The sequence below is a fragment of the Mustelus asterias genome, chromosome 8, assembly GCF_964213995.1.
Source record: "Mustelus asterias chromosome 8, sMusAst1.hap1.1, whole genome shotgun sequence".
Lineage (NCBI taxonomy): Eukaryota > Metazoa > Chordata > Chondrichthyes > Carcharhiniformes > Triakidae > Mustelus > Mustelus asterias.
Window position 1 is genome coordinate 720,237 of NC_135808.1, and position 71,831 is coordinate 792,067.

Here is a 71,831-nt window from a genome sequence, read left to right on the forward strand (position 1 = left end):
TGGCCAATCCACCTAACCTGCACATCTTTGGATTGTGGGAGGAAACCAGAACGTCCGGAGGCATCCCACGCAGACATGGGGAGAATGTGCAAACTCCATTCAATCACCCAAGGCTGGAATCAAATCCAAGTTCCTGGCGCTGTGAGGCAGCAGTGCTAACCACTGTTACCTTTACAAAAGACTCAATTAAATTAGTTAGACAGGATCGCCCACCAATAAATCTATGCTCACTATCCCTGATTAACCCCTATCTTTCCAAGTGTGGATTAATCCTGTCCCTCAGAATTTTATCCAATAACTTTCCTACCACTGATGTCAGACGAACTGGCCTGTAATTACCTAGCTTATCCCTGCTGCCCTTCTTGAATAAAGACACCACATGAGTTATCCTCCAGTCATCTGGCACTTCACCTATGGAAGACCTGGCTGGCTGTAGAGATTTGCATTCTAATTAGTATTCTGTAACTTGATTTCTGTGTCTCTGTGCACTGTTGGAGAACAGATATCCACTCCATCTGACGAAGGGGCAGCGCTCCGAAAGCTTATGGTATTTGCTACCAAATAAACCTGTTGGACTTTAACCTGGTGTTGTGAGACTTCTTACTGTACTTCACCTATGGCCAGCGAAGATTTAAATATCTCCGTCAGGGTCCCTGCAATCTCCTCTCTTGTCTCCCATAGGAGCCTGGGATACATCTCATCAGGCCTTGGAGATTTATGCAACTTTATGCTTGCTAAATAAACTAATACCCCCAGTGGAGTCAGAGAAAACTGGTAAGGAGGTGGGAAAGGGATTGGATGACTCTGCATTTATATAGCACCCTTCAAGACCATAGGAAATCCCAAATCACTTAACAAACCAATAAATTATTTTTGAAAGATTGTTACCGTAGTAATGGCTGAAAGCGTAGGAGCCAATTTGTATCCTTTTTCTGATGGAAGAAGGTGGAAGAGAGTATATCCGGGGTGCGTGGGGTCCTTGGTTATGCTGGCTGCTTTTCTGAGACAGAGTCAGTAGATGGGAGGCTGGTTTGAATGATGGACTGGGCTTCGGTCATTAACCTTTGTAGTTCCTTGCAGTCTTGGGAAGAGCAGGAACCACACCAAGCTGTGATACAACCAGAAAGAATGCTTTCTACAGTGCATCTGTAAAAGTTGGTGAGAGTCGTAGCTGACATGCCAAATTTCCTTAGTCTTCTGAGAAAGTAGAGGCATTGGGGGGGCTTTCTTAACTATAGTGTCGGCATGGGGGACAAGGACACGTTGGTGATCTGGACACCTCGAAGCCTAAGACTTTCGACCATTTCCACTTCATACCCATTGATGCAGACAGGGGCATGTTCTCCTCTACGCTTCCTGAAGTCCTTCGTTTTGTTGACATTCAGGGAGAGATTATTGTTGTGCACCAGTTCACCAGATTCTCCACCTGGCTAGGCAGATTGGTCATGCTAAATTGCCCATTAATATCCCAAGATGTACAGGTTATGGCCTTGTGATTGGCCATGCTAAATTGTTCCTTTAGTGCCCAAAGATGTGCAGATTAGGTGGCTTGGCCATGATAAATTAGAATCATAGAATCATAGAATCCGTACAGTACAAAAGGAGGCCATTCAGCCCATCGAGTCTGTACTGACGCCAATCCCACCCAGGTCCTATTCCTGTAACCTCACACATTTACCCTGCTAATCCCTCTGACACTAGGGTCAATTTAGCATAGCCAATCAAACTAACTCGCATACATTTGGACTATACCTTTGAATTGTTCTTTAGTGTCCATAGATGTGCAGGTTAGGTGGATTGGCTATGCTAAATTGTCCCTTAGTGTCCAAAAATGTGTCAATTGGTGGGATTAGCCATGCTGAATTGTCCCTTAGTGTCCAAAGATGTGTTAATTAGTGGGATTTGTCATGCTAAATTGTCCCTTAGTGTACAAAGATGTGTCAATTAGAGGGATTAGCTATGCTAAATTGCTCCTTAGTGTCCCTAAATGTGTGAGCTAGTGGGATTAGCAGAGTAAATACATGGGGTAACAGGAATAGGGACTGGGTGGGATGCTCTGTGGGAGAATCGGTGCAGACTCGATAAGCTGAATGGCCTCTCCTGCACTAGTGATTCTATCTTCAACTCTAGGTGTTCACACATCTCACAGTGAAATCACAAATATCGGATGCAACATCCTCCATCAATGGGAAAGTCTCCTCCCATTTCAACATCAACAGATCCCCCTCCCTCTCCTCTCCTGTCGCAGTCTGTGCTGTTCACCTCAAACTGGCGATGGATCCTGGCAGAGGGAACCTGCACTGGTGCAGTTGGTGTATTTGCCTCTTGCTAATGACATTCTTGGGGCTTTCCGACTCAGGTAAGACAACAGAGGAAGGGAGAGAGAAGATTGTATGGCTGGTCTGCAAATCTGTTTTAAATATAATCTGGAAATAAATGCAAACAGCGCTGGGTTTATTATGCATACATATCTCGACTTGTTTAAACATTGATGCAACAGATTTTATTAGGGGAAACTGCGAGAGGCGGGCAGGACGAATACAGCAACCCCTTTGGTTCGATGACTTGTTGCAGTGCAGCTACAGGTTTGCAATGTGCTTTGAAAAGACCCGCAGGCTTTATCACCGCTGGCTTTTCCAGCAAAGCTTTCCACATTCCCGCATGTTGCGTTCGGATTTGAAAAATGACAAGAAATCGTTGCTTCATTTTGCTTTGAAGTCTTCTTTCGGGCTCTTAAACCTTCACTGAACTTAAAGCATCCCAGTGCAAACTGTGTGCTGGGAATAATAGTCCGAGGGTTGACTGCAGTGTCAGTATCCTCTGCCTCCTGTCCCTGGGTGGGAATGGGAAAGGGTCTCCTGTGTTAAGGGGGAGCTGGCAAATTAGCATTTGCACCCTCCCCCTTTGGTTGTTCACTGCCACAGAGAAGTCTTGTGCTGTTAGGGAGGGAGCTCAGGATTTTGACCAGCAACAGTGAATGAACGGCCGATAGATTTCCAAGTCAGGATGGGCACAGTAAGAAGTCTCACAACACCAGGTTAAAGTCCAACAGGTTTATTTAGAATCATGAGCCTTCGGAGCGCTGCTCCTTCATCAGGTGAGTGTTAACGTAGCCCAGTCCACCACACAAACCAGCCTCCTATCCCATCACTCACCCGATGAAGGAGCAGCGCTCCGAAAGCTCGTGATTCGAAATAAACCTGTTGGACTTTAACCTGGTGTTGTGAGACTTCTTCTTACTTTGCCCACCCGAGTCCAATGCCGGCATCTGCACGTCATGGCAAGTCAGGATGGTGAGTGACTTGGAGGGGAACTCCCTCCCTAACAGCACTCTGGGTGTGCCTACACCATGGGAACTGTGACAATTCGAGAAGGCAACTCACCACCACCTCCTTGAGGGGCAATTAGGGATGGGGAACTTCCAGGTGGTGGTGTTCCCAGGTATCTGTTGCCCTTGTCCTTCAAGGTGGTATTCATAGATTTGGAAGGTGCTGCCTTAGGCGCCTTGGTGAGTTGCTGCAGTGCATCTTGTAGATGGTACACACGGCTGTCACTGTGCGTCAGTGGTGGAGGGAGTGAATTTTTCTGGATGGAGTGCCAATCAAGTGGTTTGCTTTGTCCTGGATGGATTTGATGTGATTTGTTATTGTCACATGTATTGGGAGACAGTGAAAAGTATTGTTTCTTGCGCACAATACAGACAAAACATACTGTTGATAGAGTACACAGGGGAAAAGGAAAGGAGAAAGTGCAAAATGTAGTGTTAAAGTCATAGCTAAAATGTAGAGAAAGATCAGCTTAATATAAGGTCAGTCTATTCAAAAGTCTGACAGCAGCAGGGAAGAAGCTGTTCTTGAGTTGGCTGGTACGAGATCTCAGACATTTGTATCTTTTTCCCGACGGAAGAAGGTGGAAGAGAGTATATCCGGAGTACATGCCATCCTTGATTAAGCTGGTTGCTTTTCCCGAGGCAGCGGAAAGTGTAGACAGAGTCAATGGATGGGAGGCTGGTTTGCGTGATGGACTGGGCTACGTTCACAAACCTTTGTAGTTTCTTGCGGTCTTGGGCAGAGCAGGAGTCATACCAAGCTGTGATACAACCAGAAATAATGCTTTCTATGGTGTATCTGGAAAAATTGCAGAGAATCATAGCGGACGTGCCGAATTTCCTTAGTCTCCTGAAAAAGTAAAGGCATGGGTGGGATTTCTTAACTATAGTGTCAGCATGGAGGGACCAGGACAGGTTGTCGGGTGTTGAGCTTCTTGAGTGTTGTTGAAGCTGCGCTCCAGGCAAGTAGAGATTGTTCCATCACATTCCTGACTTGTGCCTTGTAGATAATGGACAGGATGATCTTGGCCTGTGGCACCTACAGGGCCGGTATCCTGGCCCACTTGTTGCAAGAGCTATCATGTGGGTAGCCTGAGAGAGCCAGGTTAACTCATGAGAAGAGATTGTAGGAATCAGGTTTGTATTCACTAGAATATGGGAAGTTGAGATGATTTGGGTGAGGTTTTCTTTAGTATTTTCAAATGTGTTCACAGGATAGATGCAGTGGAACATTTTTGACTGGCAGAGTGGTCTCAGACAATGAGATATAACCTCCATATCTGAGCCAGGTTCAAGCGACATGGTAGGAAGTACTGCTTCATGTGAAGGTTGGTTGAAGTGTGGAACTCCCTCACTTAAAGAGTTTAAAATCTGGGATGGAAAATGCCCTGTTAGCCAGGATCATTAAAAGGATCAGATTTGGACAGGTATATTCTCAGGTGTGTGGGCATATGCAGTATAATGTGAATAAATGTGAGGTTATCCACTTTGGTCGTGATAATAGGCAGACGGATAATTATTTGAATGGATGTAATTGAGAGAGGTGGATACTCAGCGAGACCTTGGAGTCCTCGTGCATCAGTCGCTGAGAGTAAGCGCGCAGGTACAGCAGGCAGTAAAGAAAGCAAATGGTGTGTTGGCCTTCATAGCGAGTTTGAGTGTAGGGATCGGGATGTTTTGCTGCAATTGTATAGTACATTGGTGAGGCCACACCTGGAGTATTGTGTGCAGATTTGGTGTCCTTATCTGAGGAAGGATGTCCTTGCTATAGAGGCGAAAGTTTACCAGGCTGATTCCTGGGATGGCAGGTCTGTCGTACGAGGAGAGACTAAATCGGTTAGGATTATATTCATTGGAGTTTAGAAGAGTGAGAGGGGATCTCATAGAAACTTATAAAAGTTTAACAGGGTTAGACAAGGTAGATTCAGAAAGAATGTTCCTGATGGTGAGGGAGTCCAGAACCTTTTAGAACTGAGGTGAGGAGAAATTTCTTCACCCAGATAATGATGAATGTTTGGAATTCACGCCCACAGAAAATGGTTGAGGTCAAATTTTGTGTGATTTCAAGAAGAAATGAGATATAGCCCTTGGGGCTAAAGGGATCGAGGGATATGGGGGAAAGGAGGGGTCAGGATATTGAATTTGATCATAGAATCTTAGAATCCCTACAGTGCAGAAGGAGGCCATTGAGTCTACACCAACCACAATCCCACCCAGCCCAACCCTGTAACCTCACGTATTTACCCTATCTAGTCCCCCTGACACTAAGTGGCAATTTAGCATGGCCAATCCACCTGACCCGCACATCTTTGGACTGTGGGAGGAAACCGGAGCGTCCAGAGGAAGCCCACGCAGACATGGGGAGAACATGCAACTCCACACAGACAGTGAGCCAAGGCCAGAATTGAACCCTAGTGCTGTGAGGCAGCAATGCTAACCACTGTGCCACCAAGCCACCGCCATCAGCCATGATCAAAATGAATGGCAGAGCAGGCTCGAAGGGCCGAATGGCCTCCTCCTGCTTCTAGTTTCTATGGTTCTGTGTTCCTATGTAGGACGGGTGGAAGGGGCTAGGATACAGATCAGCCGTGGTGTCAGTGAATGGAGTAACAGACTCAAATGGCCACTGGGTAGGTTAAGTGTTGTACATGGGTCCCACCTACAGGGGCGAGGGGAGAGGGAATTTAGGATGGGGGTTTGGGATTGTGCATTGTACAGATTGGACAATGACAGGACAAGACACTGTCATCAGATCCTGTCCGGGTATATTTTGATTTGATTGGATGCATCCTTTGGTTTAAGAACCAGCCCAACGATTGAGCAGATAAGATAAAGCTGACCCTCCTGCGCAGTCTGGAGTGAGTGCTGCACTGCCGGAGGTGGCGCTGAAGCTCCTGCGCAGTCCAGAGTGAGTGCTGCACTGCCGGAGGTGGCGCTGAAGCTCCTGCGCAGTCCAGAGTGAGTGCTGCACTGCCGGAGGTGGCGCTGACGCTTCTGCGCAGTCCGGAGTGAGTGCTGCACTGCCGGCAGTAGTGCTGACCCTCCTGCGCAGTGCGGAGTAAGTGCTGCACTGCTGGAGGTGGTGCTGACCCTCCGCAGTGCGGAGTGAGTGCTGCACTGCTGGAGGTGGCGCTGACGCTCCTGCGCAGTCCGGAGTGAGTGCTGCACTGCCAGAGGTGCCATCTTCTGAATGTGACGTTAAATCTCTCCGATGGACATAAATTATTTTTCAGTGAAGAGTACGGGAGTTCTGCCTCAGCTCCCCGTCTAATGACCATCCCTCAACTAACGTCACTTAAACAGATTCTCTGCTCCACGTTATCTGAGGAGGCAATGGCCTAGTGGTATTATCACACGATTATTGATCCAGAAACTCAGCTCATGTTCTGGGAACCCGGGTTCGAATCCCGCCACGGCAGAGGGTGGAATTTGAATTCAATAAAAAATATCTGGAATTAAGAATCTACATGATTGCGAAGCCATTGCTGTAAAAACCCATCTGGTTCACCAATGTTCCTTCAGGGAAGGAAATCTGCCGTCCTTACCCGGTCTGGCCTACATGTGACTCCAGAGCCACAGTGATATAGTTGACTCTGACGAAGGCTCATTTAGACTCGAAATGTTGGCTCTATTCTGTCCCCACAGATGCTGTAAGAAGTTTAACAACACCAGGTTAAAGTCCAACAGGTTTATTTGGTAGCAAAAGCCACACAAGCTTTCGGAGCCCCAAGCCCCTTCTTCAGGTGAGTCACCTGAAGAAGGGGCTTGGGGCTCCGAAAGCTTGTGTGGCTTTTGCTACCAAATAAACCTGTTGGACTTTAACCTGGTGTTGTTAAACTTCTTACTGTGTTTACCCCAGTCCAACGCCGGCATCTCCACATCAGGCCCACAGATGGTGTCGGACCTGCTGAGATATTCGAGCATTTTCTGTTTTTGTTGTGTGTGGGGTTGACTCTCAACTGCCCTCAGGCAACTAGGGATGGGCAATAAATGCTGGCCAGCCAGTGACACACGTGCCAAGAATAAATAAAAATATAAGTAACACTGATATATGCGGGAGTATTCTGTGTGACAATTGGTTGCGGCATTCCCTTCGTTGCAGCAGTGGTTACGCTTCACCAAGTATTTCCCCGATAGCTTTGGGAGGTCAGAAAATGCGCTACAGTTAAAAAGTCTTTTTTTAATCAGTAATGGATACTTCAAGCCTAAGGTGGTTGTTATACAGACTTCGTAATGCTACTGCGTTTCTTCCTCTCTGTCCTCAGTTGGGTGATTTACATTTGGCACCAGCACCCCATGAGGTTGTGAATTCATCAGCTGAGAATTTTCAATAAATTTGTAAGGTTGTCCCAGGAGAAATATTTTTTTTCCCCCCCCCCAAGGGACATGGGCATCGCTGGCTGGGCCAGCATTTGTTGCTCATCCCTCATTGCCCTTTGAACTGAATGTCTCGCTTGGCCATTTCAGAGGGACAGTTGAGAGTCAACCACATTGCTGTGGCTCTGGACTCAACATGTCAGCCAGACCGGGTAAGGACGGCAGATTTCCTTCCCTAAAGGATATTAGTGAACCAGATGGTTTTTACAGCAATCGATGATAGTTGTCATGGTCTCCATTAGACTTTTTATTTCCGGATTTTTATTGGATTCAAATGTCATTTGCCATGGTGGGATTCGAACCCTTGGTCTCTGGGTTACGAGTGCAGTGACAATACCACTACGCCATCACCTCCCCTGCAGAGGGAGATAGAGGTTTGTTTGTGAGTGTATGGAGAAGCTCAGGGGTTAAGTGACAAACAGCACAGCCGCCAACATTCCCGTAGAATCCCGACACTGCAGAAGAGGCCATTCGGCCCATTGGGTCTGCACTGATCCTCTGACAGAGCTCCCTATCTAGACCCAATCTCCCGTCCTAACCCCGTAACCTTGCGCATTGATCATGGCCAATCCACCTAACCTAACCTTTGGACACCAAGGGGCAATTTAGCACGGCAAATCCATCTAATCTACATTTCTTTGGCTCACTAAGAGGCAATTTAGCATAGCCAATCCACTCCTTAGACTGTGGGAGGAAACTGGAGCACCCCAGAGGAAACCCACGCAGACACGGGGAGAACGTGCAAACTCCACACAGACAGCGACCCAATGTCGGAATTGAACCCGGGTCCCTGGCGCTGTGAGGCAGCAGTGCTAACCACTGTGCCACATTGGCTTGAAAGAATGTGGGGATTGTTGGGAGTGCACGTGGGGCCTGAATGGCCACCAATTCACGCACAGCAAGAGCCCATAAAGGGCAAAGAGCCACTGAGCAGTTCATCTGATTTTTGGTGGTGATTTTAATGGGATACATGTTGGCCAAGACTCTGAGAAACTCTGACCGATCTTCCCGGAAAGAACATGGTGGAATCTGGGATGAGTAAGCCCCTCGCTGTCTCGACCCACGCAAGTGAAATGGGTCATTTAACGGAGGAGAAACCAAGCCATGGATCTGTCGCCCAGTGCGAAGCCACACCTTCAGATGAAGAGGCAAACTCGGTTTAAAGGAGTTTGGCTTCAACATTTAGTGACTCGATGAGTCATTGTAAACATAAACTTCTATTTTTGTTCAGTAAGTCTAAAAGATCTATTTTTCTTCCACTCTCGTCTCTGAGTCAGTGGTTTGTTGGTTCAAGATTAAGAGTACAAGAGCAAGAAAGTTATTCTGAACTTATACAAGACACTAGTCAGACCTCAGCTGGAATATTGTGTACAGTTCTGGGTGTCACACTACAGGAAGGATGTGAACACATTGGAGAGAGAGCGGAAGAGGTTTATGCGAATGTTCCAGGGATGAGAAACTTCAGTTATGAGGAGAGATTGGAGAGGTTGGGACTGTTCTCCCTGGAGAGAAGAAGTTAAGAGGAGATTTGATGGAGATGTTCAAAATCATGAGGGGGCTGGACAGAATGGAGAGGGAGAAACTGTTCCTACTCAAAAATGAGAGTATTAGTTTAAAATGATTTGCAAAAGAAGCCAATGCAATGTAAGAAAAAACCCTTTTCACACAGCGAGTGGTTAGTATCCGGAATGTCCTGTCTGAGAGTGTGGTGGAGACAGATTCACACAGCAAGTGGTTAGGATCTGGAATGTACTGTCTGAGAGTGTGGTGGAGACAGATTCACACAGCGAGTGGTTAGTATCCGGAATGTCCTGTCTGAGAGTGTGGTTGAGACAGATTCACACAGTGAGTGGTTAGTATCCGGAATGTCCTGTCTGAGAGTGTGGTGGGGACAGATTCACACAGCGAGTGGTTAGGATCTGGAATGTACTGTCTGAGAGTGTGGTGGGGACAGATTCATTCGAGCCATTCAGGAGGGCATTGTTTCAGTTCAAATAATCATCCAATGTGCAGGGCATATGCGGGGGAAAAGGCTGGGGAATGGCACTAAGTCATGATGATCACCTGGAGAGCCGGTGCTGACACAATGGGCTGAATGGCCTCCTTCTGCACTGGAACAATTCTGTGAAATCCCACTCGGAAGACCAGAGCACAGTGGAATGCTGGGGAAGTGCTGCACTGTTGGCGGTGTCAGCTTTTCAATAAGATAGAATAGAATCATGGAATCCCTACAGTGCAGAAGGAGGCCATTCAGCCCATCGAGCCTGCACCGCCAACAATCCCACCCAGGCCCTATCTCCATAACTCCATGTATTTGCCCTGCTCGTCCCCCTGACACGAAGGGGCAATTTAGCATGGCCAATCCACCTAACCTGCACATCTTTGAATTGTGGGATGAAACCAGAGCACGCAGAGGAAACCCACGCAGACACGGGGTGAACATGCAAATTCTACACATTCACAAGGCCGAATCGAACCCAGGTCTGTGGCGCTGTGAGGCAGCAGTGAACCCGGGTCCCTGGGGCTGTGAGGCAGCAGTGAACCCGGGTCCCTGGCGCTGTGAGGCAGCAGTGAACCCGGGTCCCTGGCGCTGTGAGGCAGCAGTGAACTCGGGTCCCTGGCACTATGGGGCAGCAGTGAACCCGGGTCCCTGGCGCTATGGGGCAGCAGTGAACCCGGGTCCCTGGCGCTATGGGGCAGCAGTGCTAACCAGTTTCTTTTAGTCATTTCAATACAGCTGGATCACAGTCTTTAGTGTGCAGCTGGGATGTTACCCAGTAACCCGGTCAGCATTCATCCCTCAAACAATCTCGCTGAAATAGATTATCCGCTCATTGTCACATTGTTCTTTGCGGGATCTTCCTATATCCAAATTGGGGGCCGGGATTTTGACATTTCAGCAGTAACTACAATTCACAAGTCCCTCAATGGCTGTAATGCGCTTTGAGATATCTGGGAATACGGCGCTACGTAAATTCAAACTTTCTTCTTCCTTTTTTATTGATTTCAAAGGAAATGTCAGGAACAGGAAGAGGCCACTCGGCCCCTCCAATCTACTATCAGATCATGGCTACATTTCAGCCTGAATGTTACCAGCTCAGCTTATGACCTACAGCCTGCCACTGTAAACTTGGCCCATACGTGACCTAATGTGGAACCTGGGCCAGTTTGGTGCAGGTGGTATTTAAAGGGATGGAACTACTTAAAAGGGGTATGGCGGTGTGTCAAAGAAACATTGTTGTAACCTTTAGAATGCATGCCAAACTAATCTTGCTGAGGCTGAAGAAGGCTGGGATGGTGCTCATGTGAAACAACACTGACAAGAAATAAATAATGTATCTCGATGGGCGCCAGAGCAAGCGCGTGACGTGAAAATGGGTGTGTGAGGCCGTCAGTGTATGTGGACCAAAAACAGGTCGATGGAGTTAAGATGCACTGCAGCAACTCACCAAGGTTCCTCAGGCAGCACCTTCCAAACCCACAACCGCTACCATCTAGAAGGACAAGGGCAGCAGATACCTGGGAACACCCCCACCTGGAGGTTCCCCTCCGAGTCACTCACCATCCTGACTTGGAAATATATCGGCCGTTCCTTCACTGTCGCTGGGTCAAAGTTCTGGAGCTCCCTCCCTAACAGCACAGTGGGTGTACCTACACCTCAGGGACTGCAGTGGGTTCAAAAAGGCGGCTCACCCACCACCACCTCAAGGGGCAATTAGGGATGGGTAATAAATGCTGGTCTAGCCAGCGACATCCACACCCCATAAATGAATTTTTAAAAGGCAATTTATCGTCATGTCTTGTGCACTGGTATACACGAAACTGCAGATTAGTGAACTTTCGAGGGGAGGGAACCGTGATTTGATACACCACGCTGGGTGGAGGGTGAGCTGTGAGGAGGTTACAAAGATACCTCAGTGTGATTTGGACAAGCTGAGTGAGTGGGCAAATGCATGGCAGATGCAGTATAATTTGAATAAATGGCAGTTTATCTGCTTTGGTAGCAAAAATAGGAAGGCAGATTACTACCTGAATGGCCATAAATTAGGAGAGGGGAATGTGCAATGAGACCTGGGTGTCCTCGTACACCAGTCGCTGAAAGTAAGCAGGCAGTAAAGAAGGCAAATGGTTTGTTGGTTTTCATTGCGAGAGGTTTCGAGTACAGGAGCAGGGATGTGTTGTTGCAATTATACACGGCCTTGGTGAGGCCACACCTAGAGTATTGTGTGCAGTTTTGGTCCCCTTTTCTGAGGAAGGATGTTCTTGCTCTGGAGGGAGCGCAGCGAAGGTTTACCAGGCTGGTTCCGGGGATGGCGAGACTGAAGTATGAGGAGAGATTGAGTCTGTTAACATTATATTCACTGGAGTTCAGAAGAGTGAGAGGGAATCTCATAGAAAGCTATAAAATTCTCACAGGACGAGACAGGGTAGATGGAGAAAAGGATGTTCTGATGGTGGGGGGAGTCCAGAACCAGGGGTCACAGTCTGAGGATTCAGAGTAAACTGTTTAGGACGGAGATGAGGAGACATTTGTTCACCCGGAGAGTGGTGAGCCTGTGGAATTGAGGCCAAAACATTGCATGTTCTCAAGAGCAGTTAGATAGAGCACTGGGGGTGAAGTGGATCAAAGGGAAAGGGGGGGTCAGGCTATTGAGTTGGATGAGCAGCCATGTTCAAAGTAAATGGTGCAGCAGGCTCGAAAGGCCGAATGGCCTCCTCCTATAACACCCGGGCTTGCATGTTCTAAGATTGGAAAAGGGCCATTGATGACCGTGAAACGGTTAGTTTGCAGCAAGAGGGGCAGAGAAGGAAGAGAATTGAGTGGGAAAGGTGTTGTTCCATTGTGCAACCAATTCCCATGAAAATTGAACAAGAGCCGTGCGAGGTTTTGACTCTCCCAAGAAAATCTGGATGTTTCTGGCAGATAGAGAAATGTGCTGTTTCTGGTAAACTGGTCTGAGCAACTGTGCACTGTCTCCATCTTTCGCCGCCTTCTCCCCGTCTCTCTCTCTCTCTCTCTCTGCCCTGTCTCTCTCTCTCTGCCCTGTCTCCCCGTCTCTCTCTCTCTCTCTCTGCCCTGTCTCCCTGTCTCTCTCTCTCTGCCCTGTCTCCCTGTCTCTCTCTCTCTCTGCCCTGTCTCCCTCTCTCTCTCTCTCTCTCTGCCCTGTCTCCCTCTCTCTCTGCCCTGTCTCCCTGTCTCTCTCTCTCTCTCTCCACCCTGTCTCCCTCTCTCTCTCTCTCTCTCTCTGCCCTGACTCATTCTCCCTCTCTCCCTCCCACATTCAGCCAGTAATCCAAATATTTACACAGAGAAAATACCGATTGAAAGGAACCTGCGTCATTCTCCCTGGCCTGCATCTATCACCCGGTATCCATGGTTACAGTGATGGACTCAGGGGCCATCCAGCTTTCAATTCCGCAGAAACTCTGCTCTCTATCCTTTCACGGTTACGTGTTACTGAGAAAGCTGGGCAAGATGCAAAGGAGTCGGCGCAACCCGCTAACTGGAAGGAACTTCTCAACTTCTGTGAGGTGTGAGAGTGCCATATTGCTCCGTCTACAAAGGCGGGCATGGGGCAGCAGGTATCACCCCCTCCACCTCGGAAGTCCCCACTCCTGGCCAGATGAGTGAGGGGGTTGATGTACCCGGTGGCAGTGCCGAGGGAGTGCCACCTTTTCAATGGGTTGTCGAACAGGTGGCCACCTCTACTGCCCACCTTCACAGGAGGAATCTCCCCAGTGTCCTGTCCAATTTTTATCCCTCAGGCTGGCACGGTGGCACAGTGGTTAGCGCCGCTGCCTCACAGTGCCAGGGACCCGGGTTCACTGCTGCCTCACAGCGCCAGGGACCCGAGTTCACTGCTGCCTCACAGTGCCAGGGACCCGGGTTCACTGCTGCCTCACAGCGCCAGGGACCTGGGTTCACTGCTGCCTCACAGCGCCAGGGACCCGGGTTCACTGCTGCCTCACAGCGCCAGGGACCCGGGTTCACTGCTGCCTCACAGTGCCAGGGACCCGGGTTCACTGCTGCCTCCCAGCGCCAGGGACCCGGGTTCACTGCTGCCTCACAGTGCCAGGGACCCGGGTTCACTGCTCCCTCACAGCACCAGGGACCCGGGTTCACTGCTGCCTCACAGCGCCAGGGACCCGGGTTCACTGCTGCCTCACAGCGCCAGGGACCCGGGTTCACTGCTGCCTCACAGCGCCAGGGACCCGGGTTCACTGCTGCCTCACAGCGCCAGGGACCCGGGTTCACTGCTGCCTCAGTGCCAGGGGCCCGGGTTCCATTTCCGGCTTGGGTCACTGTCTGTGTGGAGTGTGCACATTCTCCTCCAAGTCTGGGTTTCCTCCGGGTGCTCCGGTTTCCTCCCACACTCCAAAGATGTGCAGGTTAGGGGGATTGGCCATTCCAAATTGCCCCTTAATGTCCAAAGGTGTATAGGTTAGGGGGATTAGTGGGGTAAATGTATGGGGTAGGAGTGGGTGTAGGCTCGATGGACTGAATGACCTCCTTCTGCACTGTAGGGATTGCATGATGGAAGTGGATGGACTTTGTGAATATTAGATCAACCATGATCTTATTCAATGGCAGAGCAAGGGCTGAATGGCCTCCTGCTATTCCTATTTCTTTATGGTTTTATGGGGCGAGGATGTGATAGGCGCTATGTAAATAAACGCGAGCTCACTCTTTCACAGTTTGGAATTCGCTTCCACATTGGCTGCGCACCACTTGCTCCTTGCATCCGGGTTTCTCTGACATCTTCTGTCCTGCCCGCAGCTTCCCTGTGTCCCAGACGTCTGGACTGTGCCCTTCGCCGTCGCCACCCGTGCCCGCCGGGGTCACGTGACTGCGGCCTCTGTCTCCCCCATTACCAAGAGGAGCATAACAGGAAGTGTGTGTTCACGGGACGCCAGAGGCAGGGTGAGTGGAGACTACGTTACCTAAATTACCCAGCGGTTACCTAACCGGCACATCTTTGGACACCAAGGGGCTATTTACCATGGCCAATCCCCCCTAACTGCACCTGGACTGTGGGAGGAAGCCGGAGCACCCGGAGGAAACCCACACAAACACGGGAAGAATGTGCAAACTCCACACAGACAGTGACCCGAGGCTGGAATCGAACCCGGGTCTCTGGCGCTGTGAGGCAGTAGCGCTAACCACTGTGCCGTCCTTAGTATTTAACTTCCCTTTCCAGTACATCTATACTATTTACACTTACCATTAGAACAAAATTAATAATTAACAGTTAAGATATGGATACAGGGAGAAGCTGTTTCCATTGTTGGGAGTGTCACCAAGCTGAGGGGTGAAGTTGGCAGCAGAGGTCAGTAATCCTGGAACCAATGTTTGTAAAATCTGAGTTCAAATCCCACTACAGCAGCTGGAAAGTTTTTAATGTGGTTCGGGAATAAATCTGGAAAATTATGTTAGCCGTGTTAATAATGATCATCGCACGAATAAGTTTTTTAAAAATGACATGGGTCTAAAATAATTAGCAAGAGAAGTAGGTGAGGACATGGTTTACACACAGCAAGATCCCACAGACAGCAATGAGGTAACAACCAAGGTCAGAAGTGGGGATGTTCGCTCATAACTGCACCATTCACAGCTCCTCAGACACTGAAGCAGTCTAAGTCCGAATGCAGCAAGATCTGGACAATATCCAGGCTTGGGCTGACAAGTAGCAAGTAACATTCACGCCACACAAAAGCCAGGCAATGACCGTCTCCAGCAAGAGAGAATCTAACCATCGCCCCTTGACATTCAATGGCATCACCTTCGCTGAATTCCCCCACTATCAACACCCTGGGGATTCCCATTGGCCAGAAACTGACATGGACCCAGCCATATAAACACTGTGGCTCCCAGAGCAGGTCAGAGGCTGGGGATCCTGCGGAGAGTAACTCACCTCCTGACTCCCCAAAGCCTGTCCACCATCTACAAGACCCAAGTCAGGAGTGTGATGGAATATTCTCCACTTCTCTGGATGCTGCAGCTCCAACAACACTCGAGAAGCTCAACACCATCCAGGACAAACCAGCCCCGCTTGATTGGCCCCCCATCCACAAACATTCACTCCCTCCATCACCGACGCACAGTGACAGCCGTGTGTACCATCTACAAGATGCACTGCAGCAACTCACCAAGGCTCCTTAGGCAGCACCTTCCAAACCCACGACTGCTACCATCTAGAAGGACAAGGGCAGCAGATACCTGGGGACACCCCCACCTGGAGGTTCCCCTCCGAGTCACTCACCATCCCGACTTGGAAATATATCGGCCGTTCCTTCACTGTCGCTGGGTCAAAATCCTGGAGCTTCCTCCCGAACAGCACTTTGGGCGTTCCTACACCTCAGGGACTGCAGCGAGTTCAAGAAGGCGGCTCACCCACCACCTTCTCAAGGGGCAATTAGGGATGGGTAATAAACACTGGGCCCGGCCAGCGACGCCCACTTCCCATAAAACGAATTTTTAAAAAACGGATCATCTGCCATTTTTGTAATGTTGATTGAGGGATAAATATTGACCCACAATACAATGGGAGAAGGATATTCCCTATTCAATTGAAATGTTGCCATGGAAACCTCACATCTGCCAGAGAGGGATTAATTCAACATCTCAGCAGAAGGAACACTCCACCCATCAGGACGGCAGAGTATGGGGGCCTCGGACCCCTGATGTGTGGAATGCATTCCCCCCACCCTGGCGAGATCCCAGGCTGTCAGCAGCTACTGAAAGATAGGCAGCATTTGACTGCATACAGCGAAAGGGCCCTGTACAACAATGTGAGCTTATTATAGCCCAGAGAAACCAGCACACACCAACGCAGACACTGCTTCTCACTTTCAGCAGCAAACACAATGTCCGACCCACTGTCCCACCCAGTCCCAGAGGGGGAAAGGACAGTGTCTGACCCACTGTCCCACCCAGTCCCAGAGGGGGAAAGGACAGTGTCAGACCCACTGTCCCACCCAGTCCCAGAGGGGGAAAGGACAGTGTCTGACCCACTGTCCCACCCAGTCCCAGAGGGGGAAAGGACAGTGTCTGACCCACTGTCCCACCCAGTCCCAGAGGGGGAAAGGACAGTGTCTGACCCACTGTCCCACCCAGTCCCAGAGGGGGAAAGGACAGTGTCTGACCCACTGTCCCACCCAGTCCCAGAGGGGGAAAGGACAGTGTCTGACCCACTGTCCCACCCAGTCCCAGAGGGGGAAAGGACAGTGTCTGACCCACTGTCCCACCCAGTCCCAGAGGGGGAAAGGACAGTGTCTGACCCACTGTCCCACCCAGTCCCAGACGGGGGGCAAGGACAGTGTCTGACCCACTGTCCCACCCAGTCCCAGAGAGGGAAAGGACAGTGTCTGACCCACTGTCCCACCCAGTCCCAGAGGGGGAAAGGACAGTGTCTGACCCACTGTCCCACCCAGTCCCAGAGGGGGAAAGGACAGTGTCTGACCCACTGTCCCACCCAGTCCCAGAGGGGGAAAGGACAGTGTCTGACCCACTGTCCCACCCAGTCCCAGAGGGGGAAAGGACAGTGTCTGACCCACTGTCCCACCCAGTCCCAGAGGGGGAAAGGACAGTGTCCGACCCACTGTCCCACCCAGTCCCAGAGGGGGAAAGGACAGTGTCTGACCCACTGTCCCACCCAGTCCCAGAGGGGGAAAGGACAGTGTCCGACCCACTGTCCCACCCAGTCCCAGAGGGGGAAAGGACAGTGTCTGACCCACTGTCCCACCCAGTCCCAGAGGGGGAAAGGACAGTGTCTGACCCACTGTCCCACCCAGTCCCAGACGGGGGGAAAGGACAGTGTCTGACCCACTGTCCCACCCAGTCCCAGAGGGGGAAAGGACAGTGTCTGACCCACTGTCCCACCCAGTCCCAGAGGGGGAAAGGACAGTGTCTGACCCACTGTCCCACCCAGTCCCAGAGGGGGAAAGGACAGTGTCTGACCCACTGTCCCACCCAGTCCCAGATGGGGGGCAAGGACAGTGTCTGACCCACTGTCCCACCCAGTCCCAGAGGGGGAAAGGACAGTGTCTGACCCACTGTCCCACCCAGTCCCAGACGGGGGAAAGGACAGTGTCTGACCCACTGTCCCACCCAGTCCCAGAGGAGGAAAGGACAGTGTCTGACCCACTGTCCCACCCAGTCCCAGAGGGGGGGAAAGGACATTTTAAATAATGTATAAGGAGTGGGTCAGGCTGTCAGTAAAAACAGTTGCTGAGGCCTGGGCCATGGGAATTGCTGCATGATTATCCTGGATCAGAAGGAAACTCATTAAAACATTTTGTTTTCTAACACTCCTGTTTACATAAGCCAAGGTCATTCTGTCGCTTCGTAATCAGGCAGAACGAAGCTTCGAGTAGATAAAGTAGGGAAACAGCCTGCTGGAGGTCTGGCAGTCCCCCAGTGTTGATCCAGAGTCTCCGTAATGAAGGTCCTTCTCTCCCTCTCGCTGCTTGCTACAGTATTCAGCATACCCGTGAGCTATAATTCTGGTGAGTACAGCACTCTCAACCCTCAATCTCTGCTTAAATTGTGGAAAAACTGAGTCTGGTTGTGAGTGAGATGCCTCCCACAGTCAAACAACCTCTGGCAGGTGAGTTTCTCCAGGTGGTCTCTTTCACTTGCCTGCCAAGACTCTGTGCGGAAAAGGGCCGCTGCCAAAGCTTAGGATGTTTGCTATATCTGAGGCGCCATATGAAAGCACTTTGACGCGTGTAGCCGAGGTGTGTTTGCAGTGACTTGAGCCCACTTGCCTCCATGTCAGAGACTCACCATTTCAATACTCATTTCCTTCAGTTCCTCACTAAAACCTCTTTCTCTCAGAACTTCCGCTACATTATTCATGTCTTCCTTTGTGAAGACTAAGGCAAAGTACAAATTTAATTCCTCGGCCATTTCTTTATTCCCCGTTATGAATTCCCCCATTTCTGACTGTAAGGGGCCTACATTTGTTTTTGTCAATCTTTTTTTCTCTTTACATACCTATAGAAACTTTTACAGTCAGTTTTTATGTTCTCCGCTAGCTTACTTTCATACGCTATTTTTTCCTCAATCAATCCTTTGCTGAATTTTAAACTGCTCCCAATCCTCAGGTCTATTGCTTTCTCTTGCTAATTTGTATGTTTCTTCCTTGAATCTGATACTATCTCTAATTTCTCTTGTAAGCCATGGTTTGGCCACAATTCCCTTACCACTCCTGTGCCAAACAGGAATAAACAACTTCTGGAGTTCACCTATTTGTTCTTTAAATGCCTGCCATTGCCTGTCCACTGTCTTTCCTTTCAGTAATGTTTCCCAGTCCATCATGGCCAATTCATGCCTCATACCATCATAGTTATTGAGATTCAGGACCCTGGTCTCAGAATCAACTACATCACTATCCACCTTGACAAAGAATTCTATCATATTACGGTCACTCATCGCCAAGGGTTCTCTCACAACTAGATTGCCAACTAATCCTTTCTCATTGCACAACACCCAGTCCAAGATTGCCTGCTCCCTTCTTGGTTCCTCAACATATTGCTCCAGAAAATCCATATGCACTCCAGAAATTCCTCCTCTATTGCACTGTGACTAATTTGACTCTCCCAATCTACATGCAGATTAAAGTCACCCATAATCACAGATGTTCCTTTAACATATGCATCTCTGATTTCCTGTCCAATGCTATTCCTTACACTACCACTACAGTTTGGTGGTCTGTATAGCACTCCGACAAATGTTTCTTAATTCGACCCATACAAATTCCATATCGTTTGTGCTAATATCTCTTTCCTCAATATCATCTTTGGTAAACAATGCAACTCCACTACCTTTTCCTTTCTGTCTGTCTTCCTAAACATTGAATAGCCATCAATGTTTAGTTCCCATCTTGGTCACCTTGGAGCCATGTCTCTGTAATGCCAACTATATCATACCCCTTTACATCTATCTGTGCAACTAATTCATCCATTTTTTTTGAATGCTCTGAGCATTCAGGTACAAAACCTTAAGGCTAGTCCTTTTAACATTCCTTGTCTTGTTCCTAATATATTTTTCTGTGGAGGATTCAGTGATGATAATGCCATTGACTATCAAGGGGCAATGGTTAGATCCTCTCTTGTTGGAATGGTCATTGCCTGGTGCTTGTGAGGCACGAATGTTACTTGCCACCTGTCAGCCCAAACCTGGATATTGTCCAGGTCTTGCTGCATTTGGATATGGACTGTTAATAATGATGATGAAACCGCTAGATGGTCATGAAATCCCTGCCGATGGTCCTGAAATTGATGGGCCGAATGGTCTATTTCTGCTCTTGCATCTTATGGTCTCTTATGCCCCGCAGGGGAGGAAATCCGCTGCCCTTACCCAGTCTGAATAAAATGAACCCTTCAGTAAACTCCCTCCCCCCCCCCCCCCACCAAAGTCTGGACTTCCATTACCCTAGGACACTGGCCGGAAGCTGGTCCCAGCTCGTCTCCTGCTAATTCCTGGAATCCCAGCCCTCAAATTATTCTCCGATCCGACCACTGCTCTTCCCGCTTCTGCGGGTGACCAGGTTAACTTTGCCTCCCGAAACACATTTGATTTTATTGGAAATCGGATTCAGATTGTCTGGAACCTTTTTTTCTTCTCTTCCTGCAGGGGGGATTCCAAAAGCGGACGGACCGGACGATGCCATTGGCCTAATCCACTCGCTGTTGTCCCGTTGGGAGAAGTTCACGCCCGTGACGGCAACAGACTACGTGAGGAATGGTAGGATCGCTTCAGTAATTCGGAATGTGGAGATTAAGCCATGCCCCTGGACCCTGTGGCTTCATCCAGCAAGTATCTGGGCACTACCTGAGACCAGGAAGATCCAACATTCAGTCCCGGTTCTGAATGAGTTTCTCCTGGCCTCAGTGCCCCTGGTTAGGCAGAGGGTAAAAATCAAGAGTTATGGGGATAAGGCAGGAGTTGGAGTTGAGGATTATCACTCAGACCAGTCATGATCTCATTGAATGGCAGAGCAGACTTGATGGGCTGAATGGCCTACTTCTGCTCCTATATCTTATTGTCTCCTTCAGCATTGAAAAACACCCTAAAGCCTTTCACGAAAGCAACAGTCAGACATAAATCTAATACTAAGCGACATAATTTATCATTTTTACATGTATCGGTATGCAATGAAAAATATTGTTTCTTGTCTGCTATACAGACAAAGCATACCATTCATAGAGTACATATGGGAGAAGGAAAGGAGAGGGTGCAGAATGTAGTGTTACAGTCATAGCTAGGGTGCAGAAAAAAATCAATTTAATATGTTTTTTTTAAAGTTTATTTATTAGTGTCACAAATAGGCTTACGCTAACACTGCAATGAAGTTACAGTGAAATTCCCCTAGTCGCCACACTTCAGCGCCTGTTTGGGTCAATGCACTTAACCAGCCCGTCTTTCAGACTGTGGGAGGAAACCAGAGCACCCGGAGAAAACCCACGCAGACACGGTGAGAAGGTGTAAACCATATTGACAGTGACCCAACCCGGGGCCCTGGCGCTGTGAGGCAGCAGTGCTAACCACTGTGCCACCCACAATATGAGGTAGGTCTATTCAAAAGTCTGATGGCAGCAGGGAAGAAGCTGTTCTCGAGTCGGTTGGTATCTCAGACTCTTGTATCTTTTTCCCGACGGAAGAAGGTGGAAGAGAGAACGTCCGGGGTGCGTGGGGTCCTTAATTATGCTGGCTGCTTTTCCAAGGCAGCGGGAAGTGTAGATGAGAGGCTGGTTTGAGTGAGGGAATGGGCTACATTCACATAAGGAGATGTTTGGCCTGAAACAAAGGCTTGTTCAAAGGGCTGTGTTTTAAGGAGTGTTCTAAAGGCATTAGAGAAGGAGAGCTTAGGCCAAGCGAACTAAAAACACAGCTGCCACAGCTGTCCCCTCGGATTGAGTCAAAGTTCCCGTGGCACTGTGTGGAAGATGAGATGTGGAGTTTACCAAGAGGTGCCATGGCAAATATTCACCCCTCCTGCAGCATCACTCACAATAACCTGGAAAGGAAGTGGCATAGTGGTATTGTCACTGGACTAGTAATCCAGAGACTCAGGATAAAACTCAGGGAGGTGGGGTTCGAATCCCACCACGGCAGATAGTGAAATTTCAATTCAATAAAAATCTGGAATTAAAAGCCTAATGGTGACCATGAAACCATTGTCGGTTGTCATAAAAACCCATCTGGTTTACTAATGTCCCTTTAGGGAAGGAAATAGAAGCAGGAGGAGGCTGTTTGGCCAACCATTCATTTTGATCATGGCTGATCATCAAATTCAATATCCTGATCGCGCTCCCCCCACCACCACCCCCCACCCTGCCCCCCCCCACCCCCGCCCATCTTCCTTGATCCCTTTAGCCCCAAGAGCGATATCTAATTTCTTCTTGAAATCAGACAACGTTTTGGCCTCAACTACTTTCTGTGGGAGTGAATTCCACACATTCACCACCCTCTGGGTGAAGAAATTTCTCCTCACCTCAGTTCTAAAAGGTTTACCCCTTATCCTCAAACTATGACCCCTAGTTCTGGATTCCCCCTCCATTGGGAACATTCTTTCTGAATCTACCCTGTCTAATCCTGTTAGAATTTTATAAGTTTCTATGAGATCCCCTCTCACTCTTCTAAACTCCAGTGAATATAATCCTAACCGACTGAGTCTCTCCTCATATGACAGACCTGCCACCCCAGGAATCAGCCTGGTAAACTTTCGCTGTACTTCCTCTATAGCAAGGACATCCTTCCTCAGATAAGGAGACCAAAACTGCACACAATACTCCAGGTGTGGCCTCACCAACACCCTGTACAATTGCAGCAAAACATCCCTATTCCTATACTCTCACTATGAAATTACCTGGTCAGGCCTACGTGTATTCCCGACCCACAGCAATGTGGTTGACTCTTAACTGCCCTCTGAAATGGCTGCGCGAGACACTCAGTTCAAGGGGCAATTAGGGATAGAATCATAGAAACCCTACAGTGCAGAAAGAGGCCATTTGGCCCATCGAGTCTGCACCGACCACAATCCCACCCAGGCCCTACCCCCATATCCCTACATATTTACCCCACTAATCCCTCTAATCTACGCATCTCAGGACACTAAGGGCAATTTTAGCATGGCCAATCAACCTAACCTGCACATCTTTGGACTGTGGGAGGAAACCAGAGCACCCGGGGGAAACCCACGCAGACACGAGGAGAATGTGCAAACTCCACACAGACAGTGACCCAAGCCGGGAATCGAACTGGAGCTGTGAAGCAGTGCTACCGTGCCGCCGCTCCCACCCCCCGCTCGGCCATGGGCAACATATACGGGCCCAGCCCAGCGACGCCTACATCCCCTGAATGAATCGAGCAATAAATAAAGTTTTATTGTTATTCTTACAGAAACTGTCAGCGAAACACGCCTTGCCCCCTCCTATGTCAGAGGCAACAACACCAACCGTAGCGATTCCGGGCCTTCCCAGAGCACGGAGATACCGGGGACCACTGCACAGACCACCGCAGAGAGTCACGGCGGACTTGACAGAGAGCCCAAGCGGTCTCCACGTTTGCTGAATGACGTGGTCTCGCTCAGTAAGTGGCAAGAATTCAACCTGCATTGCTGTCGAAGTTTCTCACCTTGTTGTATCAGTCCAATTCAGATATTTCAACCAGCTTCCTAATTGTTCTATGAGAAGAACAAAGTATGAACACAGATATATAAGTGCAAAAAACTTTATTAAATATAGTTAACCCATAAATGACCCACAATGTATACAAGAAACACCCAGGGTTCGGAAAGCTGGCTTGGTAGGCTGTAGATCCAGTCGGTGAGTCCCTCTGGTTCATTCTTGCGAAGGTGATTCTCACTGGCCATTTCTTCCTTGCTTCCTCCCTTCCTTCTCCGGTCTCGGCCATCTCCTGAATCGAGTCTTCGCTCCCAAGGTGTCCGGAATGCCTGTATTATCCCCATGTGGCCTCGTGTTTTCCCCACCTGCCCTTGGCCTTCAGCCAATGGGGTCTCGGGAAGGCGGGGGGGGGGGGCTCAGTGCCCAATGGTCTGGTTCATGACCTGTTGACAGGAGACTTGAGCCTGCCCCGGGTGCCTTGGAATCTGGCCCTGTCTAAGCTGTGGACATTAGGACAGTGCGTGTCAAATAGGAGCGATAATCACTTGATGGGTTATCAATAGGGCTGATCCAGACATGCCTGTCTGAGTTCTGTATATTCTAACTTTGGCCAGGCCTGGTTTTCTGCAGGCTGTTTGCTGCAGCTCTCTCCTGTGTAGTTTAGAGTGCACAATTCTTTCATTTCAAATGTCCTATTTTATTTTGGGAGCAGCACCACACACTCAACAGGACAGATGCAAGATTGCCAATTTTCAAAGGAAGCGACAACTTATACTGCAATTTAAGCGGATGAGTCGGGCTCACAATTTGGCTCACTTAGGCTTGCTCGGTGCTTCTTATATTCAGACGCTGAGACCTGTCATGTGAACATACGAATCAGAAGTAAGCCATTCGGCCCCTTGAGCCTGTCCTCCTCAGGCAAAAGGAACAGGTCCGGGGTGCTGTGTATCTTTAAAGAGAAGCATGTGGGACAGTATTCCCTGGCGCATTCTCCATGGCGACGCCTGGACCAATCAGACTTGCAAATTAATCAGCATGCTTATCTTCTTGTGCAGTCTAAGTTATTGTTCCCTTTGAGATTCTGCAAATGTGTCCTGATGCGTGCGAGACGGAAAGCTTTGACAGCTTTGTCAGACTCAGAAAGAAGATCGAGGTCCAGATGGAGGACTGGGGGAAGAAAGGCGTGAATCTATTCACGCTAAAAAAAACAAAATGATGGCGAAGTGGAGCGATGGACAAGTTAGGCAGCTAACTGTCTGGCTGAGGAAGGCCCTGATAGATTGTTTCCTTTTGAATAACAATGATCTGATTTGGATCGATGATATTTCTTTAGGAGCTTATAACTTGTACTGCAATGCAGGCAAAGTAGACAGAATGAAGCACTGTCCACTAACACTCCCCCTCTTTTTTAGGTTTGGTTATCATCTGCATTGTGACTGGCCTCTTTGGACTGGTTGTAGCCGGTTTATGCTGGTATAGGTAAGTCCCCACTGCTTACAGCGTCATCAAAACTTGTGGTCTCCTCCCAGTCTTGATGTGGAGACGCCGGCGTTGGATTGGGGTGGGCACAGTAAGAAGTCTCACAACACCAGGTTAAAATGCAACAGGTTTATTTGGTAGCACGAGCTTTCAGAGCGCTGCCCCTTCATCAGGTGAGTGATAGCTTGTTCATCACTCCCCCACCACTGGGAACATTCTTTCTGAATCTACCCTGACTAACCCTGTTAGAATTTTATAAGTTTCTATGAGATCCCCTCTCACTCTTCTAAACTTTAGTGAATATAATCCTAACTAACTTAGTCTCTCCTCGTATGACAGACCTGCCATCCCAGGAATCAGCCTGGTAAACCTTTGCTGCACTCCCTCTATAGGCTCATGCACATCCTGAATTTTTATCCCTCCACTATTGGCAGCCATTTCTTCAGAGGAAGTGGGCCGACTCTGGAACTCACTTGATGAAACCCTTCGCTGTTGTCTGTTGAATATCCCCTCCACACTCACTCACTGCTTTGTCAGTTTGATGAGTTGTGCTGAAGGCAGTTGTTTCGGAAGGACAGTCCGCTTGGTAGAGTCAGGTGTCTTGGTCCAACTTCCTCCCACAGGTGACCTGATCCCTTGTTGCCTGCACTTCTGTACAGCTGGGCCGCCATAGAGACCTCATGACAAATCCAGACAGGAAACAGCAGCAACATTGTCCACCTCACCCCCTTGGAGTTGGGTTTAAATCTGGCCTATATGGACTGGATGAAAATATCCTTCAGTCGCTTACATGGGAGGAATAAGATTCAATCCAAATCCTCAAACAAACACAAACTGCTGCGGATACGGGAAGGCCATATTTCTTTTCTATTTATTTTTCATTCATTCATGGGATGTGGGCGTCGCTGGCTGGACCAGCATTTGTTGCCCATCCCGAACTGGCCTCCCTTTCAGAGCATTTCAGAGTCAACCACATTGGAGTCACCTGTATCTAACCCCGTGCTATACCCGCCCTGGGAGTGTTTGATGAGGGACAGTGTAGAGGGAGCTTTACTCTGTATCTAACCCCGTGCTGTACCTGTCCTGGGAGTGTTTGATGGGGGACAGTGTAGAGGGAGCTTTACTCTGTATCTAACCCCGTGCTGTACCTGTCCTGGGAGTGTTTGATGAGGGACACTGTAGAGGGAGCTTTACTCTGTATCTAACCCCGTGCTGTACCTGTCCTGGGAGTGTTTGATGGGGGACAGTGTAGAGGGAGCTTTACTCTGTATCTAACCCTGTGCTGTACCTGTCCTGGGAGTGTTTGATGGGGGACAGTGTAGAGGGAGCTTTACTCTGTATCTAACCCCGTGCTGTACCTGTCCTGGGAGTGTTTATTGGGGACAGTGTAGAGGGAGGTTTACTCTGTATCTAACCCCGTGCTGTACCTGTCCTGGGAGTGTTTGATGGGGGACAGTGTAGAGGGAGCTTTATTCTGTATCTAACCCCGTGCTGTACCTGTCCTGGGAGTGTTTGATGGAGACAGTGTAGAGGGAGCTTCACTCTGTATCTAACCCCGTGCTGTACCTGTCCTGGGAGTGTTTGATGGGGGACAGTGCAGAGGGAGCTTTACTCTGTATCTAACCCGGTGCTGTACTTGTCCTTGGGGTGTTTGATGCGGACAGTGTAGAGGGAGCTTTACTCTGTATCTAACCCCGTGCTGTACCTGTCCTGGGAGTGTTTGATGGGGGACAGTGTAGAGGGAGGTTTACTCTGTATCTAACCCCGTGCTGTACCTGTCCTGGGAGTGTTTGATGGAGACACTGTAGAGGGAGCTTTACTCTGTATCTAACCCCGTGCTGTACCTGTCCTGGGAGTGTTTGATGGGGGACAGTGTAGAGGGAGGTTTACTCTGTATCTAACCCCGTGCTGTACTTGTCCCTGGGGTGTTTGATGCGGACAGTGTAGAGGGAGCTTTACCGTGTATCTAAGCCCATGCTGTACCTGTCCTGGGAGTGTTTGATGGGCACAGTAAGAAGTCTCACAACACCATGTTAAAGTCCAACAGGTTTATTTGGTAGCACAAGCCACTAGCTTTCGGAGCGCTGCCCCTTCATCAGGTGAGTGATTCCAATCAGGTTCCACTCACCTGATGAAGGAGCAGTGCTCCACTCACCTGATGAAGGAGCAGTGCTCCGAAAGCTAGTGGCTTGTGCTACCAAATAAACCTGTTGGACTTTAACCTGGTGTTGTGAAACTTCTTACTGTGTTTGCCCCAGTCCAACACCGGCATCTCCACATCCGTGTTTGATGGGGACAGTGTAGGTAGCAAACTGCCTTTACTTCCTTCGGACACCAGATGTCAGACAAATCCTTAAATTCGACCTCCTGGCGTGACACTGGCCAGGAGTTGGCAGCCGTGTTCACTGCCCATGCAAATGGCGGCAAACCCCCCTGGACCTCTGAAACAAAAACCTCGGCAGTGAGATAAGACCATAAGATATGGGAGCAGAATTAGGCCATTTGGCCCATTGAGTCTGCTCCGCCTTTCAATCATGGCTGATATGATTCTCATCCCCATTCTCCTGCTTTCTCCCCGTAACCCTTGATCCCCTTATTAATCAAGAACTTTTCTATCTCTGTCTTAAAGACACTCAGTGACCCGGCCTCCACAGCCCTCAGCGGCAAAGAGTTCCACAGATTCACCACTCTCTGGCTGAAGAAATTCCTCCTCATCTCTGTTTTAAAGGATCGTCCCTTCACTCTGAGGTTGTGCCTCGAGTTCTGGTCTCTCCCACTCGTGGAAACATCTTCTCCACATCCACTCTATCCAGGCCTCGCAGTATCCTGTAAGTTTCAATTAGATCCCCCCTCATTCGTCTAAACTCCAACGAGTACAGACCCAGAGTCCTCAACCGTTCCTCATACAACAAGCTCTTCATTCCAGGGATCATTCTTGTGAACCCCCTCTGGACCCTTTCCAAGGCCAGCACATCCTTCCTTATATGGGGTCCAAAACTGCTCACAATACTCCAAATGGAGTCTGACCAGAGCCTTATACAGCCTCGGGAGTACATCCCTGCTCTTGTATTCTAGATGTGGAGATGCCGGCGTTGGACTAGGGTAAACACAGTAAGAGTTTTAACAACACCAGGTTAAAGTCCGACAGATTTATTTGGTAGCAAATGCCATTAGCTTTTGGAGCGCTGCTCCTTCGTCAGATGGAGTGGATATCTGCAGATATCCACTCCATCTGACGAAGGAGCAGCGCTCCGAAAGCTAATGGCATTTGCTACCAAATAAACCGGTTGGACTTTAACCTGGTGTTGTTAAAACTCTTACCATGTATTCTTGCCCTCTGGAAATCCTTTGGCACGATTGTCCCCAACCCCCATCATTGACGTAACAAGGTTGCCGAAAGGTTGGGAACCTCATTTAAGTAAATTACTTATCTTTAAAGGGCCAACGAGGTTTACAGCAGGTTTGAAAACAAAATGGGAAGAAAACCAACATAGGAATTAGGAGCAGAAGTGGGCAAATTCGAGCCTGCTCCACCATTCAATCAGATCATGGCTGATCTCCCCTGAGGATGTACAGCCCATGGGGGGAGGGGACGTGGGGGGGGGAGAGGGACATGCCTGGGCAGTACCCTGACATTGCCCCTGGCTCTGGTAACCAGGCACTGGCACCCAGGCAGTACCCTGGCATTGCCACCCCAAACCTCTCCCTCCTCCCTACCGCGCTGCCTCTCTACCTCACTTTCCTCCTTCAAGACACTCTTTAAAAACTGCCTCTCTGACCAACCTGACCAAATATAACCTTTGGCCGTTCAGTATCACCTTTTGTTCTATAAAGGCTCCCATGAAACATGTCAGAAACATAGAAACTAGAAGCAGGAGGAGGCCATTCGGCCCTTCGAGCCTGCTCCACCATTCATTATGATCATGGCTGATCATTAAATTCAATATCCTGATCCCCCCCCCCCTTCCCCCATATCCCTCGATCCACGGTGCCACCATGGGGCAGCGCAGTGGTTAGCACGGCTGCCTCACAGCGTCAGAGACCCGGCTCGGGTCGCTGTCTGTGCGGAGTCTGCACATTCTCCCCGTGTCTGCGTGGGTTTCCTCCGGGTGCTCCGGTTTCCTCCCACAGTCCAAAGATGTGCCGGTTAGGTGGATTGGCCATGTTAAATTGACCCTTAGTGCCAGGGAGACTAGCAGGGTAAACAAGTGGGGTTATGGGATAGGGCCTGGATGGGATTGTGGTCGGTGCAGACTCGATGGGCCGAATGGCCTCCTTCTGCACTTTAGGGATTCGATGATTCTATGATCCCTTTAGTCCCAAGAGCAATAGAAACATTTTATTACATGAGAGGCGCTGTGCAAGTTCTAAGCTGTTGGTGCAATGAGCAAAAACTGTTCAGGCAACTTTTCCTTCAAAAACCTCTTTGTTTTTGTAATTCCTGGAGGCTTTTCTGTTCTCTCCGGATTTTCCGGCGACTCCGGGACGGCCCAGTGGACGGTTGGTAACTCTCTGCTTGAGTTGTGACTATTCGGAGTTTGTCAGCACAGACGGGCCGGATGTTCCGTACGGATTCTGACTGAGACGTCTGCTCTGTTTCAGGCTGCAGAGGGAGGTCAGGCGGGCGGAGAAGATGGCCTACGAAGGAAGCAAGCAAGCCCTGCCCCAGGTAAGCACCTTAAGCTCGGGGGAGGAAACAGTGCAGTAAGAACGTGATGGAACCTCCCCACCCGCTCACGCTGGTGAAGGTCCTCTCCCGTCACAAGCCTGCTGCTTGAGTTCTTGCCTCTTTTGCCTCCGAGTCAGCGAGCAATGGATCCAAGGCCCACTCCAGCAACCTGCGCGGGAAAGCCTCGGCTGACACCCCCCGTGCAGTACTGCGGGAGTGCTGCATTGTTGGAGGTGCTGCTTTTCAGATATGTCATTGAACCAATGTCTGCCCTTTTCAGGTGGGGCACAAATGATCCTTTTTTATTGAAGAAAGGCTGGGGATTTCTTCCCGGAGTCCTGACCATTAATTAACCCTCCGAAAAAGAAACTCTTGTCTTCCAGATTGGATTTTCTTTCTGCTTTCCTGCCACATCCACCCTGCACAATTGCCATATATTTTGCTCTCATATTTTTCCTTCAGATAGTACTGACCTCTTTCTCTGCTATAAACACAATCTGCTATTTAGCTTTCAGGCAGTGCTGACCTTTATTCTGCTATTAGCACCATCTGCTATCTTGCTTGCAGAGAGTGCTGACCTTTATTCTGGTATTTACACAATCTGCAATTTAGCTTTCAGAGAGTACTGATCTTTTCCATTCGGCCCATCGAGCCCACTCCAGCATTCAATGGGAAATGCTGGAAAATGGGATTAGGCATTTTTCAGCCGGTGCAGACATGATGAGCAGAGTGGCCGTGAGCGGGCTATGATTCTATGTTAAAGACATCGTGTAGACGCAGTTTGCCTCTGAGTGTCTGGTACATCAGTAGACAGAGGGGTAAGGGTCAGCCTTGGTTCTGTGTTGGCGTCTCCAGTATGGAACTTGAGCCACACCATCCCATTGTGAGAGTGAGGTAAGAGAATGACCACTGAGCCACGACCTACCCGGGGTAGCCTGGTTATTCACTTTGAACATTGTCAGACCCTCCCCCAGCTTCAGTGACATGGAATGGGTGGTATGGAAAGAATGGGGCCTCACTCTAGTTGCAGCTGATATGGGCAGCACAGTGGCACAGTGGTTAGCACTGCTGCCTCACAACGCCAGGGATTCGGGTTCGATTCCCAGCTTGGGTCACTGTTTGTGTGGAGTTTGCACATTGTCCCCATGTCTGCGTGGGTTTCCTCCCACGATCCAAAAGACGTGCTGGTTAGGGTGCATTGGCCGTGCTAAATTCTCCCTCAGTGTACCCGAACAGGCGCCGGAGTGTGAGGACTAGGGGATTTTCACAGTAACTTCATTGCAGTGTGAATGTAAGCCTACTTGTGACACTAATAAATAAACTTTAAACAAATTAATAAAGTCTTTTCTGCCCTCAGCCCATCAACTGGAAGATGGTTGAAAAGCTTCAAAAACACCATTACCAACACCAGAAGAAAGTGCTACAAGCCATGGAGGAGTGAGTATCCCCAACCTTTCATTTCGCTTGCACTTCGAGGAAGAGCAACATCTCTTTTGGTTTCTGGGTCTCACACCAGCTGGAAATGGCTGGGAATTCCTTCCGGGAAAACTTCTCCAAGGGTCATCTTCTCAAAACAATTATTTGGGATAGAATTAGTAATCACCTGGATAAAGATGGGTTGATTAGGAAGAGCCAGCATGGATTTCAAAAGGGGAAATCGTGTTTAACTAACTTGCTGCAGCCTTTGTGAGGGGGTGACGGAGAGGGTTGATGAGGGTAGTGCAGTTGATGTGGTGTACATGGACTTTCAAAAGCAATTCAATACAGTGCCGCACAACAGACTTGAGACAAATTATAGCTCATGGAATAAAAGGAACATTAATAATGTGGATACAAAATTGGCTGATTACTGGGAAGCAGGGAGTAATGGTCAAGGGATATATTTTGGGTTGGAGGAAGATTTGTAGTGGTGTTCCCCAGGGGTCAGTATTGGGACACTTGCTTTCCCTGATTATTAATGATCCAGGTTTTGGTGCGCAGGGGACAATTCCAAACTTGGAATTATTCTAAACTGTGAGGAGGACAGTGTAGAGCTTCAAAAGGACAGAGACAAGTAGGGGGAGTGGGTGGATAGGTGGCAGATGAAGTTCAATAGGGAAAAATATAAGCTGATGCATTTTGGTCAGAAGAACATGGAGAAACAATGTAAAATAAAAGGTAAAATTCTTAAAAAGGTACAGGAGCAGAGGGACCAAGTTGTATTTGTGAATAGATCATTGAAGTTGACAGGACAGGTGGAGAGAACAGTTAATAAAACATATAGTATTCTGGGCTTTATTAATAAGGGCAGTCACAAGTAGGCTTACACTAACACTGCAATGAAGTTACTGTGAAAATCCCCTAGTCGCCACACTCCCCGGCACCAGTGTACTCAGTTTGGGTACACTGAGGAAGAATTTAGCACGGCCAATGCACCGAACCAGCACGTCTTTCAGACTGTGGGAGGAAACCGGAGCACCCGGAGGAAACCCACGCAGACACGGGGAGTATGTGCAGACTCCAAGCCAGAAATCGAACCTGGATCCCTGCACTGTGAGGCAGCAGCGCTAACCACTGTGCCACCGTGCCGCTCCAACAAGAGCAAAGAGGTTATGCTGAACTCATACAAGACACTAGTCAGACCTCAGCTGGAATATTGTGTACAATACTGGGTGTTACACTATAGGAAGGATGTGAACACATTGGAGAGAGTGCAGCAGAAGTTTATGAGAATGATTCCAGGGATGAAAAATTTTAGTGATAAGGATAGATTGGAGAGGTTGGGACTGTTCTCCTTGGAGAGAAGGTGAAGAGGAGATTTGATAGAGATGCTCAAAATCATGAGGGGACCTGATTGGGTAGATAGGGAGAAACTGTTCCCACTTGTAAAAGAAACAAGAGGGCACAGATTTAAAGTGATTTGCAAAAGAAGCAAATGTGATATGAGAAAAACCAATTTCACACAGCGAGTGGTTAGGATCTGGAATGTACTGTCTGAGAGTGTGGTGGAGACAGATTCACACAGCGAGTGGTTAGGATCTGGAATGCACTGTCTGAGAGTGTGGTGGAGACAGATTCACACAGCGAGTGGTTAGGATCTGGAATGTACTGTCTGAGAGTGTGGTGGAGACAGATTCACACAGCAAGTGGTTAGGATCTGGAATGTACTGTCTGAGAGTGTGGTGGAGACAGATTCACACAGCGAGTGGTTAGGAAATGGAATGTACTGTCTGAGAGTGTGGTGGAGACAGATTCACACAGCGAGTGGTTAGGATCTGGAATGCACTGTCTGAGAGTGTGGTGGAGACAGATTCACACAGCGAGTGGTTAGGATCTGGAATGCACTGTCTGAGAGTGTGGTGGAGACAGATTCACACAGCGAGTGGTTAGGATCTGGAATGCACTGTCTGAGAGTGTGGTGGAGACAGATTCACACAGCGAGTGGTTAGGATCTGGAATGTACTGTCTGAGAGTGTGGTGGAGACAGATTCACACACCGAGTGGTTAGGATCTGGAACACACTGTCTGAGAGTGTGGTTGAGGCAGGTTCAATCGCGGCATTCAAGAGGACATTAGATGTTTCTGTGCAAGTAGTCAATGTGCTGGGATACAGGAGGAAAAGGCAGGGGAATGGCACTAAGTCATGATGCTCGATTGGACAGACAATGGGCTGAATGGCCTCCTGCTCCCGTAACAATTCTGTGATTCTGAAATCCTGTCCGGAGATGTGACTTGCCTCACTCACTGGGACTGTTGTCTTTTCCCACTCCCACTCCACAGGGATAAATCCAAGGCCCAGATGACGCACAGGGTGTCCACAGATTCCGAGATGGATAATGAAAGTGGGGAATACACTGTGTACGAGTGTCCTGGGTTGGCTCCGGTAAGTCTTACCCTTCGCTGGAATCTCCAAATGTCATTCCATACAAACTGAAAATTACATAGAGCCCGGGAGGGGAAATCTCCGGCACTTCCCAGCAATGGAATCTTCCGGTACCCCGGCAGTGCGACAGGCCAGCCACACAAAATAATCTAGACGCTGGCCGGTCTGGACGATCCCTGAGCCACCTCTGCTAATGGAAAGTATGTCATGGGAGGGTCTGGAAAACCCCTGCCCCAGGAACAGGCCATTCAGCCCAACAACTCCATGCTGGTGACAATGATCCAGCCTTTTTCATCCCACGTTATCAGCTCCCCTCCTGTCCCTTTCTCCCTCATGTGTTTATTCAGCTTATCTCCTTAAATACAACTTTCCTCTTCACTCCCTGTGGTAGCGAGTTCTACATTCTCACCACTCAATAAATGTGTCTCTTCAATTCCTGATTGGACATAGATAGAGGGGAAACAAAGAACCTTTTCCCCTTAGCAGAGGGGTCAATAACCAGGGGGCATTGATTTAAAGTAAGGGGCAGGGGATTTCGAGGGGATTTGAGGAGAAACTCTTTCACCCAGAGGATGGTGGGAATCTGGAACTCTCTGCCTGAAAGGGTGGTAGAAGCGGGAATCCTCACAACATTGAAGAAGCATTTACGAGAACTTGAAACGCTGTAGTGTACAAGGATCAAGTGCTGGAAAATGGGCTTTGAATAGATAGGTGTTTGATGGCCAGTGCAGACACGGTGGGCCAAAGGGCCTCCTCTTGTCCTGCAAAACTCTATGGGCGGGGCTTTACAGCCTCGCTCATCCCGAACCATAAAATCCCACCCGAGGTTCACGGACCTTCCCATTGTCCGCCCCTCGCCCCTTGGCGAGCGGGGCGGTAAAATGTCGGCCTAGGACTCTAGTTACTGACCATGCTATGTGTCTGGCCTGTAGCCGTACACTCCCACAACAAGTGGAAACATTTATATGTCAACCTTATCAAACGCTGCTCTCCCCCACTCAAATCCACTCCATGAGCCGCCCTCCTCCCCCCGCCACCCTCAACCTAGTCTTTTCTGTACTGAAAGGCTCTAGAATGTTCAATCTTTCCTGGCATGTATTGCTGCTCAGTTCTACAGCCTTCTTCAAACGCTTTTACACCTTTCCCAAGTGTTTCATAGAATCAGACAGAGCCTTCGGCCCATCGATTCTGTACCGACACGCATGGAACACCTGACCTCCCATCTAATGCCACTTGCCAGCACTAGGTCCACAGCCCTGAATGTTAAAACATGTCAAGTGCTCACCCAGATACTTCTTAAAGGCATCCCGCCTCCACCACCCTCCCAGGCAGCGCATTCCAGACCCTCACCCCCTCTGGGGAAAAAAGGTTTTTCCTCACATCCCCCCCCAAACCTCCTTTCCCTCACCTTTGACCTATGTCCCCTCGTGACTGACCCTTCAATTAAGGGGAATAGCAGCTCCTTATCCACTCTGTTCATGTCCCTCATAATCTTATACGCCTCAATCAGGTCACCCCTCAGTCTTCTCTGCTCCAGAGAAAACAACCCAAGTCTATCCAACCTCTCTTCATAACTTAAATGTTCCATCCCAGGCAGCATCCTGGTGAATCTCCTCTCCACCCTCCCTAATGCCCTCTAGAAGTTTCTTTAAAACCTTCCTCTTTAACCAAGCTTCAACCTGCCCTGTTGTCTCTTTCTCTGATTCAGTATCAGATTTGCCTTGGGGCCGTTTCCCACGTTAAAGTGTCTATACAAATGAAAATCTGCCTGGCCCAGTGGCTCAGGTTGTGGCTTGAGGTTAAAGGTCAAAATCTTCTGGCCATATGTACCCACAGCGGGACCTTCCAGTCCCACCAACAGCAACCTAGTCCATGGCGGAGGTGCAGACATTGCAACGTGTTGAGAGCAGCAGGACAGGAAGATCCACCAGCCAATGGCAGGCTGCTTCCACAGCCTCAGAAGGTTGAGGAGGAAAATCCTGCCTAACATCCCCCACGGAGATTGTGGCCAAGTGGGTAACGTGACTGGGCCATTAATCCAGAGGCCCAGGCTAATGCTATGTGGGAATATGGGTTCAAATCCCACCACTGCATCTTGTTTAATTAAAATTCAATTCATATGTATGGAATATAAGACCATAAGATATTGGAGCAGGATTAGGCCATTCGACCCATCGAGTCTGCTCCGCCAATCAATCTCGGCTGATATGTTCCTCAATCCCATTCTCCCACCTTTTCCCCATAGCCTTTGATCTCCTGACCAATCAAGAATCTATCTATCTCTGTCTTAAATACACTCAATGACCTGGCCTCCTCTGTGGCAACAAATTCAACATAAGAACATAAGAACATAAGAAATAGGAGCAGGAGTAGGCCATCTAGCCCCTCGAGCCTGCCCCGCCATTCAATAAGATCATGGCTGATCCCCATAACCCTTAATTCCCTTACCAATCAGGAATCCATCCATCCGCGCTTTAAACATATTCAGCGAGGTAGCCTCCACCACCTCAGTGGGCAGAGAATTCCAGAGATTCACCACCCTCTGGGAGAAGAAGTTCCTCCTCAACTCTGTCTTAAACCGACCCCCCTTTATTTTGAGGCTGTGTCCTCTAGTTTTAACTTCCTTACTAAGTGGAAAGAATCTCTCCGCCTCCACACTATCCAGCCCCCGCATTATCTTATAAGTCTCCATAAGATCCCCCCTCATCCTTCTAAACTCCAACGAGTACAAACCCAATCTCCTCAGCCTCTCCTCATAATCCAAACCTCTCATCTCCGGTATCAACCTGGTGAACCTTCTCTGCACTCCCTCCAATGCCAATATATCCTTCCTCATATAAGGGGACCAATACTGCACACAGTATTCCAGCTGCGGCCTCACCAATGCCCTGTACAGGTGCATCAAGACATCCCTGCTTTTATATTCTATCCCCCTCGCGATATAGGCCAACATCCCATTTGCCTTCTTGATCACCTGTTGTACCTGCAGACTGGGCTTTTGCGTCTCATGCACAAGGACCCCCAGGTCCCTTTGCACGGTAGCATATTTTAATTTGTTTCCATTGAGATAGTAATCCCATTTGTTATTATTTCCTCCAAAGTGTATAACCTCGCATTTATCAACGTTATACTCCATTTGCCATATCCTCGCCCACTCGCTCAGCCTGTCCAAATCTCTCTGCAGATCTTCTCCGTCCTCCACATGATTCACTTTTCCACTTATCTTTGTGTTGTCTGCAAACTTCGTTACCCTACACTCCGTCCCCTCCTCCAGATCATCTATATAAATGGTAAATAGTTGCGGCCCGAGTACCGATCCCTGCGGCACGCCACTAGTTACCTTCCTCCAACCGGAAAAACACCCATTTATTCTGACTCTTTGCTTCCTGTCGGATAGCCAGTCCCCAATCCACTTTAACACACTACCCCCAACTCCGTGTGCCCTAATCTTCTTCAGCAGCCTTTTATGGGGCACCTTATCAAACGCCTTTTGGAAATCCAAAAACACCGCATCCACCGGTTCTCCTCCATCAACCGCCCTAGTCACATCTTCATAAAAATCCAACATGTTCGTCAAGCACGACTTTCCCCTCATGAATCCATGCTGCGTCTGATTGATCGAACCATTTCTATCCAGATGCCCTGCTATCTCCTCTTTAATAATGGATTCCAGCATTTTCCCTACTACAAACGTTAAGCTGACCGGCCTATAGTTACCCGCCTTTTGTCTCCTTCCTTTTTTAAACAGCGGCGTAACATTAGCCGTTTTCCAATCAACCGGCACTACCCCAGAATGCAACGAGTTTTGATAAATAATCACGAACGCATCCACTATTACCTCTGACATTTCTTTCAATACCCTGGGATGCATTCCATCCGGACCCGGGGACTTGTCCACCTTCAGTCCCATTAGTCTACCCAGCACTGCCTCTCTGGTAACATTAATTGTATTAAGTATTTCTCCTGCTGCCAACCCTCTATCGTTAATATTTGGCAAACTATTTGTGTCCTCCACCGTGAAGACCGACACAAAAAACTTATTTAAAGACTCAGCCATATCCTCATTTCCCACTATTAACTCCCCCCTCTCGTCCTCCAAGGGTCCAACATTCACTCTAGCCACTCTATTCCTTTTTATATATTTATAAAAACTTTTACTATCATTTTTTATATTAATTGCTAGCCTAGCTTCATAGTCTATCCTTCCTTTCTTTATCGCTTTCTTAGTCTCTCTTTGTTGTTTCTTAAATTTTTCCCAATCACTTGTTTCTCCACTATTTTTGGCCACTCTGTACGCAGCTGTTTTTATTTTAATACTCTCCTTTATTTCCTTCGTTATCCACGGCTGGTTCTCCCTTTTCTTACAATCCTTGTTTTTTGCTGGAATATATTTTTGCTGAGAACTGAAAAGGATCTCCTTAAAAATCCTCCACTGTTCCTCAGCTATCCTACCTGCCAGCCTCAGCTGACAGATTCACCACCCTCTGGCTGAAGAAATTTCTCCTCATCCCGGTTCGAAAGGATTGTCCCTTTACTCTGGGGCTGTGCCCTCGGATCCAGGTCTCCCCTACTAATGGAAACATCTTCCCCACGTCCACTCTATCCAGGCCTTTCAGTATTCTGTAAGTTTCAATGAGATCCCCCCCTCATCCTTCTAAACTCCATCGAGTTCAGACCCAGAGTCCTCAAACACTCCGCATACATCAAACTTTTCAGACCTGGAATCATTCTTGTGGAACCTCCTCCGGACCCGCTCCAAGGCCAGCACATCCTTTCTTAGATACGGGGCCCAAAATTGCTCGCAATACATAAAGCCTGTCTCAATAACGGTGACCATGAAACTATTGTCGTAAAAACCTATCTGGTTCACTAATGTCCTTTAGGGAAGGAAATCTGCCGTCCTTATCCAGTCTGGCCTACCTGTGACTCCAGACGCACAGCAATGTCTTAACTGCCCTCTGAAATGGCCGAGGAAGACACTCAGTTCAAGAGACAATAAGGGATGGACAACAAAATGCTCGCCCTGCCCAGCGATGTCCAGGAAGGATCATTTTTTATTTTTAGAAAGAGAGTTCTCAGGTCTACGAGGGGAGTTTGCAAGATGGGATATTCGGGCTGTACCCGGGGATGTTGTCCTACGTAGGGAATGGCACGAGCGTCGTGATTGTGGCTTCCGTCAGTAACAGGTTTGTCAAATTCTCTTTCCCAATGCAGACCGGCGAGATGGAGATTCACAACCCGCTGTTCGATAACTCCGTCCTCCGAGGCGGCCTGCCCAGCAAGGAGGACTAGGACCTCGCCCTGCCCCCCCCGCCAAACCCATCCTGAGCACGGCTGAAAGAGAGCCAGCCACTGACGGAGCCACTCCTCTGATTTCTTCTTGGCGACATGATCAAGTGCCACTGCGGGGTCGGGGATCGCGGGGGTGGAGCAGGGAGGGGTTAATTACCTCAAGGGCTTTCCCTGATGCCCTGCAGCTCGATGGGGGAAAACCCTGGGTGGGTGCCATGGCAGCAGAGTGGACTAGGCCCGAAGGAAACTCATAGAAGAATCCCTACAGAATCCCTATAGTTGGGGTGGCACAGTGGTTAGCACTGCTGCCTCACAGCACCAGGGACCCGGGTTCAATTCCAACCTTGGATCACTGCCTGTGTGGAGTTTGCACGTCCTCCCCATGTCTGCATGGGTTTCCTCCGGGTGCTCCGGTTTCCTCCCACACTCCAAGGATGTGCAGGTTAGGTGGATTGGCCATGCTAAATTGCCCCTTAGTGTCAGGGGGACTAGCTAGCTATTGTAAATGCATGGGGCTATGGGGAGAGGGCTTGGGTGGGATTGTGGTCGGTGCAGACGCGAGGGGCCGAATGGCCTCTTTCTGTACTGTAGGGAATTCTATGATTCTAAAACCGTGCAGAAGGAGACCATTTGGCTCATCCATTCTGCACTGACAACAATCCTACCCAGGCTCTATCCCCATAACCCCACATATTTACCCCACTAATCCCTCTAACCTACACATCCCAGGACACTAAGGGACAATTTATCAAGGCCAATGCACCTTACCCTCGCCGTTCCTTGGAATTCTCCCCTCTCGCCGTTGGCCTCACTGCTCTGCCCAGAAAACTGGGACTGTTCCATGCTGAACCTCTCGGTTTTTTGGTGGGCGAGAGGGATTCTGGAATCAAACAAGCCATCCTTGGGAAAGAAAACCGCCCGGGGGGGTTCCTGTATCGCATCGCCGTCCCGGGACCGTTTGGCGGGAGGCATGTGAGGACGCAGGCGAGAAAGGGCTCGGCGCGGCTGAGACGGAATCCAGCTGTGACCCCGGCTTCACCCGAGGGAGAATCCTCTCCCAATAAACCATGAGGCCGCCCCATCGGGATTTCAGAGGCTACTTGAGAGGAAGACTTTTACAACGATAGATTTGAAAAAGTGGCAAGAAAATTCCACAATCAACTACGTCTTTGAACTGCCAATGGGCATAGAATGACAGCTTTACAGCACAGAAAGAGGCCCTTTGGCCCATTGTGACTGCGCTGGCCATCAAACACCTTTCCTAATCCCATTTTCCAGCACTCGCTCCATAGCTATGTATGCTGTGGCGTTTCAAGTGCTCATCTAAATGCTTCTTAAATGTTGTGAGGGTTCCCACCTCTACCACCCTTTCAGGCAGCGAGTTCCAGATTCCCAACACCCTCTGGATGAAAACGTTTCTCCTCAAATCCCCTCCTGCCTATTACCTTAAACCTCTGCCCCCTGGTTATCGACCCCTCTGCTGAGGGGAAAAGTTCCTTCCCAGCTACCCTATCTACGTCCCTCATAATTTTGTACACCTCAATCAGGTGACCCCTCAGCCTTCTCTGCTCCAAGGAAAACAACCCTAGTCTAACCAGCCTCTCTTCACAGTTCAAACACTCCAGCCCAGGCAGCATCCTGGTGAAGCTCCTCTGCACCCTCTCCAGTGCAATCACATCCTTCCTATGGAGAGGTGACCAGAACTGCACACAGTACTCTAGCTGTGGCCTAACCAGCGTTTTGTACAGCTCCATCGTAACCTCTCTGCTCTTACGTTCATTGCCTTGGCTGATAAAGGCAGGAAAAATAAAGGGGCGGCATAGTGGTTAGCACTGCTGCCTCACAATGCCAGAGACCCGGGTTTGATTCCCGGCTTGGGTCACTGTCTGTGTGGAGTCTGCATATTCTCTTCGTATCTCTCCCCATGTCTGCATGGGTTTCCTCCGGGTGCTCTGGTTTCCTCCCACAGTCCGAAAGGCATGCTGGTTAGGTACATTGGCCGTGCTAAATTCTCCCTCAGTGTAACCCGAACAGGCGCCCCAGTGTGGCGACTGGGGAATTTTCACAGTAACTTCATTGCAGTGTTAATGTAAGCCTACTCGTGACACTAATAAATAAACTTAAACTCCTCATTCCCCTTGGATTGGCCACTTTGTGTTTGTCGTTTGGTCGTTTTGCTGAAAATCAGCACAAGCTGTCGAAGTTTATCGTCCTGTACTCATCAGAGCAGAGAAGAATGCCAATTATAAAGGGAACAACAATTGATATTGCATGGGAAGAGAGAGTTGATTGGTTGGCAATCAATTAGGAGAGGCCTTGCCATGGAGAATGATAATGACATTTAAACTCTCCTTTAGAATCATAGAAACATAGAAACCCTACAGTGCAGAAGGAAGCCATTCGGCCCATCGAGTCTGCACCGACCACAATCCCACCCAGGCCCTACCTCCACATATTTTACCCGCTAATCCCTCTAACCTACGCATCTCAGGACTCTAAGGGACAATTTTTAACCTGGCCAATCAACCTAACCCGCACATCTTTGGACTGTGGGAGGAAACTGGAGCGCCCGGAGGAAACCCACGCAGACACGAGGAGAATGTGCAAACTCCACACAGACAGTGACCCGAGCCGAGAATCGAACCCGGGACCCTGGAGCTGTGAAGCAGCAGTGCTAACCACTGTGCTACCGTGCCGCCCGTAGCACTGTGCTGCAAAATCGTAGGATTTTGCAGCACAGAAGGAGGCCATTTGGCCCATCATGTCTACACCGGGTCCCTGAAGGAACCATCAGCCAGTCCCATTCTCCAGCATAGCCCTCCACTTCGTCACTTTCAAATATGTATCCAGCTCTCTTTTGAAACTTCCTATGGAATCCACCTCCACTATTCTCCAAGGTAGCACAATAGGTAATATGGGCTGAAGTTAGAAATAGGAAAGGAGCGGTCACGTTGTTGGGCGTTTTCTATAGGCCCCCAAATAGTAATAGAGATGTGGAGGAAGAAATTGCTAAGCAGATTATGGATATGTGTGGGGGTCACAGGGTAGTTGTCATGGGGAACTTTAACTTTCCACATATTGATTGGAACCTTTGTAGGTCGAATAGTTCGGATGGGGCAGTTTTTGTGCAGTGTGTGCAGGAGGGTTTCTTGACACAATGTGTAGATAGGTCGATAAGAGGTGGGGCTACTTTGGATTTGGTACTGGGAAATGAACCAGGCCAAGTGTTAGATTTGGTTGTGGGAGAGCACTTTGGAGATAGTGACCACAATTCGGTGTCTTTCACTATTGCATTGGAGAGGGATAGGGCCGTACGGCAGGGCAAGGTTTATAATTGGGGGAGGGGTAATTATGATGCGATTAGGCGGGAATTAGGGAGCATAAGATGGGAACAGAAATTGTCAAGGAAAGGCACAAATGAAAAGTGGAGCTTGTTCAAGGAACAAATACTGCGTGTCGTTGATAGGTATGTCCCTGTCAGGCAGGGAGGGAATGGACGAGTGAGGGAACCATGGTTCACAAAAGAGGTTGAATGTCTTGTCAAGAGGAAAAGGGAAGCATCTGTAAGGATGAGAAAACAAGGTTCAATTGGGTCGCTTGAGGGTTACAAGGTAGCAAGGAATGAGCTAAGAAAAGGGGCTCAGGAGAGCTAGGAGAGGGCATGAGAAGTCCTTGGCGGTTCGGATCAAGGAAAACCCCAAGGCTTTTCTCTCTCATGTGAGAAGTAAAAGAATGACCAGGGTGAGGTTAGGGCCGGTCAAGGACAGTAGTGGGAACTTGTGCATGGAGTCAGAAGAGATAGGAGAGGCGATGAATGAATACTTTTCTTCAGTGTTCACCAAGGAGAGGGGCTATGTTTTTGAGGAAGAGAGTGTGATACAGGCTGATAGGCTGGAGGAGGTAGATGTTCTTAGGGAAGATGTATTAGCAATTTTGAAAAATCTGAGGGTCGATAAGTCCCCTGGGCCAGATGGGATATATCCTAGGATTTTTTGGGAGGCAAGGGATGAGATTGCAGAGCCTATGGCTTTGATCTTTGGGTCCTCGCTGTCCACGGGGATAGTGCCAGAGGACTGGAGAGTGGTGAATGTTGTTCCTCTGTTCAAGAAAGGAAATAGGAATGACCCTGGTAATTATAGGCCGGTTAGTCTTACTTTGGTGGTCGGTAAGTTAATGGAAAAGGTCCTGAGGGATAGGATTTATGACCATTTGGAAAGATGCAGCTTAATCCAGGATAGTCAACATGGATTCGTGAAGGGTAAGTCTTGCCTCACAAATTTGATTGAATTCTTTGAGGAGGTAACTAGGTGTGCAGATGAAGATTGGGCAGTTGATGTCATATGCATGGATTTTAGTAAGGCATTTGATAAGGTTCCCCATGGTCGGCTCATGAAGAAAGTAAAGAGGTGTGGGATAGAGGGAGATTTGGCTGATTGGAGAAGTAACTGGCTACCTGATCGAAGACAGAGGGTGGTGATGGATGGAAAATATTCAAACTGGAGACCAGTTACCAGCGGTGTACCACAGGGATCAGTGCTGGGTCCTCTGCTATTTGTGATTTTTATCAATGACTTGGAGGAGGGGACTGAAGGGTGGGTCAGTAAATTTGCTGATGACACCAAGATTGGTGGAGTAGTGGATGAGGTGGAGGGCTGTTGTAGGCTGCAAAGAGACATAGATAGGATGCAGAACGGGGCTGAAAAATGGCAGATGGAGTTTAACCCTGATAAGTGTGAGGTGATTCATTTTGGTAGGACAAATTTGAATGTGGTTTACAGGGTCAACGGCAGGGTTCTGAGGAATGTGGAGGAACAGAGATATCTTGGGGTTCATATCCACAGATCTCTGAAGGTTGCCACTCAAGTGGATAGAGCCGTGAAGAAGGCCTTTAGTGTGTTAGCGTTTATTAACGGGGGTTTGAGTTTAAGAGCCGTGGGGTTATGCTGCAACTGGACAGGACCTTGGTGAGACCACATTTGGAATATTGTGTGCAGTTCTGGTCACCTCACTATAAGAAGGATGTGGAAGCATTGGAAAGAGTGCAAAGGAGATTTACCAGGATGCTGCCTGGTTTGGAGGGTAGGTCTTATGAGGAAAGGTTGAGGGAGCTAGGGCTGTTCTCTCTGGAGCGGAGGAGGCTGAGGGGAGACTTAATAGAGGTTTATAAGATGATGAGGGGGATAGATAGAGTGGACGTTCAGAGACTATTTCCTCGGGTGGATGTAGCTGTTACTAGGGGGCATAACTATAAGGTTCATGGTGGGAGATATAGGACGGATGTACGAGGTAGGTTCTTTACTCAGAGAGTGGTTGGGGTGTGGAATGGACTGCCTGCTTTGATAGTGGAGTCGGACACTTTAGGAACTTTCAAGCGGTTATTGGATAGGCACATGGAGCACACTAGAATGAGAGGGAGTGGGATAGCTTGATCTTGGTTTCGGACAAAGCTCAGCACAACATTGAGGGCCGAAGGGCCTGTACTGTGCTGTACTGTTCTATGTTCTATGCAATCCCAATCCCAGCAACTCTGAGTGAAGAAGATTCTCCTCATCTCACTCCTAGCTCACTGCTAACCATCTTGAAATTGTGACCTCCCCCCAAGGGGGGTCATTCTATGTATGACATTCATCGAATCATAGAATCCTTACAGTGCAGAAGGAGGCCATTCGGCCCATCGAACCTGCACCAACAACAATCCCACCCAGGCCCTACTCCCGTCACCCGACACATTCACCTGCAAATTCCCCTGACAGTAAGGAGAAGGTTAGCATAGCCATTCCACCTTACCCGCACTTCTTTGGACACTAAGGGGCAATTTAGCGTGGCCAATCCACCTACCCTGCACATCTTTGGAGGAAACCAGAGCACCCGGAGGAAACCCACGCAGACATGACAAGAACATACAAACTCCACACAGTCACCCAAGGCTGGAATTGAACCTGGGTCCCTGGCACTGTGAGGCAGCAGTGCTAACACTGCCACTGGGCTGCCCGCCAATTAGTGGAAACCTAATATCCTTAATCAGCATTACAATTTTATTTTATTTATTCAGTGGATGTGGGCAGCGCTGGCTATACCCAGCATTCATTGCCCTAATTGCCCCTTGAGAAGGTGGTATGTGAGCCGCCTTCTTGAACCCGCTGCAGTCCCTGAGGAGGTGCGCCTACAGTGCTGTTAGGAAGGGAGTTCTGGAATTTTGATCCAGCGACAGTGAAAGAATTTTCCGAAGTACCTATCAGAAGACCTCTCGTCCGATCGAGCAGCCTTTTCCCCGTTCCACACCCAACTCCACTGTCACCTCGTCCCCAGTAATTTTATAACTAATTAAAAACAAAATGCGCAAAGTTTTATTTTGGAACAACGCAGCCACGGTGATATTTCTCCTGGATGTTAGTCCTAGAGATTCTAGAACATTCCTGTGGAACCACAGCACAGAGGGAAGGGACATTGAGGGCTGGGCGTAAATGAACAATAAAATTCAAATGATCTTTCTGACGTTGACTGGTTGTCTTCATTGCCCCAGTTTCCCATTTAGCATGACCAGTCCACCTAACCTGCACATCCTGGGACACTAAGGGGCAATTTAGCATGGCCAATCCGCCCTAACCTGCACATCCTGGTCATCCAATCAGGTGGAGTTTTGATGGGCAATGGGGTCAAGGGTTATGGCGGATGGGTAGAGGGGGTGGGTGGCTGGGCAGAAAGGAAAGTGGAGCTGAGACCACAACCAGATCAGCCATGACAGAAACACAGAAAATAGGAGCAGGAGTAGGCCATTCAGCCCTTTGAACCTGCTCCACCATTCAACATTGTGGTAGTGTGGCCCCTTTAAGGGGGCGATCCCTGAAGACCACATGATCGAGCCGGACCCTATGGAGAAGCAGCGTGGGCGGCACGGTAGCACAGTGGTTAGCACTGCTGCTTCACAGCTCCAGGGTCCTGGGTTCGATTCCCGGCTCGGGTCACTGTCTGTGTGGAGTTTGCACATTCTCCTCGTGTCTGCGTGGGTTTCCTCCGGGTGCTCCGGTTTCCTCCCACAGTCCAAAGATGTGCGGGTTAGGTTGATTGGCCAGGTTAAAAATTGCCCCTTAGAGTCCTGGGATGTGTAGGTTAGAGGGATTAGCGGGTAAAATATATGGGGGTACGGCCTGGGTGGGATTGTGGTCGGTGCAGACTCGATGGGCCGAATGGCCTCCTTCTGCACTGTAGGTTTCTATGTTTCTATCCTGGGACACTAAGGGGCAATTTAGCATAGCCAATCCACCCAAACCTGCACATCTTTGGACACTAAGGGGCAATTTAGCATAGCCAATCCACCTAACCTGCACATCTTCGGATACTAAGAGGCAATTTAGCATAGCCAATCCGCCCTAACCTTCACATGGGAGGAAACCGGAGCACCCGGAGGAAATCCACGCAGATACGGGAAGAATGTGCAAATTCCACACAGACTGACCCAATCCGGGAATCGAACCCGGGTCCGTGATGCAGTGAGGCAGCAGTGCTAACCCACTGTGCCACCCTAGCAAGTAATAAAAAGGAGGTTCTTTGTAAACCAGCAGATTGGTAAAGAAAATGTTTGTGGGAGGATTGCAGTTCCAGGAGGAAGCAGAGTTGAAGTGAGAGACAGTTGTGGCTGTTAGTGACTGCGGAGCTCTCAGTGGGATGGAGGAGAAAGGTCTGTTTAATCAGAGGCTGAGCCTTATCCTCCCTTATCCTCCCCATCTTATCTGAGGCCCAACATCAAGGGCTGTCAATCACCTCTCTCCCTGTCTACTGTTGACTTGGAGCCTGCATGATAATGGTCAACGCGGCCAAGGGCACTCTCAACTCAACTGGGAGGAATGTGTGTGTCCCGGGGGGGGAGGGGTTGTGGATTTGGGGAGGGGGAGAGGTGGACGTTGGGATGATTCAGGCTCAATCCCTGGTTCTGTGGCGACTTAACCGACCCTCAGCTCGATGGTCAGTGGGGAATCTGCCCTTCCATTCCTGTTTGATTTGATTTGATTTATTATTGTCACATATATTAATATACAGTGAAAAGTATTGTTTTTTTGCGCGCCATACAGACAAAGCATACTGTTCATAGAGAAGAAAAGGAGAGAGTACGGAATGTGGTGTTACAGTCATAGCTAGTGTGTAGAGAAAGATCCAAACACTGCGCAGTGAGCTACCCTGTTTCAGGTGTAATTTAAACCGAGGTCCCTTTTGCTCCTCCCCCCCCGCCCACCCCCCCCCCCCCCACCCCCCGCCGTCCCCCCAGGCAAGTGTAAAAGATCCCGTGACGTTGTTTCAAAGGTCAGTGCTGGCGGCAAGGGGTGCAGGGGGATTTCTCCCCAGTGTCCTGGATGATATTCATCCTTCAATCAACATCCCCACAAATGGGTTATTCGGCCCATTATCATTTTGCTGTTTCATAGAATCCCTACAGTGCAGAAGGAGGCCATTCAGCCCATCGAGTGTGCACCGACAATAATCCCACCCAGGCCCTATCCCCGCAACCCCACATATTTACCCTGCTATCCCCCTGACACTAAGGTCAATTTAGCCATGGCCAATCAACCTAACCTACACGGGGAGAACGTGCAGACTCCACACAGACAGTCACCCAGAGCCGGAATTGAGCCAGGGTCCCTGGCGCTGTGAGGCAGCAGAGCTAACTGCTGTGCCACTGTGCCACCCCTCTTTCTCAACATAACAGTAGGGGCCATTCAGCCCTTTGAGTCTGTCCTGCCATTCAGTGAGATTCTGACAGGACTGGGCAGACTGGGATGTTACTGCTTCTGGCTGAGGGGTCTGGAATCAGGGGGGGTCACGGTCTCAGGACATGGGAAAGACCATTTAGAACTGAGATGAGGAGAAACGTCTTCACTCAGAGGGTGGAGAACCTGTTGAATTCTCCACCACAGAAAGCTGTGGAGGCCAAGCCACTGAATATATTTCAGAAGGGAATAGAGTTCTAGACTCTAAAGGTGTCAAGGGGTATGGGGTGAGTGTGGGAGTATGGTGTTGAGATAGAGGATCAGCCATGATCATATTTGTATTCGAAGGCAAATTGTTGTGAATCGAGTTATGGAACAATCGTAGAATTCCTACAGTGCAGAAGGAGGCCATTCAGCCCATCGAGTCTGCACTGACTCTCTCTGACAGAGTACCTTACCCAGGTCCTTTCCCGGGTTTAATATCAACAATTCTTATACGGGTACAAGCAATGATCTAACAGAAACTGAAATATACGCTAACTCTCATCTCTTCCCTGTCTCCAACTGAGGGTCCCCCCTCCATGACCCATAAATAAACTGATCCGGGAAGTGCGTCCTTGCACCCGTTTGGCTCTTCTTCCCACGCTGCCTCTCCATAGGGTCCGGCTCGATCATGTGGTCTTCAGGGATCGCCCCCTTAAAGGGGCCACACTACCACAATGTTGAATGGTGGAGCAGGTTCAAAGGGCTGAATGGCCGACTCCTGCTCCTATTTTCTGTGTTTCTGTCATGGCTGATCTGGTTGTGGTCTCAGCTCCACTTTCCTTTCTGCCCAGCCACCCACCCCCTCTACCCATCCGCCTTAACCCTTGACCCCCATTGCCCATCAAAACTCCACCTGATTGGATGACCAGCCTCCGCTGCTCTCTGAGGATGAGAATACCACAGACTAACCACCCCCTGAGAGGAAACATTTCTCCTCATTTCCGTTTTCAAAGGGCGACCTCTCACTCTTAAAACTGTGGAAAGGCGTTTATTTAAACAGCATGGAATGGATGGGCCCAATGGCCTGTGTGTGGGCCAGACATGCCGGCCGGAACTCTAACACCTCGCCCGCCGCGGAATCGGTGCGGGCAAGGGTCTGAGGGTGGAGTTGTCCTTGGGCGGGAATTTCCAGTCTCGCCTGAGCGAGGCCGTAAAATCCCATTCTCCCCTCTCTGTCCTGGTTCCCCCCCCCCCCCCCCCCCCCTCCCTATGCCGACACTATAGTTAAGAAAGCCCACCAACGCCTCTACTTTCTCAGAAGACTGAGGAAATTTGGCATGTCAGCTACGACTCTCACCAACTTTTACAGATGCACCATAGAAAGCATTCTTTCTCGTTGTATCACAGCTTGGTATGGCTCCTGCTCTGCCCAAGACCACAAGGAACTACAAAGGGTCGTGAATGCAGCCCAGTCCATCACTCAAACCAGCCTCCCATCCATTGACTCTGTCTACACTTCCCGCTGCCTCGGTAAAGCAGCCGGCATAATTAAGGACCCCACGTACCCCGGACATTCTCTCTTCCACCTTCTTCCGTCGGGAAAAGGTACAAAAGTCTGAGGTCACGTACCAACCGACTCAAGAACAGCTTCTTCCCTGCTACCATCAGACTTTTGAATGGACTTACCTTGCATTAAGCTAACCTTTCTCTACACCCTAGCTATTTCTGTAACACTACATTCTGCATCCTCTCCTTTCCTTCTCTATGAATGGTATGCTTTGTCCATATAGCGAGCAAGAAACAATACTTTTCACTGTATACTAATACATGTGACAATAATAAATCAGACCAAATGTACATACAAGACCTTTTTGTTTCTTTTTTGGAAGGGGGTTGGGTTATTTTCGTGGAGAAGGGCAGGGAAGGTCAGGTCTCTGATTGCACTCGCACAGATACTATCGCGTCTCCCCAAGGACGCTGTCCCTTTAAAAGAGAGAGTTTCACCTTGCCCCAGCTTCAGAGAGCAGAAAGTCATTGTCTCGGGCAGGGAGAGGGGGAGGGTTTCATTGTGTCAGTCTCTGGTCACTCTCCCCATTGTAAATTGTAATCTGGTGATTGTTTGGCAAGCTGCTGGAATTGATCCAGTGTAAATAGTCACTCAGCCAGACCCCGGGCTCCTGTTGTTGAAAGCTCTGCTTTCGAAGGGGCTGTGCATATCGCTCATTGCTTTGAAGTGCTCAGATTAATCATAAAGTGGCAGAGATTTACAAAACAGAAAGAGGCCCTTCAGCCCATCGTGTCGGTGCCAGCTCTCAAGCATTTATCCTAATCCCATTTTCCAGCATTCACTCCATAGCCGTGTACACTGTGGCATTTCTAGTGCTCACCTAAACGCTTCTTAAATGTTGTGAGGTTTCCCGCCTCTACCACCCTTTCAGGCAGCGAGTTCCAGATTCCCACCACCCTCTGGGTGGAAAAGTTTTTCTTCAAATCCCCTCTAAATCTCCTGCCCCTTACCTTAAATCTCTGCCCCCTGGTTATTGACCCCTCTGCTAAAGGGAAATGTTTCTCTCTATCCACTCTGTCTATGTCCCTCATAATTGTGTACACCTCAAACAGGTCCCCCTCAGCCTCCTCTGCTCTAAGGAAAACAATCCCAGCCTAACCAGCCTCTCATCATAGCTGAAACACTCCAGCCCGGGCAGCATCCTGGTGAATCTCCTCTGCACCCTCTCCAGCGCAATCACACTTGCCAGCAAACTTAATCTCTTCATCAGTGTTAGAGGGAGTGAATGTTTAAGGTTGTGAAGGGGTGCCAATCAAGTGAGGCTGGTGTTGAGCTTCTTGAGTGTTGTTGGAGCTGCACCATCCAGGCAACTGGGGAGTATTCCATCACACTCCTGACTTGTAGATAGTGTAAGAAGTTTAACAACACCAGGTTAAAGTCCAACAGGTTTATTTGGTAGCAAAAGCCACACAAGATAGTGGACAGGCTTTGGGGAGTCAGGAGGTGGGTTCCTAATCTCTGACCTGCTCTTGTAGCCACTGTATTTATATGGCTGAGTCCAAATCAGTTTCTGGTTAATGATAACCCGCAGGGTGTTGATAGTGGGAGGATTCAGCGATGGTGATGCCATTGAGTGTCATGGGACGATGGTTAGATTGTCTCTTGTTGGAGATGATCATTGCCTGGCACTTGTGTGGCACGAATGATCACTTGTCAGTCAAAGCCTGGATATTGTCCAGATCTTGCTTCATTTGGAAATGGACTGCTTTAGTATCTGAGGAGTCGCGAATGGTGCTGAACATTGTGCAATCATCGGCGAACATCCCCACTTCTGACCTTATGACGGAGGGAAGGTCATTGATGAAGCAGCTGAGGATGGTTGGGCCTCGGACACTTCCCTGAGGGACTCCTGCAGAGATGTCCTGGAACTGAGATGACTGATCTTCCAACCACCACAACCATCTGAAATAAAAACAGAAAAGCTGAAAAGAAAAACACAGCAGTTCCCGCAGCACTGGAGAGGAAAACAGAGTGAATGTTTCAAATTCAATATGACTTCTTTGGAATCACTGCTATCTTCCTCCAACCGGTGGAGAGTTTTCCCCCTGATTCCAATTGTCTCCAGTTTTGCCAGGGCCCTTTGACTCCACATTCGGTCAGGAGCTGCTCGAGATGTCAAGGGCAGTGACCTCCCCTGTTATTATCACGAACGTTGCTGTTAAATCTCTCATCCCTTCCAGTTCAGATGAATGATCGCTGGGCTGAAAGGTTTTATATGAGCTCCCTGACCTGCATCTTTATTTCAAATTTCCAGCATTCTGAGTATTTTAGATTTTGTCGCCGGCTTTTAAAAAAAATGTCTGACAGTGATGAATGGGCCAGCACAATCCACAAGCTGACGTCAGGCAGGTGACACACCAGTTAGCAGCGGTATAGAGTGAAATAATTAGAGGATTAACAATCACTGCGCAGTCACTTAACAGAACCTGACAGACTGGATAATCAACCATTAACAGCAACAGATCTGCGGGCTGGACAGAGAGCAGAACTCACGGAGCCAGACTGAATCAGTGACTCAGCCACTGCCCAATTCCCCCCCCCCCCCACCATTCCTACCCTAAACGCCCCCCCCACCGCCCCCCACCCCTCCCACAATAGCTCAACAAGTGACTCCGGAATGACCCATTCTATACTCACTGCTGGACAGCCCTCAGAGATCTCAGCTGTGGCCCACAGGCGTAACACGCTCACCTGAGTCAGAAGATTGAGGGCCGGCATGATGGCACAGTGATTTGCATCCCTGCCTCGCAGTGCCAGGGACGCGGGTTCAATTCCAGCCTCGGGTGGAGTTTGCAAGTTCTCCCTGTGTCTGCGTGGGTTGCCTCCGGGTGCTCCGGTTTCCTCCCACACTCCAAAGGTGTGTGGGTTAGGTGGATTGGCCATGCTAAATTGCCCCTTGGTGTCCAAAGATGTGCAGGTTGGGTGGATCGGTCATGCTAAATTGCCCCTTAGTGTCCAAAGGTGTGCGGGTTAGGGGGATTGGCCATACTAAATGGCCTCTTAGTGTCCAAAGATGTTTAGGTTAGGTGGATTGAACATGCTAAATTACCTCTTGGTGTCCAAAGATGTGTAGGTTAGGTGGATTGGCCATGCCAAATTGTCCCTTAGTGTCCAAAGATGTGTAGGTTAGGTGGATTGGCCATGCCAAATTGTCCCTTAGTGTCCAAAGATGTGTAGGTTAGGTGGATTGCCCATGCTAAATTGCCCCTTGGTGTCCAAAAATGTGCGGGTCAGCTGGATTGCCTATGCTAAATTGCCCCTGAGTATCAAAAATGTGCAGGTTAGGTGGATTGGCCATGCTAAATTGCCCCTTGGTGTCCAAAAATGTGCGGGTCAGCTGGATTGCCCATGCTAAATTGCCCCTGAGTATCAAAAATGTGCAGGTTAGGTGGATTGCCCATGCTAAATTGCCCCTGAGTATCAAAAATGTGCAGGTTAGGTGGATTGCCCATGCTAAATTGCCCCTGAGTATCAAAAATGTGCAGGTTAGGTGGATTGCCCATGCTAAATTGCCCCTGAGTATCAAAAATGTGCAGGTTACGTGGATTGGCCATGCTAAATTGCCTCTAAATGTCAGGGAGATTAGCAGCGTAAGTACATGAGGTTACAGGGATAGGGACTTGGTGGGACTGTTGTCAGTGCGGTTATGTTGAGCTGAAGGGCCTCCTTCTGCATTTTTGGGATTCTATGATTCTCCTGAGGGTTGAGTTAGACAGACGTTTGATCATCAATGGAGTAGAGGGGTTATGGGGTTGGGGGGGTTAGCAATGTGAGGCAGAAAAGTGGAGTTGGGAACACAATCAGACCAGTCATGCCCTTACTGAATGGTGGAGCAGGCTCGAGGGGCCGAATGGCCTACTCCTATTCCTTACGATCTTCGGAGTGCCACACTGTCAGAGACACTGACATTCAGAGGGTTCCGGAACCTCGGGTTCCACCCGTTCTCTTGGCTGGAGGTAATAGATCCCACAGCTCAATTCGAAGAAGGTGGGGGGGGGGGGGCTCCTGGGGTCCTAGATTATATTTACCCCACAACCTATGTCAGTTTTTAAAAAAAATGATCATTATATCATTGCTGTCTGTGGGATCTTGCTGTGAACAAATTGGCTGTGACATTTCATACATTACAACAGCACCTCCACTTACAAGTACATCTCACTGGCTGTGATCCAAGGAAAGATATACTGGCATTGGAGGCCATCCCAGGGAAGGTTCACTATGTTCCCGGGTAGGGAGGGAGTTTCTCATGGGGAGAGGGTGAGTAGGTTGGGCCTGTACTCACTGGAGTTTAGAAGAATGTGAGGCGACCTTATTGAGACATATCGGATTCTCAGGGGGTTTGACAGGGTCGATGCTGAGAGGTTGTTTCCCCCTGTGGGAGAGTCTGGGACCAGAGAGCATCATCTCAGAGTGAGGGGGTCACCCATTGAAGACAGAGATGAGGAGGAATTTCTTCTCTGAGAGGGGAGTGAATCTGTGGAATTCTTTCCCGCAGAGGTCTGTAGAGGCCGGGTCACTGAGTATGTTCAAGGCTGAGACAGACAGATTGTTAATCAGTAAGGGAATCGAGGGTTACGGGGATAAGGCGGGAAAGTGGAATTGAGGATTATCACATCAGATGAGTCACAATCTCATCGAATGGTGGAGCAGGGTCGATGGGGTGAATGGGGGAGCAGGGTCGATGGGTGGGTGAGCAGGGTCGATGGGCTGAATGGGGGAGCAGGGTCGATGGGCTGAATGGGGGAGCAGGGTCGATGGGCTGAATGGCGGAGCAGGGTCGATGGGCTGAATGGCGGAGCAGGGTCGATGGGGTGAATGGCGGAGCAGGGTCGATGGGGTGAATGGGGGAGCAGGGTCGATGGGCCGAATGGCGGAGCAGGGTCGATGGGGTGAATGGCGGAGCAGGGTCGATGGGCTGAATGGCGGAGCAGGGTCGATGGGGTGAATGGCGGAGCAGGGTCGATGAGGTGAATGGGGGAGCAGGGTCGATGGGCCGAATGGCGGAGCAGGGTCGATGGGGTGAATGGGGGAGCAGGGTCGATGGGGTGAATGGGGGAGCAGGGTCGATGGGCTGAATGGCGGAGCAGAGTCGATGGGCCGAATGGTGGAGCAGGGTCGATGGGCTGAATGGGGGAGCAGGGTCGATGGGGTGAATGGGGGAGCAGGGTCGATGGGCTGAATGGCGGAGCAGGGTCGATGGGCCGAATGGTGGAGCAGGGTCGATGGGCCGAATGGGGGAGCAGGGTCGATGGGCTGAATGGGGGAGCAGGGTCGATGGGCTGAATGGCGGAGCAGCGTCGATGGTCTATAAGGCCGACGGGATAGAATCCCAAAGCTGCTGCACAAATGGAAGAGTTTGTGTTTGTGAAGGGCGACGGCAGAATCCGAGCTTGCAAATGCGATGGAGCAAACTTCCTGATGATTGAGCAGAAAGACTCGCACCCTGCACCCCAGCCCCCCCCCTCCCACCCTCACCCCCTTCCCCCCCCTCACTCCCTCCCCCACCCTCACCCCCTCTCCCATCTTCATCCCCTCCCCCACCTTCACCACCTCCCCCACCTGCACCCCCACCATCACCCCCTCCCCCACCCTCACCCCCACCCTCATCCCCTCCCCCATCCTCACCCCCACCATCGTTCCCTCCCCCCACCCTCACCCCCTACCTCGCCCCCTCCCTCACACCTTCTCCCACCTTCATCCCCTCTCCCACCCTCACCCCTCCCCCTACCTCGCCCCTTCCCTCACCCTCACCCCTTCCCTCACCCTCACCCTCACCCTCTCTCCCACCTTCATCCCCTCCCCCACCTTCACCCCATACACCACCCTCACCCCCACCATCACTCCCCCACCCTCACCCCCTCCCCCACCTTCACCCCTTCCCCCACCCTCACCCCCACCATCACTCCCTCCCCCCACCCTCACCCCCTACCTCGCCCCCTCCCTCACACCCTCTCCCACCTTCATCCCCTCTCCCACCCTCACCCCTCCCCCTACCTCACCCCTTCCCTCACCCTCTCTCCCACCTTCATCCCCTCCCCCACCTTCACCCCATACACCACCCTCACCCCCACCATCACTCCCCCACCCTCACCCCCTCCTTCACCCCTTCCCCCACCCTCACCCCCACCATCACTCCCTCCCCACCCTTGCCCCCTCCCCACCCCCTCTCCCACTCTCATCCTCTCCCCCACCCTCACCCCCTCCCCCACCCTCACCTCCTCCACCACCTCCACCCCCTCCCCCACCCTCACCCCCTCTCCCACCCTCGCCCCCTCTCCCATCCACACCCCTCCCCCACCTTCACCATCTGCATTCCAGAGGCATCACCCATTCAGGACTGGCTTCTCCCTGGGCTGAAGATTCGAGAGGGAGGCTGCTCAGAGCAAACAGACCAGAACGACGTCATGCTGGGAGACACCCGGAGAATGTACAGCCCGGGGTCAGTAAACAGACAGACAGTCGGTAACATCCTCAGACAACTCCCACTGAAACTACTCCAGGAACTACTGGGGGTGAGGCAGATTTCCACTCCATCTGATGAAGGAGCAGCGCTCCGAAAGCTTGTGTGGCATTTGCTACCAAATAAACCTGTTGGACTTTAACCTGGTGTTGTGAGACTTCTTACTGTGTTTACCCCAGTCCAACGCCGGCATCTCCACATCACTGAAACGACTCAACATAGATACAGAGAATCCAACTCATCCACCTGAATCAACCATCCTGTGCAGTCAAAGGCTGCGTCTCCCACTTCCCACACATCCAAAATAATCATGTGTTTGACTGAGAATGCTGGAGTTTTGTGTGGTCTCTCTCTCTGCGTGGTTGGTGAACTGATGGGCCGAAACATGACTGTACAGCAGCAGTGAAATGTGGCTACCCAGGAAATCTAGAACATAGAAACAGTACAGCACAGGAACAGGCCCTTCGGCCCACTATGTTGTGCCAAACCTGACGCCAAATTAAACTAATCCCTTCTGCCTGCCTACGCTCCATATTTGATTTGATTTGATTTATTATTGTCACATGTATTAAACATACAGTGAAAAGCATTGTTTCTTGCGCGCTATACAGACAAAGCATACCGTTCATAGAGAAGGAAAGGAGAGGGTGCAGAATGTAGTGTTACAGTCATAGCTAGGGTGTAGAGAAAGATCAACTTAATGCACGATAGGCCCATTCAAAAGTCTGATGGCAGCAGGGAAGAAGCTGTTCTTGGTTTGTTGATAAGTGTTCTTGATAAGGGGAGGCAATGGCCTTGTGGAGTTATCGCTAGACTCTTCATCCAGAAACGCAACTAATGTTCTGGGGAGCCGGGTTCGAATCCCGCCACAGCATGGTGAAATTTGGATTCAATAAAAAATATCTGGAATTAAGAATCTACTGATGACCATGAAACCTTTGTCGATTGTTAGGAAAAAGCCATCTGGTTCACGAATGTCGTTTAGGGAAGGAAATCTGCCGTCTTTACCCGGTCTGGTCAACATGTGACTTCAGAGCCACAGCAATGTGGTTGGCTCTCAACTGCTCTCCAAGGGCAGCTCGGGATGAGAGGTAAATGTTGGCCAGCCAGCGACGCCCATGAATAAAACAAAAGTCTGTCGGTACCTGTCCTCAGACTTTTGTATCTTTTTCCCAATGGAAGAAGGTGGAAGAGAGAATGTCCGGAGTGCGTGGGGTCCTTGATTATGCCGGCTGCGTTTCCGAGGCAGCGGGAAGTGTAGACAGAATATCCCTCAATTCCTTGTATATTCATGTCCTTATCTAAAAGCTCCTTAAACGCCTTTATCATATCCGGCTCCACCACCATCCCCGGCAGCACGTTCCAGACACCTTCCACTCTCCGTGTAAAAAACTTACCCCTCACATCTCCTTTAAACTTTCCCCCTCTAAGCACATGCCCCCTAGCCACAGAACAATTAGTTCTTCACTCTTTAAGAAGAATATAACGTCCATATTTGCACGTTCCTACAGAATTCTGAAAAATGATTGCACTGGAGGGGGTACAGAGGAGATTCACCAGGATGCTGCCTGGGATGGAGCTTTTCAGCTTTAAGAGGAAACTAGATAGGTTTGGATTGTTTTCTTTATAGCAGAGAAGGTTAAGCGGGGGGCATGATTGAGGTGTATAAGATTATGAGGTGTATGGACAGTGAATAGCTGTTCCCCTTGGTTGAGGGGGCAATCATGAGGGGGCACAGTTTTAGAGCAAAGGGCAGGAGATTCAGAGAAAAATATTTTTCACTCAGAGGGTGGTGGGAACCTGGAATGCACTGCCTGGGAAGGTAGTGGAGGCTGGAAACCTTACAACCTTTAAAAAGTATTTGGATGGACGCTTGAAATATCATAACATTCAAGAATATGGGACAAGAGCAGGAAAATGGGATTAGCACGGCTTTAGCAGACTCGATGGGCCAAAGGGCCTGTTCTGATTTTGTTTTGATTTACTATTGTCACATGTCTTGGTATACAGTGAAAAGTATTGTTGCTTGCGCGCTGTACAGACAAAGCATACCATTCATAGAGAAGGAAAGGAGAGAGTGCAGAATGTAGTGTTACAGTCATAGCTAGGGTGTAGAGAAGGATCAACTTAGTGCGAGGTAGGTCCATTCAAAAGTCTGATGGGCTGTACAACCCTATGATTCTATGACTCCAGGAGCTGAGGTTATGAAAGTTATTTTTTTGTCTGTTCTAACACAGCAGAAGGAAGTGGGATCTGAAAGGTTATCGCAAAGTTGGAGAATGTCAAACCAGTCGTGTCGAGTGACTGCAGAGGGTGAGGGGGGGCGGGGAGGGGGGGCGGTTGCTGCTGGGCATCACTATGGAAACATAACTTAGCCCAAGTCAGGGATGGAAGAGAAACTCACTGTGAAATGGCATGGTCAATCCTCCATTACTGTGCAGACAACAAACAATCCCTTTCAGAAAGCATTTAGTAAGCATGTTAGACTGAAAATTAAATCACAAGTGTCTCTCCAAATACCCAGGTATTGTGTTCCAAAGATAACAATATTGATACAACGGGAATGAAGATATATTACAGTCAGATAACACGGTGCTATCACACTAGGGGCCAGAGATGAAGGAAATCTTACTGTTTGGTCAATCCGGATGTAACAAAGAGGAAACTAAGGAGGACCATTCGGCCCATTGGATCCTCCCTGCCACGGCTCACATTTGATTTAATTTGATTTGATTTAATTTATTATTGTCACACGTATTGGGATGCATGTGTGGAGTTTGCACGTTCTCCCCGTGTCTGCGTGGGTTTCCTTCAGGTGCTCCGGTTTCCTCCCACAGTCCAAAGATGTGCGGGTTAGGTTGATTGGCCATGCTAAATTGCTACTTAGTGACAGAGGGACTAGCAGGGGAAATACGTGGGGTGACGGGGTTAGGGCCGGGGTGGGATTGTGGTCGGTGCAGACTCGATGGGCTGAATGGCTCCTTCTGCACTGTAGGGATTCTATGATTCTAAAAGTATTGTTTCTTGTACACTATACCAGCAAAGCATACTGTTCATAGAGTACATGGGGAGAAGGAAAGGAGAAAATGCAGAATATAGTTTTACAGTCATAGCTAGGGTGTAGAGAAAAATCAACTTAGTGCGAGGTAGGTCCATTCAAAAGTCCAATGGCAGCAGGGAAGAAGCTGTTCTTGAGTCGGTTGGTACGTGACCTCAGACTTCTGTGTCTTTTTCCCGATGGAAGAAGGTGGAAGAGAGAATGTCCGGGATGCATGGGGTCCTTAATTATGCTGGCTGCTTTTCCGAGGCAGTGGGAAATGTAGACAGCGTCAATGGATGGGAGGCTGCTTTGAGTGATGGACTGGACTATGTTCACAACCCTTTGTACTTTCTTGCGGTCTTGGACAGAGCAGGAGCCATACCAAGCTGTATGGCCTCCTGAGGAAATGGAGGTGTTGGTGGGCTTTCTTAACTGTAGTGTGGGTGTGGAGGGATCAGGATAGGACAGGCAACCTGATCTACCATTGCTCAAGACATGACTGAAGACTTCCTTAGGATTGGTGAAACACTTCCAGAATGTCCTCACTGTAGGAAATAACCTGTGCACAGCAAGCCCCCACAATAACTGTCAAGATCCTCGGTTGCTTTTTTTAAAAAACATGCCTTGAGGGCTTAATGTTTACACGAGGAGGAACTCCCCTTTTGAAGTCGTGTCATGGGGGAAACTTTTACTTCCATTTGAAAAGACAAACTTAAAAAGGGGAAGAGGAGAATTGTGCAAGACACAGAGGAGAGCTGCTCAAAGCAGTTTGTTTCATTTGCGTTTAGTTACAGTGTTCATGCTTTAAATCTCTGAAGACAGCACTAGCTTTGAACCGACAGCCAAAGCATCAGCAATTGGGTCTCACTCCACTCCCAATGAAAGAAATTAAATGCTTGCATTAATCTCCCACCTGATCCTGTCATCAAAGCGTCCCAAAGCCTTTCACACAGATGAATATCCTCCTGGTGTGATGCCTGTTGTAATGTTGTGTAAACAATACAATCGCTACATTTGGGTGGAAATGTCCCTTTCAATAACATACGCATGAGTTTGACAGAATGGACGTTGCAAATCAATAATTCACCCAGACATTTTATTTATGCTTCAATTTCTCAAAACTGAAACGTAAAGGAAATAATTAAACTTCATTATTTTGATTTGATTTATTATTGCCACAAAAACTCATAGAGGTGTACAGCATGGAAACAGGCCCTCCGACCCAACTTGCCCATGCCGCCCTTTTTTTTTAACCATTAAGCTAGTCCCAATTGCCCACATTTAGCCCACATCCCTCTATACCCACCTTACCCAATAACTGTATGTCCATGTATTAGTATACAGTAAAACGTATTGTTTCTTGCGCGCTATACAAAGCATATCGTTCATAGAGTGTGGGCGGCACAGTGGCACAGTGGTTAGCACAACTGCTTCATAGCTCCAGGGACCTGGGTTCAATTCCCTGTTTGGGTCACTGTCTGTGCGGAGTTTGCACATTCTCCCCGTGTCTGCGTGGGTTTCCTCCGGGTGCTCCGGTTTCCTCCCACAATCCAAAGATGGGCGGATTACGTTGATTGGCCAAGCTAAATTGCCACTTGGTGTCCAGGGATGTGTAGGTTAGAAGGACTAGCGGGGTAAATGTGTGAAGTTGTGGGCGTAGGGCCGAGGGTGGGATTGTTGTCAGTGCAGACTCGATGGGCCGAATGCCTCCTTCTGCACTGTAGGGTTTCATTGATTCTATGATACATAAGGGAGAAGGAAAGGAGAGGGTGCAGGATGTAACATTGCAGTCATAGCTAGGGTGTAGAGAAATATAAGGTAGGTCCATTCAAAAGTCTGATGTCAGCAGGTTGGTTGGTACATGATCTCAGACTTTTTATCCTTTTTCCCAATGGAAGAAGGTGATGAGAGAATGTCCGGGGTCTGTGGGGTTCCTAAATATACTAGCTGCTTTTCCGAAGCAGCGGGAAGTGTAGACAGAGTCAATGGATGGGAGATTGGTTTGCGTGATGGCCTGTGCTTCGTCATCTTTATATGTATGTCTGTCATATGTGGAGAGACTAAATTGGTTAGGATTATATTCACTGGAGTTTAGAAAGGTGAGAGGGGATCTCATAGAAACTTAGAAAGTTCTAACAGGGTTAGACAGGATAGATTCAGAAAGAATGTTCCCGATGGTGGGGGGAGTCCAGAACCAGGGGTCATAGTTTGAGGATAAGGGGTAAACCTTTTAGGACTGTGGTGAGGAGAAATTTCTTCACCCAGAGGGTGGTGAATGTGTGGAATTCACTCCCACAGAAAGTAATTGAGACCAAAACATTGTCTGATTTCAAGAAGAAATTAGGTATAGCTCTTGGGGCTAAAGGGATCAAGAGATATAGGGGGGAATGGGGGATCAGGATATTGAATTCGATGATCAGCCATGATCAAAATGAATGGCTGCGGAACAGGCTCAAAGGGCCGAATGGCCTCCTCCTGCTCCTAGTTTCTATGTTTCCATGTTTCAAGGTATTCCCACCCTTGCTTTCAAATCCCTCTGCGGCTTCCCTCTGTCACCTCCTCCAGCCCCACAATCCATCTGAAATATCAGCACTCCTCCAATTCGAGACCCTTTAACATCCACACTCTCCATCGCTCCAGTAGCTGGGGCATCTGCCCTCTGAGGAAGAGAATTCCAAAGGTTAATAAAGAAATTTCTCCTAATGTCTGTCTTCAATGGGCGACCCCCTCACTCTGAGATGATGCCCTCTGGTCCCAGACTCTCCCACAGGGGGAAACAACCTCTCAGCATTGACCCTGTCAAACCCTCTGAGAATCCTGTATGTCTCAATAAGGTCGCCTCTCATTCTCCTAAACTCCAATGTGTACAGGCCCAACCTACTCAACCTTTCCTCATAAGAAAATCCCTCCATACCTGAGATTAACCTAATGAAACCTTCTCTAAACTGTCTCCAGTTCAAGTATATCCTTCCTTAAGTAAGGAGACCAAAACTGTACATGCACGACTCCAGGTTTGGTCTCACAGATGCACTCTACAGTTGTGGCAAGACTTAGAATTATAGAATCCCCACAGTGCAGAAGAGGCAATTTGGCCCATTGAGTCTGCACTGACTCCCTAACAGAGAATCTTACCTCGGCCCTCTATCCCACCTCATCCTGTAGCCCCACACATTCCTCACAGCTAATCCATCCAACTATGCATCACTGGACACTAAGGGACAATTTAGCATGGCCAATTCACCTAACCTGCACATCTTTGGACACTAAGGGGCAGTTTAGCATGGCCAATGCACCTAACCTGTACATCCTTGGACACAAAGGGGCAATTTAGCATGGCCAATCCACCTAACCTGCACATCTTTGGCCACTAAGGGGCAATTTAACAAGGCTAATCCATCTAAACTACATACCTTTGGTCACTAAAGTGCAATTTAGCATGGCCGTTCCACCTAACCTTCTTTGGACTGTGGGAGGAAACCAGAGCACCAGAGGAAACCCACGACACACGGAGAACGTGCAAACTCTGCACAAAAGTTGCCCAAATCCAAATCGAAGGTGGGTCCCTGGCGCTGTGAGGCAGCAGTGAACCCGGGTCCCTGGGGCTGTGAGGAAGCAGTGAACCCGGGTCCCTGGCGCTGTGAGGCAGCAGTGAACCCGGGTCCCTGGCGCTGTGAGGCAGCAGTGAACCCAGGTCCCTGGCACTGTGAGGCAGCAGTGAACCCGGGTCCCTGGCACTGTGAGGCAGCAGTGAACCCGGGTCCCTGGCGCTGTGAGGCAGCAGTGAACCCGGGTCCCTGGCGCTGTGAGGCAGCAGTGAACCTGGGTCCCTGGGGCTGTGAGGCAGCAGTGAACCCGGGTCCCTGGCGCTGTGAGGCAGCAGTGAACCCGGGTCCCTGGCGCTGTGAGGCAGCAGTGAACCCGGGTCCCTGGCACTGTGAGGCAGCAGTGAACCCGGGTCCCTGGCGCTGTGAGGCAGCAGTGAACCCGGGTCCCTGGCGCTGTGAGGCAGCAGTGAACCCGGGTCCCTGGCGCTGTGAGGCAGCAGTGAACCCGGGTCCCTGGCACTGTGAGGCAGCAGTGAACCCGGGTCCCTGGCGCTGTGAGACAGCAGTGAACCCGGGTCCCTGGCGCTGTGAGGCAGCAATGCCGCCCTCCTTTTATATTCTATCCCCCTTAGAATAAATGCCAACATTCCATTTGCCTTCCTAACTACTTGCTGTACCTGCAGGGTAACTTTCTGTGATCCAGGCACAGGGACACCCAGATCCCTCTGTACTGCAGCATTCTGCATTCTCTCTCCATGTTAATAATATTCTGCTTTCCTGTTCTTCCTGCCAAACTGGACAACCTCATATATTCCCAGATTATACTCCACATGATATTAACTGTCAGGATACATTCATTACGATTTCAATGGCGATATAGCTTTATTGCACTTACATTAGATTTGATAGCAGTCACTCCAGAGCCCACAGAAACGTGGTCAACTGCCCCTCTGAAATGTCCAAGTAAACCACTCGTCCAAGGGAAATTAGGGATGGACAACAAATGCTGGCCTTGCCAATGACACCCATGTCCCATGAAAGAATGTTTTAAAACGACTGCCCTCCCTGGAACACTGTGTTGCAAGAGTTTCCACCTTGTGGGTGAGACATTATCCCCGAGGACCCCTCTCGTATAGGGTTCTTACTCTGTTGGGAGAATCAAGATGGCACAAGGAGGAGGTCAATCAGCCCATCCGCGTCCATGCCAGCCCTTTGTAGAGCAACTCAGTTACTGCCATTCTCCCCAAATCTCCGCCAATATTTATCCCTCAAACAACAATTTCTAAAATCCAGAATATCTGCACATGATGGTGCGATGACAATAATCTCTCCCTCAAAGTCAGCAGAACGAAGGAGATTGTCATCGACTTCAGGAAGCGTAAAGGAGAATGTGGGGTGGCACGGTAGCACAGTGGTTGGGCGGCACGGTAGCACAGTGCTTGGGCGGCACGGTAGCACAGTGGTTGGGTGGCACGGTAGCACAGTGGTTAGCACTGCTGCTTCACAGCTCCAGGGACCTGGGTTCGAATCCCGGCTCGAGTCGCTGTCTGTGTGGAGTTTGCACATCCTCCCCGTGTCTGTGTGGGTTTCCTCCGGGGGCTCCGGTTTCCTCCCAAAGTCCAAAGATGTGCGGGCTCGGTTGATTGGCCATTCTAAATATCCCCTTAGTGTCCCGGGATGCATAGCGTGTTAGTGGGTAAATATGTAGGGATATGTGGATAGGGCCTGGGTGGGATTGTGGTTGGTGCAGACTCGATGGGCCGAATGGCCTCTTTCTGCACTGTAGGATTCTATGATTCTATGATGCCCCTGTCTGCATCAACGGGGACAAAGTAGAAAGGATCGAGAGCTTCAAGTTTTTAGGTGTCCAGATCACCAACAGCCTGTCCTGGACCCCCCATGCCGACACTATAGTTAAGAAAGCCCACCAACGCCTCTACTTTCTCAGAAGACTAAGGAAATTTGGCATGTCAGCTACAGCTCTCACCAACTTTTACAGAGTAAGAAGTCTCACAACACCAGGTTAAAGTCCAACAGGTTTATTTGGTAGCACGAGCTTTCGGAGTTCTGCTCCTTCATCAGGTGAGACAATCAGGTGAAGGGGCAACGCTCCAAAAGCTCATGCTACCAAATAAAGTCATGGACTTTAACCTGGTGTTGTGAGACTACTTACTGTGCCTACCCCAGTCCAACGCCGGCAACTCCACATCACAACTTTTACAGATACAACATAGAAAGCATCCTTTCTGGTTGTATCACAGCTTGGTATGGCTCCTGCTCTGCCCAAGACTGCAAAAAACTACAAAAGGTTGTGAACATAGCCCAGTCCATCACGCAAACCATCCTCCCATCCATTGACTCCTCTACACTTCCCGCTGCCTCGGCAAAGCATAATCAAGGATCCCACGCATCCCGGACATACTCTCTTCCACCTTCTTCCGTTGGGAAAAAGGTACAAAAGTCTGAGATCACGTACCAACCGACTCAAGAACAGCTTCTTCCTTGCTGATGTCAGACGTTTGAATGGACCTACCTTATATTATGTTGATTTTTCTGTACACCCTAGCTATGACTGTAACATTACATTCTGCACCCTCTCCTTTCTCTCTCTCCTATGTACTCTATGAATGGTGTGTTTTGTCTATATAGTGCACAAGAAAGAATACTTTTCACTGTATCCCAATACATGTAATAAATTAAATCAAACAATTCAAAACATTTGTGTGGTTTAGAATCATAGAGGTTTACAGCATGGAAACAGGCCCTTCAGCCCAACTTGTCCATGCTGCCCCTTTTTTAACTAATAAGTTAGTCCCAATTGCTCGTGTTTGGCCCATATCCCTCTATACCCATTTTACCCATATCTAAATGCTTTTTTAAAAGACAAAATTGAATCCGCCTCTGGCAACTTGTTCCAGACACTCCTGGAACAAGCCTGTCTCAAATCGATTGCTTACACTGGACAGAATTTACCTATGAAAAGTGCTTCCAGGATTGGGAAGAGCTTTTGGCCAGTCCTGCGGATAGGCGCTACAGAAATGCAAGTTCTTCATTTCAGCGGGATTACTCACTGAGGAGAAACACTCCGAAAATCTGCAGCAAATTGGCGTTAAATACAAGTTCAAATGACTCCGTGTATTTTTCTCAATCAGAAAACATCTATTGCAAAAATAAAACTCGCTGTGTTTTTCTGGGGACTGGGAAAATCAAAATCTTGCTGCTGGGCTTTTCCAGTCCAGATTTTATTGAAATCTCTGATGGATTCGGGGCCCAAAGTGCAAGAAATCAGAAGGTGAGAATTGTTTTCGTTGTGTTCAAACGTCAAGTGTGAAATACTTATCGGAAGCGGATCTCCAGGAGACCATTGGGAGGCAGCCAGGGAGTCTGGTCGGCAACATTAACAGTTGGCCCATCTTTGACTCAGATAATGGGCTGGGTGGATACATTGTCAGAAGGAATTTCTGCCTGGGCTCTTCACCAATTGTAATGTTACAGCCTCGGATTTTGGAGGCAGCAACGGTTGTGTGTGTGAGAATATGTGTGTATATTTGTGGTTGTGTGTGTGTGCGTTTGAGTGTCTTAAGTGTGTTATTGTGGGTGTTGGTGACGGAGTGTGTTTGAGTGTGTGAGAGTCAATGAGTGTGCTTGCGTGTATCTTGAGTATGTATATGTGAATCTGTGTTTGTGAGTGTTTATGTGAGTCTGTGTGTGTTTTTGTGTGTGAGAGAGTCTGCGTGTCTTCAGTGTGTGTGGGTCTGTGTGTTTGAGTCTGGGTTTGTGTGTGGGTCTATGTGTTTGTGAGTCTGTGTGTGTGGGTGTGTGTATGTGAGTCTGTGTTTGTGTGTGGGTGTGTATGTGTGAGTCTGTGTGTGTGTATGTGAGTCTGTGTTTGGGTGTGTGTGTGTGTGTATATGTGAGTCTGTGTGTGGGTGTGTGTATATGTGAGCCTGTGTGTATGTGTGAGCCTGTGTCTGTATATGTGAGTCTGTGTTTGTGTGTGGAGGGGTTGAGGGGTGTTTGAGTGAGTGTGTGTGTGTGTGGGGGGGGGGGGGAGGGGTGAAAGTCCTTCCAAACTTTTTTTTCACGCCTCGACTTTGAACTTTGTATAAAAGACAAAGCTAAGCCAATCGGACACTGGGCAAACTTGCCTATTGTTGTCGCTTCTCTATTTGGATCTAAATGACAAAGCTGCCTTCACTGGGTCCCTCCTGGGGGGAGAGCAGAAATTAACATCTTGAGGAAGTGGGAGGGAAGAAATTTCTGGGGGTCCAGGACTGCACGGGGGGGGGGGGGGGGGGAGGAGACAAAAGAGTTAACCTTTCAATCATTCGATCCACTGGAATGGCCCAAGGTCATTGATTGGAAGCTCAAATGGCAATTGGGCTGAACTCAGCTCCCAATCAAGTGGATTGAGGTGTTTGCACAGGATTGGTTTGCAGAAGTTAAAGATGCTTTGCCCAGGCAAGGTGGTTGTCCTGTTAGTAGCCCCCCTTTTCTGAGGGGGAGGGAATTACTGGGGAGCAATGAGTGGGCGCCTGAATGCTGAAATGAGTCGGTCCATGTGGAGTGAGAGTCACAGCACTGGGATGGTATCTGAAGGCGGCTCCCACTACAGCCAGGCCAAGTTGGGGAACCTCCCAGTACCTGCAGCCCTGTCTCTCAAGGGGGACTACTACCCCAGACCGGATTCGCTCGCTGGAGAGACCAACAGGTTTTCATTGCTACCCAGAGCCTGGCATCCCATCTCTGCCCCTGACACCTGGGCATATGGGCCAACAGTGGCGAGGGGACACTACCAGCACCCCGATGGCAGCTGCCAGGCGAGGCGGGAGGCCAAGGATCCTGAGGCCAAGTACCCCTTATGCAGCCCTCCCCACTGGAGGGGGGCTCCTTACTACTACCCCCAGCAACAGCAGCTCCCCCCAGCCGGCTTGCCCCTGCCTCCAGCCAGTCCCCCTGCTCCCCATCTGGCTCCGTACCCTCCCAACCCACCCCCATCTCCAGCCCAGCCCCACAGCAACAGCAGGCAGGCAGGCAGCCCCCAGGGCAGGACACAGAGCAGCTCCGAGCTGGAAGAGGGGACATCTCTGGACAGTGAGGACGAGGTGAGTGCACCCTGGTATTGGATCATTTTCCCATTACTGTTTTGTGTGTGTTTCAGCCTGTGTTTTACCCCCCCCCCCCCGACCTTGCCATCCTCCCCTCTCTTATTATCTGCCCAGATTCGTGAGACTAGAGAATGCTTCCAATGCAGAAGGTGCCCGTTCGGCCCCTCCAGTCTGTGGCTCGCTCCCTCCCTAAGAGAGCGATTCACCTAGTCCGTGTGTGTGTGTGCCTGTCTGTATATCTCTGTCTCTGTATCTCTCTCCACCCACCCCAATCCATTTGCTGGGGAGGTCAGTTTCATAGAACCTTCACAGTGCAGGAGGCCATTCTGCCCATAGAGTCCATACTAGCTCGCTAAAAGGGCATTCCGCTTAATCCCACTCCCCCTGCAAACCTCACCATTTCAATTCTTTCTTGAAGTCCAAATATTACTTCGGTTTAACGTCCACCCTCCTGTTTCCAGGGTTCCTTGCGATGTGAAATACGATTTTGACCCCCATTCTTACATTGAAGCGACAATTGGGGGGGTGGCTTCCTAAAGAAATGGATCAGTGGAGATTAGGCATGCGGCGGTTATGTCTGAGGGTGTCTCTCACATACGGAGGATTTTCCACCCTCGATATACCCGGTGACTTTATTAAACAAAATCCGCGTGGTTGCAAACGTGTGTGTGCAAAGGGAGATCCCAATATTTCATTTCACTCTCTGGTGATTCCCGAGCCGGGGATCTGCCGGGGGGGGGGGCTGTAAATATTAAGTCTGGGAACTGTAATCTTGTGGGGAAACATTCTGCCCTCCAGCCCTATGCCCGGGTGTTCAATTTGGACTAAAATTGTTGGTCTGATCCGCTGAAACTCTATTTTTAAAAAAAAAAGTTCAGACACTCGAAGGGATTTCAACTCTTCCCTACGCCCCAGGGGAAGATTTTAGCATTAACTAACCCCCCTTCCGGGGAAGTGAGAACACATTAAAAAAAAGACAATCTTGTGGGGAGGCACCCATTTTGTTCAATTTGCAATGTATCAATTGAAATCCTAATATTGTGAGGCATTGCACTATGCAATTCTACAGAGAGCCTTGGTTTAATTCCTCAGTCTTTTTCATGTAACCTCAAGCAGTATTTGTGATTTCAAGAAGAAATTAGAAATAACTCGGGGGTGGTGGGGGAGGAGGAGAGATCAGGATATTAGATTTGATGATCATGAATGGTGCGCGGGTCGCCACACTTTGGTGCCTGTTCGGGGACACTGAGGGAGAATTTAGCACGGCCAATGCACCCTAACCAGCACGTCTTTCAGACTGTGGGAGGAAACCGGAGGAAACCAATGTAGACTCCACACAGATAGTGACCAGAGGCTGGAATTGAACCCGGGTCCCTGGCGCTCTGAGGCGGCAGTGCTAATGGCTGTGCCAACGTGCTGCCAAGCACAAGGCTACAGAGCAAGTGTTGGGAAATGGCATTGAATAAATAGGAGCCAGCATGGACACAATGGGCTGAGCAACCTCTTTGTGTGCTGTAAAATACTTGAGTCGACGTGAGATCCCAGTGAAAACTGGGTTCTGACGTGTTACAGATACAATTGAACAGCATTGAGTATGAAGGGTAAATGCAAGAGTAGGCAGTATTTAACTGCCAGGCGGCATAGTGGGTTAGCACTGCTGCCTCACAGTGCCAGGGACCCAGGTTCGATTCCCGGCCTTGGGTCACTGTCTGTGGAGTCTGCACATTCTCCCCGTGTCTGCGTGTGTTTGCTCCGGTTTCCCCTCGCACTACAAAGATGTGCGGGTTAGGTGGATTGGCCATGCCAAATTGTTCCTTAGAGTCAAGGAGACTAGCTAGGGTAAATACGTGGGGTTACAGGAATAGGGCCTGGGTGGGATTGTGGTCGGTGCAGGCTTGATGGGCCGAATGGCCTTCTGCACTTAGATTCTATGATTTCTAATAAAACAGAAGATGAATAGTTCTTGTGATTTTTATTTTGGGAGCAGGTAGGGTGTAGTAGATGTGTCAGGTATGGAATGCAGGTCAGTGGGGCTGAATAATGTGCTTGCAATGTTGAGTAAAACTCTAGCCTATCAGTTTCCTTTTGAATAGTGAGGTGAATTTCAAACGGTTTTTATCTTTTGGAATTTTACCTGTGGCTGGCTGGTTCTCCTGGGTATTTGAATGAGCTGGGAACAAACTGTGAACGGGGCAAGAGAAACTTACAAGTATTCGGAAGGAGAAGGGTTGAGATTGGTTGACATGGTGGCAATATTTCTAGATTGGGAGTTTTTAAGAGCGACACGGGATGTGGGTGTCGCTGGCTAGAGCAGCATTTATTGCCCATCCCTTGAGAAGGTGGTGGTGAGCTTCCTTCCTGAACAGCTACAGTCCATGAGGTGTAGGTACACCCACAGTGCTGTTAGTTCCAAGATTTTGACCCAGCCACAGTGAAGGAAGGGCCGATTCGTTTCCAAGTCGGGATGGTGAGTAACTCAGAGGGGATCTTCCAGGTAGTGGTGGTTTTATTCATTTGTGGGACATGGGCGTCGCTGGCTGGCCAGTGTTTATTGCCCATTCCTAGTTGCCTTTGGAGGGCAACTGAGAGTCAACCATATTCCTGTGGCTCTGGAGTCACATGTCAGCCATGACCGGGTAAGGACGGCAGATTTCCTTCCCGAAAGGACATTAGTGAACCAGATGGGCTTTTCCAACAATAGACAACGATTTCATGGTCATCAGTAGATTCTCAATTCCAGATATTTTTTGAGTTCAAATTCTACCATCTGCCATGGCAGGATTCGAACCTGGATTTCCAGAACATTAGCTGAGTTTCTGGATTAATAGCCTAGTTATATACCACTAGACCATCGCCTAATGTTCCCATGTATCTACTGCACTTGTCCTTCTAGATGGTCATTTGGAAGGTGCTGCCTAAGGAGTCTTGGTGAGTTGCTGCAGTGCATCTTGTAGATGGTACACACGGCTCTCATTGTGCGTCGGTGGTGGAGGGAGTGAGTGTTTGTGGATGGGGCAGCAATCAAGCGGGACTGCTTCGTCCTGGATGGTGTCGAGCTTCTTGAGTGTTGTTGGAGCTGCACCCATCCAGGCAAGTGGGGAGTGTTCCATCACACTCCTGACTTGTGTCCTTGTAGATGGAGGACAGGCTTTGGAGAGTCAGGAGGTGAGTTACTCGCTGCAGGATTCCCAGCCTCTGACCTGCTCTAGCCCAATTCAGTTTCTGGTCAATGGTAACCCCCCCAGGATGTTGATAGTGGGGGATTCAGGCATGATGGGTAATCATAGAATCCCTACAGTACAGAAGGAGGCCATTCAGCCCATCGAGTCTGCACCAACTCTGACAGCATCTTCTCAGGCCCATCCCCCTGCCCTATCCTCATAACATGGAGATGCCTCATAACCCCATCCATTTGCCCTGCTAATAATACCCCTAACCTACACATCTCGAGACACTATGGGTCATGCCATTGAATGTCACGGGGCAATGGTTCGATCCTCTCTTGTTGGGGATGGTCATTGCCTGGTATTTCTGTAGCGTGAACGTTACTTATCAGCCCAAGTTTGGATATAAGATATAGAAGCAAAATTAGGCATTTGGCCCATTGAGTCTGCTCTGCTATTCAATCATGGCTGATAAGTTTCTCAACTAACTGTCCAGATCTTGGTATTAAAAGACACCGTGTAAAATGCAAGGTGCCTGTTCTTATCTCTGATACACCCATTGTCTTGGGTTGAAGTGTAAAGGAGAACATGCCCCTGTCTACATCAATGGGGACGAAGCAGAAAGGGTTGAGAGCTTCAAGTCTTTAGGTGTCCAGATCACCAACAACCTGTCCTGGTCCTCCCCTGCCGACACTATAGTCAAGAAATCCCACCAACATCTCTTCTTTCTCAGAAGACTAAGGAAATTTGGCATGTCAGCTATGACTCTCAACTTTTACAGATGCACCATAGAAAGCATTCTTCCTGGTTGTATCACAGCTTGGTCTGGCTCCTGCTCTGCCCAAGACCACAAGAAACTACAAAAGGTCGTGAATGTAGCCCAATCCACCACTCAAACCAGCCTCCCATCCATTGACTCTTCCTGCTGCCTCGGCAAAGCAGCCAGCATAATTAAGAACCCCACGCACCCCAAACTTTCTCTCTTCCAACTTCTTCCTTCGGGAAAAAGATACAAAAGTCTGAGGTCACGTACCAACCGACTCAAGAACAGCTTCTTCCCTGCTGCTGTCAGACTTGTGAATGGACTTACCTTGCACTAAGTTGATCTTTCTCCACACCCTAGCTCTGACTGTAACACTACATTCTGCACTCTCTCTCGTTTCCTCCTCTGTGAACGGTGTATTTTGTCTGTATAGCGCGCAAGAAACAATACTTTTCACTATGTTAATACATGTGACAATAAATCAAATCTTGTATCTCTGCAGTTTGGAAATGGCAGATTAAGTTACGGCAAAGTGGATTTAACAATATTATTATTTAGTGTATTTATTGTATCTAGTATATCATAGCCTATTATATCTAACACTGTTGCAGACAGATTTCAATGTCGGTGGTTTAAAACAATCGCTTCTCCCTGGTGCTGTGATGTTGAACATCTGAATTAGGAGTAGGCCACTCGGCCCTTTGAGCTGCTGTCCCATTAAACAAGATCCTGGCTGATCTGATTGTAACCTCAACCCCACATTCCTGCCGACCCCCGATAACCCCTCACCCCTTCGTTAGTCAAGAATTAACCTACCTCCTTTAAAAATATTCAGTGACTTTGCCTTCACCGCTCTTCAG

At 49.2% G+C, this 71,831-nt stretch overlaps 1 protein-coding gene across 2 annotated transcripts; it reads left to right on the forward strand.

Moving 5' to 3' along the window:
- Positions 1–2,281: 2,281 nt before the first annotated feature.
- LOC144497811 (neural proliferation differentiation and control protein 1-like) lies at positions 2,282–39,165 on the forward strand. 2 transcript variants are annotated; one of them, XM_078219247.1, is made up of 9 exons: positions 2,282–2,359; positions 14,484–14,627; positions 20,343–20,453; positions 23,112–23,300; positions 24,748–24,814; positions 29,417–29,483; positions 30,841–30,920; positions 33,243–33,345; positions 38,560–39,165. In XM_078219247.1, exons 1-9 carry the CDS (start codon positions 2,332–2,334, stop codon positions 38,635–38,637), a joined length of 867 nt encoding a protein of 288 aa, XP_078075373.1. In that variant the 5' UTR covers positions 2,282–2,331; the 3' UTR covers positions 38,638–39,165. The 2 variants fall into 2 exon arrangements, with proteins under 2 accessions (XP_078075373.1, XP_078075374.1); XM_078219248.1 differs by lacking the exons at positions 2,282–2,359; positions 14,484–14,627 and adding an exon at positions 18,086–18,211.
- The last annotated feature ends 32,666 nt before the right edge of the window (positions 39,166–71,831 follow it).

Bases quoted from the DNA above. Each gene is read 5' to 3' on its own strand.
- LOC144497811 (XM_078219247.1), top strand. From the start codon at position 2,332: ATGACATTCTTGGGGCTTTCCGACTCAG. The intron at 2,360-14,483 runs GTAAGACAACAG...TCCTGCCCGCAG, and splicing joins CTTGGGGCTTTCCGACTCAG to CTTCCCTGTGTCCCAGACGT. The intron at 24,815-29,416 runs GTAAGTCCCCAC...GCTCTGTTTCAG, and splicing joins GCCGGTTTATGCTGGTATAG to GCTGCAGAGGGAGGTCAGGC.